Source organism: Podarcis filfolensis (assembly GCF_964270895.1).
Source record: "Podarcis filfolensis genome assembly, chromosome: 7".
NCBI classification, from domain to species: Eukaryota; Metazoa; Chordata; class Lepidosauria; order Squamata; family Lacertidae; genus Podarcis; species Podarcis filfolensis.
The window spans coordinates 28,978,950-29,051,038 of NC_139603.1; the positions used below are offsets into that span (position 1 = coordinate 28,978,950).

The window sequence follows — 72,089 nt, forward strand, 5'->3', positions numbered from 1 at the left end:
ACTGTAACAACTCATGAGATTATAAACCAATGTCAGGACTGCCTATATTTTTCAGTTGCAACCCAAGGAAGTGAAAACCGGGATTATGTGCAGCATTCAGCACCCTGACAATTTGTTTAAAAGAAACTTCTAGCTCCTAAGTCTATATATAGGCTTAAATGTGTTAAGAAGTTAAAAGGGAAAGCTAAGTAGCAGGTAAAAGTTTGGCACGAACATTCTACATAACTGTAGTTCCCCATGATTTGCAGAAGCAAAAGGAAGAATGTAAAACAAGCAAATACACACATGTGCAGAATTTATTCACGTTGCGGAATTCAGCTTTTCATGGCACAGAATTTGTTAAAGTGCACAGTATAGAAAGCGCTCCACTGAACGAGCCCATTTCTAAGCTAATTACAATATGCAATAATCAAAGTAATCCCTCCTCCACTCTTTTAGCTACTTTCCTAGGTCCCACTCATTTCATTACAATATGGAGAGGTAGCAAGGAAATGAGTTGTCCGGTACATTAAGACCTTCTTGATACTTTAATGTGAAGTACCATTCCTTACGAATCAACGAGAGAGAGAAAATGCATAGACAGGAGGCTGGTTCCTTTAAACGTGTCTCAAAGCCACCCACTTGAAGAGAATTTCATTTTGCTTTTTCCTTCAGAAGAAAACCTTCAAAAAACAATGGGAATAGAAGCTTTAAGACTTTTTTTTTTAAAAAATCAAAAATAAAAAAAGTTATGGCATAATAATTAAAACCTCGCTGGCTTAACCTTTCAGTTTAGTCAATCAGGTTCTGATTAGTTTCTATCTTGTTTCAAAACAGCGTTACATTTAAATAAACTGATCCCAACAATAAAACACAAAAGACCCACTTGATTTCAAGAGCAGCAGCAATTAAAATGCCCAAATTAATCACACACCCCCTCTCCTATGTGCCCTATTTGGAGTGAAGATTTCAACAGCTCACACGAGAACCACTGTCCCTTAAAGCCCATCGTCAAATGCCATTATCCAGACCGGGCCCCCACACAGGATGAGACCTGGGAGCTTCCAAGAGAGGGTTTTCACAGAGACGCTGATGTCCGCCATCTGCAAGTCGACGAAATGCCATTGACTCCTTTGGTTTTAGTGTCATTCCCTTTGGAAAACGAGTCAGCTGGAGACTATTGCAATGAAGTAACAGAAACAAACAGTCCAGCGCAACACATGGCGCAAGCCACTGTCTACACCGTTTGGGACAACGTCCTTGTCTGTTTTTCTTCGGTACATTTATTCCAGAGACTGCGCACTGAAGGGAGTCTGAGTTTATCCATGTTCTTGCTGTAAACATTGAGGAATATACCAAGGACAACCAGCAAGCCTGACCACACGTACCTAAAATGGAGAAAGAGGGGTGGAACAACACATTAGCAACTGTATGGATGTATGGCAAGGGTCTTGTAGGAAGCAAAGCGGTAGTCCCAGAATTTAAAATTGAATTTGTAAAGGGGTGGAGGAATATGGTAGACCGAAAAAATTAGCTTCCATAAGTATTCATCTGCCTCGGTACAGCTGAGACTCTTAATGTCAGGGCTGTGGGTCAAGCCACATGTTGGGCAAAAGATTCCTGCATTGCAGGGGGCTGGACCAGATGGCCCTCGCAGTCCCTTCCAACTCTATGATTCTAAGATTTATAATGCATCTTCTAATTTCCATATAGCAAGACGGGTTTGTATTGTCTCCGAAACCAAGGTTTCCATTTATTTCACAAGTCAGTTCACTGCTATTACAAAATGTGCGTTTTCCAAATTTCGTGAGTGCTAGGACATGTTTTTGCTCTAAAAATTGGGTGAACACTTTGCTGTTATACCTATAAAGGTTTATTCTTAGTGACAATAAGCACTGCCTGCCTTCTGAGCATCCCAACTTCTGTGTATGGGTCCTGGAAGGAAGGATGCCACACACACAAAAAGAGGCAGCTCCCTATGGGGGGCGGCCTCTTCAGCTACATCTCTGTATGGAGAGCGATTGAGCGCCCTCCCCCCCAATCATACCTGGTGGAGAGGTGGGACAATATTATCAACCCTGGTGAAGACTGATTAGGAGATAAGAAGAAGAAGATACCCTGCCTTTCACTCTCCTTAAGGAGTCTCAAAGCGGCTAACAAACTCCTTTCCCTTCCTCCCCCACAACAAACACTCTGTGAGGTGAGTGGGGCTGAGAGACTTCAGAGAAGTGTGACTAGCCCAAGGTCACCCAGCAGCTGCATGTGGAGGAGCGGAGATGTGAACCCAGTTCACCAGATTACTAGTCCACCGCTCTTAACCACTACACCATGCTGGCTCGCGAACACATAACAAAGCACACATCTTCTTTGGGTGGGGCCTTAATTCATTTTAAAAGTCTGTTTACGTTTGTGATGTCATATAATTTTGGGGTTTCGGGCAAACAATGTAACAACCTCCCACTTGTAGCCATGTATCAAATTAATTTATCCAAGTGCCCCTTAGTTCTGTTCTTGCTTCTGTTCTTCATGTCTTAAGCTCATGCACCCCACGCAAGTCAAGGACGGAACAAAAACAGAAATCCCACTGTGGGTGTAGCAAAGCATAGGCTTGCTTATGGGGTGTACTGGTTAGAATGCAGGATTAGGCCTTGGGAGACCAGAGTTCAAATCCCCACTTGACCAGAAAGTTCAGTGACCTCGGGCCAGTCACTAACCCTCAACATCGTTGTGAGGACAATATGGAGAATGGGAGAGCCATCTATGCTGCCTTGGGCTCCATGGAGGAAAGGTGGGATACAAGTGGCAAATAATTAATAAATAAAAAATCCCTGCAGGTGGGCCATAAATTATCAAAAAAAATTATAGGATGCGTTCAGTGATTACGTTTAAATCACAACATTATATACATTAGGTGTATTAATTATAGTCAATACATGTAGATGGATACTTACTGGAATGTAAATGGCTTTGCAAAAAACAGAAAAGAAAGTACAATTGTCATGGCTTTTCTTCCTGTTGTGACTGAAGGAAAACAAGTCCGTTAAAACATTAGTTCCATCCCAACTAAAATACAGTTTCAATGCACCAGAACAGAAGCATCATGCAAAGGATGGCAAACGCGGTAATCACAACCTCACGCCTTACTGCAGCTTGCATTTACTTGCAATAAACTGACATCATGGCCCCCAATACAGAGAAAGTTAGCTGCACTTCAGCTCCATCAAAATGAATGGCATTTAAGTTAGGTATCACCAACTTATTCTACTGTTTTCACATCTGGTTTATTACTAATCTTCTCTGGATTTAGAGGGGTGGTGGCCACATGGGTGCTGCTTTACATCTGCCACAGTGTGCGGTCTATGTAACGGCAAAGCATCAATGTAAAGTTATTCCAATAATAACTTTATCAACATTCACCAGGCTACAGACACAGGCTCTTTTTAAAAAAGAGACACACAAAAAATCTGCTTGATCTAGAGCTCTGATCCAATGCTGGAAGAAAGCTCTCATGGCTGGCTCTCTCAGCTGGCATGATGATGTGCAATGCTTGAAGGTGCTTCTAAAGGGGTCCCAAATTTTTTGGATACATGGTCGCCCAGAGGTGGTGAAGAAAAGGAACCAGAGAGACCAAAATCATTGCATGAGATCTTTTGTGTCTAACTACATAATATGGGCTTTAAATTTGTGGATCAGTCAGCAAAAGGTTTTGTTGCTTAATCAACGGAGAACCAATTGTAATTGAGAAGAGTACACTGTCATCGGCGAGGTTTCCAGTTATGCTTTACGCTTGTTTTGGTCATGATTCATTACTGCTATAGATTTTTTTTAATGCATTAAAGGTAGTTTGCCTAACTGTGAGTGGTAAGGTTTGGTTCTATAATACAGTGGTACCTTGGGTTACATATGCTTAAGGTTACAGACTCTGTTAACCCAGAAATAGTGCTTCAGGTTAAGAACTTTGCTTCAGGATGAGAACAGAAATCGTGCTCTGGCAGCGCGGCGGCAGCAGGAGGCCCCATTACCTAAAGTGCTGCTTCAGGTTAAGAACAGTTTCAGGTTAAGTACAGACCTCTGGAACCAATTAAGTACTTAACCCGAGGTACCACTGTAAACTGCAAGTCTCTTCCTTCCTTCGGTATCTCAAAATGGCACCTACTGTCTAACCGATTCAACTGATTAACTGGGAAAAAGGCAGATGATCAATCTATCAACTGGATCGGTTGCTCTAATAAATCTTGCAGCATTGCTGGCTGGTTATTGCAGCTCCAGCCCATGGCAAGCTCCTCATCCCCAGCACCTTTAGGCATCTATACACCCAAGCAGACTTCACAGGGTCTATGACTGTGCATGCTGGAATTCCCCTGCAGGCACAACAAGGTCAGCAAATTATGTTGCTCAGGCTGCCTGTCAGTCTTCGGCTTGAGCAGAAGATTTTGTAGTTATGAAGCCTTTTTTATAGGGCGTCTTATCAGCCTTTCACCATACCGTATATCTGTCTCATTCTGCCACAATCCCCTGCAATGAAATAATACGCAGCAGTAACACAGAACTTTCCCCCCCCTTCTTCTTCAATGGATAGCCAAAGCACTTCTTTATGGATGTGTTAAATATTTTATTCCCATTTTATAAAAAATGAAAAATGGAGGCACGAGAAGGTGAAGTGATTTGTCCAAGGTTATTCGGGTGTTTGTTGCTAGAATGAAAAGGGGAGCCTGACTTTAATTGGGGAGGAGGAGACTGTTCCTCCTATTTATGCAATTTTTAAAAATAAAAAAGCATCGTTTTTCCAGGTCGCTTAACTGCATTTACCTAATGGCAGGGCTCAATGAAGGCCGACAATTGAGCAGCCTAAGCTCACACTTTAGCTGCTGTGGTATAAAAGTGGAGACTTGTATAGCTGCCAAAACTGCATCCTCTGCTGGACAAATGGAGCAGTAATATGCAGCACTGGCCTGTGTGCCATTTAAACAACTATACTGCAGCATGCTTGGCTCTGGCACCAGTCAAAGTGACCGCAACAGCTTTCAGAAACCACCAGGCAGATGGCAACCCTTTCTATCCTTGCTGACACACTCCTCTCTAAATGGGTTTGCGTATACAGCTGCTTCCAGGGAAGGCTTAGGACCAAGACCCTAGTGCAGAAATTAGAGATCCTGTGGCTCTTCTAGATGTGTCTGGACCTCACCTCCCATGAGCCCTGACCACTGGCCATGACAGCAGGGGCTGATGGGGGCTTGGAGCCCAACCTCTTGGAGGTGGGGGGTAAATGATCCTTTTCACCTTCTCTGTCCTAGTGCAGACACAGACTCCTTGCCTGTTGGACCTAAAGATGCCTGGAAATGTTTCCAGGGGAGTGGAAACATGCCCCCCCTGCTGGACTATAGGGCACAAGGCCGAACGACCCATCTCCTCATCAGTGCATCAGTAGGCTATCTGTCCAATGTGGGTCATTTGATCATTCTCCCCAAGTCTACTATGCTGTCAGGGAAAATTCTTGGATGTGGATTTAAAGTAAGGCAACATATGCTTCTAATATACAAAGACTAGCCCCAGAAGTCAGTTTGATGTATTTTTCTAAAATAAATTTTATTAAGGTTTATGGAGAAAAAGATAAAGCTTAATATCTTATCCCCCCTCTTTTTTTTAACCAAACCAAGACTTTTATCTGCTTGATAGATGGGTCTAGGATCCTTCTAGAGCTTCTCACCCCACCCCCTTTCTAAGGTTAATATTTGGTCCCACCCACCACCAAATTATTTCCAGTATTGATTCTGAGAACATATTTGTCATGCCTGTATAACTGAGCAGTGAATGTAATGCTTTAATGCTACTGAATTGACAGAATTCTTATTCGTATATAATTGGAATCCTGTTGAAGTAAGGAAAAATGAAAGACACTCCCCCCCTCCCCAATTTACAGTCAAGGAGCTTAGAGATGTTATAATTTAATCATTTCTTTTTCTCTACCTCATTTGCTTTTATACACATTTCTTTTCCATTTAATACATATCTGCCGTGCATTTTTGAATTGCAAATGTGTGGAAGGTGACATTTACCTCTGATGCAATGATCTATGTATTTGCGCAAGCAGTCTGGTAGGTGGAAGCACTGGATCAAAACAAAAAAAGCGGTACGTACCTAAGACACGCTACCCCTCACCACATGAACCCATTAAACCATTCACAGAACAAAAGAACAGGAGACGGAGCAGAAATAATGTACAAGCTTTATCCCAAATCAGGATTTTTTATTCAATTCTTCTGTTAAAAAATGAACTAAAAAAATGAACTGTACCTGTCACAGCTAAAAGAGCTCCAAAGATTTTAATCAGGGCTAGGACAAAAGAGATTCCAAAATAGCCAGTCAAGGAGAACAAGAATGCGTAGCCGTATGTTTGAACTGGGTGCTGCAGGAACAAGACAAAATATTAAACGGAGGAAGATGCAAAACAAACCCCGAGGTACTGCAAAATGAAATAAATGCCTTTAATCAACTGCCCGAACCAAAATAACAAAATCTTAAATCATTCACAATTTTATTTATTCTTATTGGAAAATTGAGGAAAGTCATAATGAAATGATAAAAAAATTACTCCTGGACTTTTTGAAGAATAAAAGTAATTTCTGATGAGGCTGGGTACATATACCCAAGTCAATGGATCAAAGAATCAACTTTAATGCACATTTGTTTGTTTGTTTATTTATTGCAGTATTTATAAACCACCAACTCATAAGAAAAGTATCAAGTGCAGTGAAAATCATCAAAGCATCATAAAAAAAATGTTCAAGCAGGAATGCAAAGCCTAGTAATGTGATTTGGCCAAAAATAATCTAACTGCACATGAATGGGGGGCGATCACACTTTTTTAAATGGAAAAAAAATATTTACCTTTGAGCAAAATGTTACTGCAGGGGTTAAGCCACTAGTGCATGTCAGTCCCAATAAAATATACAGGAAACCTATTGAATAGGAATACAAAACCTGGAATAGTTACAAAAACAAATTATTTTAATCTTGTGGTATTTTTAAAACGCCATATATAGTGTGTGCTCTATTAGCACATCTCTTTGCTGGAAGAATGTAATCTCTTTTGAAAGTTACGTTTTTCAAGTATAATACAGGCAATAACCTCAGATATTAGCTTCTGAGTGACTTGCTTGATAAACACGCCTCAAATGGCAATTGATATAATATACACTTACAAGGTGATTCTCTGGTTAACAGATCTGCTGTTTTATACAGCCTTGTTCTGAATGATAGTTACAGTTATCATGAATTAAATGGCAATTGCGTGCATTGGCCTTACCGAATTTACACAGCAGTAGTTGCTGGCTGTGAAGACAAATCTTTTAATTTTTAATAAAACTCTGTCTGAAGTTACGCTCTTATTTTTAAATTCACAATTTCTCTTGCCATTAACTTAGGCCAGAGCAATAAATGTTTACTATTGGCAACAACCAGACAGGACTATTCCTGTACAGGCAACCCTCCATTTACGTGGGGGTTATGTTCCGAGGTACCGTACGCTAAAGTGAAATCGCGTATATTTGAAACACCATTGACAAAGCCTAAAAACACTCTGTTCTGCCCCTGCCCCACCCCATTCCTCAACGTTTCTGTGATGTTTTCAAGTCACTTCTGGGTTCAGTGCAATGCACATTTTTTAATCATGGCTGACCGACATAAAACAGTAGACAGAAATAGAACAGAACTCTGCCCCACAGCTCCCATAACTGAATAAAATTATAGAAGGGGAACATTTACCATTTCAGAGTTGGAGCCATTGTGCAACTTCATAGCCTTTTCCTGCACGTTTCCTATAACGGCGTCTGCACAGAGGGCAAGGGATATAAGGACCACACCTTTAAGGAATCAGAAAAGGACATAACATAAAATAAAGCAATAGGCACATACTCTAACATTATGGATAGAATTCAGTGTTGCACTAAGGCAATTGTTCTGTCAGTGCAAGCGTTTTTGCTTGCCAGATCAAACTCTCTCTCCTCCTCACCAAAACTGGAGTTGTCTCATTTGTGCAAGTGGGATGCCACAAATAAATATTGCCCATGGTTCTTCTGATGTAGACCTGTTGGAATCATAGGTGCTAACTTCCTGGGGTCCTGGGTGTCTGAGTGCCCACAAAGTTCCCCATGAAGGGGCCGAGCACCCACAAAATTCTGTGCCAGGGCCATGGGGCCAATTTGGCACTCCTGATTGGAGTTTAGAAAACAAGGGTTATACATTCTCTTATTCTCTGCACTATTAAAATCTGGGTAAGACCTGCTTTTTACGTATGATGCAAAGAACAACACAAAAGCAACCATATTCTCCATTTTGAGGGGGGAAAAGCAGAAGGGAAGACAAACATTTGGAGGGATACACTTTGCAATATATATTCTTTCCAGATAGCAAAGAAAGCAACAACTGCTTGACGTGCAACAACATTTAAACATTTTAAATCAATCAAATCAATCAATTAATAAAATTAACAGAATCTGTATTGCTGCATATTTAGGCTTATTGTATTTCCCCATTTTTACACAACATCGCTTACCATGTTCTTCAATACTATTAAAAGAGCCTTAAATCTAATTTTCCAGTCTTTGATGGACACAATATGGGTGATACTGTTCTCACAGCCGATACTTTAAATTCACTCAGTTTTTATGTTTCTAACATTTGTATCAGCAAAAATTACAAGTTCCGTTTAACCTCAAAGCTCAGTTTTGTCTCCTTGGGCAAAAGCTGTCACATGTAAATAGATTTGCCCTTGACAATGTGAATGTTTAAAGAATTTTGATTAAATTATGCAACTCAAAAAATGCTTCAGCTAAGAATAATACAAGCTTGAGTGTAAATGCTTCCACAACAATTTGATTATAAACTAGTGAAAGGAAATCTAATATTATTTAGTGACCAGGAATAGGGCTGCATGCACTGCAAGGCAAGTTAAGAACTTGACATTGTGACTGACTTATGAAAACTTTATTTCAGTACAATGACAGCAAAACATTTTGCTCGAGACACATAATTTTTTAGCAGGACCCAAGGCAAATTTGAACACAACGGCCGTACTGGGATGTCAACAAAACCATAGCTTAGTGATGAGATCAAGCTGCCTTCTGTGCTCCTTGCTCACACAATTACAAAGAAGAGTTTTGAAGTGTTTGCTTAGGTTTGATGTTGACTTGTGACGTTAACATTAGCCACCGTTGACAATGCCATAAGCCACAGTTAAGCAGAAACAAAATTGAACAGTTCTGAATTCCTTGTGGAGGAGGGACAAAGGGCAGAGTTTAGCCTTAAGGCTTGTTTTGATTTGTTCATATCATGCTAAACTATAAGTCGGTGCAAGGGTGGATAACCTTTAGGTTCTTCATATTCCCCCACTTTTGACAAGTGGGCATCTCCACCCATCATAATGACATCAGGTGAGTTATCCCACACACCTGTTAAAGGTGGTCCACAGGGTTGCGGGAAAATAGTGACTTCACGGCACTACAGAAGGTTTGCACAGTGTTTCAAAGTGCTGCCGACCAGCAGGCTTAAACTCCATCGCCCATCAGCTGAGAGGGAGGGAATTCAAGGCTGCTTTCTGTGGGGATAAGTTGCATGCACAGGTTCCCAGTGGATAACTTCTGCAGCCAAACCAAGCAGGCTTGAACTCGCCACCTATCAGCCGAGGAACTTGGTCAAGTAGCTGAATCCAGCTGCCACTCTACCTGCCCCACATATGACCTCGGGGGGCAGGTAGGTGCCATTTAGGGGGAATGATCTGGTGGGTCGTATTTGGCCCACAGACTGGTGGTTGCCCAACCCTGGCTTTACTGTGACATCTGAACTGGCAGACTGAATTTCCTGCTGTAGTGTAAACGTTATTTGTTCTACACCAGGGGTCAGCAAACTTTCTCAGCAGGAGGCCGGACCATTGTCCCCCAGACCTTGTGGGGGGCCGGACTATATTTTGGAAAAAAATGAATGAATTCCTATGCCCCACAAATAACCCAGAGATGCATTTTAAATAAAAGCACACATTCTACTCATGTAAAAACACCAGGCAGGCCCCACAAATAACCCGGAGATGCATTTTAAATAAAAGGGCACATTCTACTCATGTACTAACACACTGATTCCCAGACCACCCACGGGCCAGATTTAGACTGCGATTGGGCCAGATCTGGCCCCCGGGCCTTAGGTTGCCTACCCATGTTCTACATCCTACCATCCATGTACACAATACTTTAAAGCACAAGCGAAGAAAGAAAACCAACTCCCTATCTCAAGGGAATTTAAATTTGGACAGTGGCAAAACAGATGAAGGGGGAAGCCAAGGTCAACATAAGAAATATGAGCAAATGCAGTTGGGCATGAAGAGTGGGGGTTAAAGCAAAAACTTCAGAAAAAAGGAAGGAAACCTGGCACCATCCCTACAGGTTCAGGCTACTTTATTGTACGGATCTATGGATTATATGTTCTTCCTTCCATCTCCTAATGGATTGACAATTCATTTCTCTTTAAAAAATAATAATAATACTGATAAAAGTAGAAATATACAAGCCTGTGGCATTACATGCCCAAATTCTGGCAGTAAAGTAAAACCCTGGTTATAATTACTCAGAGTCCTAAACAACATCTCTTTTTTTGTACAGCAAATACACACATGTAGAAACCAGCGATAATATTAAGCACTGAAGGAAAGCGATGGCTTTACATAGATTTTTTTTTTTTGAAACAGACATATGGGATCAGCTTTGCCCTCAAAGTGCATAGTCTCCTGCTTCATTAAGTATGCATCTTGTAAAGGTCGTGGAGTTCGACTGCTATTCAGCAAAGGGTTCTGCTTTGCAGAACTCATTTTCCTGTCTTTTTAGTTTTTATTTTCCACATTGAAAATTGCATGCGAAAGTATATTCCCAGGCTGACTGCAAGTGAAGTATTGAATAATCAGGAAAAGTCTAATTTAAAATTGAAATTTTAATTAAAAAATAAAGCTAGGATGCAATATGGAAAAGTACAGCATTCTGTTATATTGCGAGCAGAATGCAAAGGGGTATATGGCTGGCTGGCATTCCTTCAGGGGAATGGGTTCCAAACCTGACCTCTTCAACCATTGTGAAAACAGCTTTTTCTTTTTCTTTGGTAAAACCAACAAGGAGGTTCTCCTTCACAATAATAAATAATAATCATAATTTATTATATATAACCCGCCCATCTGGCTGGGCTTCCCCAGCCACTCTGGGTGGCTTCCAACCAAATATTAAAACACAGTAATGCCTCAACCATTAAAAGCTTCCCTAAACAGCGCTGCCTTCAGATGTTGTCTAAAAGTCTGGTAGTTGTTGTTCTCTTTGATATCTGGTGGGAGGGCGTTCCACAGGGAGGGCGCCATCACCGAGAAGGCCCTCTGCCTGGTTCCCTGTAACTAGGCTTCTCGCAGCGAGGGAACCGCCAGAAGGCCCTCAGCGCTGGACCTCAGTGTCTGGGTAGAACGATGGGGGTGGAGACACTCCTTCAGATATACTGGACCGAGAAGCTCTACAGAAATTTTCTCGGTGGCTCTTAGGGCACAGTCCTAATCCTAGATCCATAATCCTAGATCCACTGGGATGAGAGAGTTAGGACATGGCAGATCTCCAGCTCAGCCAAGCAGGTTCCCAGCTCAGCTATGTCACTGTATGTCCCCCAGCCTGGCTCCGCTGGAGATACGCCAGTTTTCTTCTCCAAAAACACATCAATTCCTATTAGAGTACAAATTTCCATTAAATATTTTACCTGTTAAGTCAAAATTCGGTGCAATGGTGCTGTCAGCTAGAGTAAACCATATTAAGCCCAAGCTCATGCACACTGCAGCAGAAACGTCCGCAATATTGTAACGTTTTCCTGTGCAGGAAAAAAGGGAGAATTTGACACCATGCAATGATGGAAGATTTAATTCTTTGGTTCATTTGGTACTGAGTACACAGCAAGTAAACAAATATTCAATTCACCGCCTAACTCAAGCTCTTGGGGCCAAATCCTAAATCTCATTATCAACCTTGTTGCTGCTTGAGCGTGGTCTTTTTCCACACTGGTGCAGTAAGATATATAATAAAAAGAACCAATGGAAAGCATGGATGGAGTTACACTCTGGCGTTTGGGAGCCCAGAGTACAGTCACACCTTGGATCCTGAATGCTCTGGAACACAGACGTTTTGGCTCCCAAACGCCGCAGACCTGGAAGTGATTGTTCTGGTTTTCGAACCTTCTTTTGGAATCTGAACGTCCAAAGCCGCGCTTTGGTTTCCAAATGTTTTGGAAGTTGAACGGGCTTCCGGAACAGATTTCACTCGACTTCCAAGGTACAACTGTACTGGCATGAGAAGCATCCTTTGTCTCCATGGTTACGTACATTTGCTGGACTGTTGTGTGACGTAGCAATGCAGAGGCAGCAACCATGCCACTGGAGGAACATATGAACCAGCCCTCAGTGGCAATATCCTGACACCTAGTATCAAAATAGGTGGCCTACAGATACATTTTCTGCTAGTTGAAACTTTTTAACATATAGTTTTGTAACAACGTCTAAAATCTTGGGGCATGTGGATACTGAAATTTTGCAGGTGGTATGTTTCACCTCCCATTCTAGATGCTTCAAAGGTATTAAGAAGTGTTGAACCTAGACTGTTCAGTTTAAAGAACAGCCTTTAAAGAGGATTTCAAGTCTGAAATCAATCTCTGAAATCTAACTTCATTATCATTAAGAAAACCAACAATTATTACTACTGTTCTCAGCTGTTTCACTTCATAACCAAATTCAAAAAAACTAGCCAGCTGCACTCACTAAAAGCAACAAGAATGCCAATTCAAAGGGCGGTTTTCCTAGGTTTCCCATAGAGTAAAAATAACCCATATAAGTGAGCCTCTCTCCATCAAATGAAAGCAGTAGCACCTTGGGGATTTCATGAACGGAGTTAGTAGATAAATTATTCTAGGCTCAGGCAAGAAATGTCAAACTTTTTCAAAGTGAAGCCACCACCACGAGCCTCCACAAAAGCATTAACAAGACTCAACCCTGCAGTGTTAACTTTTATTCAGTGGCTGAGGTGTAGCATGATCAGCACAAAAAATGAAGGCTCTGTTCATATCCTTAAAGAAACACAAAGACTGACTTACTTGCCTCTCCTCCCCAAAAATAATTCAACACAATAGAATTACACCCACTTTCACCAAACTGGGTGTGTGTGTGTGTGTGTGAGAGAGAGAGAGAGTGTAATGGAGGTCTCAAGAGACACTCAATGCAAGTTCAGATAATAATTCTGCCTCAATTACCAGCTATTTACATTTTGGACAGTCTAAATCAGGAATGCATAAAAAATACTTTCCCAATCACATTCTAAGATTCTCCATCCTACAAGCTGCTTCTAGGCCTCCTTTGCAGTTTTGTTTTGATTCATTTTGGTTATTGACTCAAATTCAAAATCAATCCAGGATTTCAAAGTAACTTAAGACCTCTATAGGGAGGCAATGGATAGAGAGGGTTTAGGGAATAAACCACTGCTGGGTCTTTACAAGTTTATTTTCTGAAATGAATAGCATTCAATAGCAAGAATAAGGCATACCTTGTATAAAGACTCCTCCTATCATAACTGGGATCAGTTTACAGCACTTGAAGATTACTTGTGTAGGATAATTCAGATATCCCAAGGAGGTATTTGATAAACCCATTGTACCCACTGTTAGAAAAGCTATTATCATGTAGGTTTTGCCTGGGATCCTGGAAAATATAAATGAAGCTCTGTATTGGGGAGCAAATGTCAACACTAAAAGAGAGGCTTTAATATTGTGGCAAGTAAAGATTAATAAGCAAACTGGTGACTTTTCATGGAATTTAAATTAGTGCTGAAATCTGAATTTATTTTTTATTTAATTAGATATAATAAACCAGAAAACTTAACTATTGTATTATCATTTACTGCCAGTATGTTGGCGATTTATTCTGTTTTACAACGGAAGATATAAAAGCATGATATTTCATGCCTTTCATTCATTGCCCTACACAGACATGCAGAATACAACATATTCTGTACCAATCAGTGGGATTAATCCAAAATAACTGTCCTGAGAATATTGACTTCCTGTAGGTTCAGATAATATAAAACCTCAAACCCCTGAACTCTGTATATTATACAGCCCTAGAAAAAAAAAATTAATGCCCAAAGAAGAGTTGGGATATGAACAGCCCACATTCTTTTATGAGCGGCCTTTGGACTGGACTGGAAGGCTCCTCTTTCAGGTCTTCCAGATTTCAGGAGTAACTTCTTAGGAGTTACTGGATGGGAGATCTGTGATCAGTAAGGTCTGCTTCATGCATGGAAGCTCCCCATACAGTCCGTTGGATCCTAGCCTTTTTGCAGGAGTTTCCATTGTAACACGACTCAAATATTTCAGAAACTCGGGAATCAGCTGGCGTCTAGCATGTGATGTGAACAGATTATAAAAGCCACAAAGAAAAATGATTCTCTTTTTCAGTATAAAATAAACGAGAAATGTATGCATCTGTTGCTATGTTTTTATTAATTTTAAAATTTGTGCCAATTAAGTGATCTTAAAGTACCTCCCCACATTAAGAGGGGAGGGAGAGAAATTCAATGCTCATTTTTCATTGGGCTGACAGCTCCACAAGTCAACACCATGGGCATTGTCATGGAATCTCACTAAATCAGACAAAATGTTTAGAAATAATATTTGACTGATTCCTGCCCCAATTCAACTTCACAAATTTCTGGTTAAATAGTTAATCAAATTTAACCCACATAATAATCTGAAAAAGTAAGACTATATAGATAATATCATACCGTCTCCTTTTGTCCTGAATAAGCTGTAGTTCTATGAGTCCAAAAATGGAATAAAACCCAAATTGCACTAATGTAAGATACCACCCAAAGGGTTTAAAACCTTCCACTGAAAATATCAGTTCCTAGAAGAGGGAAAACAGAGAAACATATTTAAAACATTGCCTATGTGACCATGTTGTATATTTTTACTTTTAAAATTAGACTTACTCAGAAATTTGCTTTAACGTTTTTTTGCCTCCCAGCTTAAAAATATTGAACAGAATTATCATTAGCTTAATGAATCTGGCTAACCATCCTGTCAAGTTAAGACTTGGTATTAATTTGAATACTCTTTCTGACTTGTTTTTAATTCATGTAATTTGTTTTTGAACATCAGTGTGAAAAACAAGCACCAGCATTAGATATCCTATTTTGTTGGCACATTGGGTGGGCTTTAAAGTCAGAGAAACGTCCCCTTCATCTACTCACCTCTTGTGCAAGACTCCAGCATCACATAAGTACATAAGGAAAACCCTACTTGATGAGTCCATCTAGGCCTGCCTTCCATTTCTAAGACTGGTGAGACAAATAAGGCCCACTCTCAACACTTTGCTCCTCAGCATCTAGATTCAGACTGCTTCCTAACATGGAGCTTCCATTTGGCTATCATGTAGCCATTTATGTCTCTGGACTTCTAAGTTATTGGCCATTGCTATCATTGCTGTAGAGAATTCCCTGTATGATTTATGCATTGTGTTCTTCGTTTAGTCCATCCTGACTCTTATCAACCTGTTTCCTTGGGTGATCCCAATTTCTAGTGTTATAAGAGAATTTTCTTTGTCCTTCCTCTACACCATTCATAACATTATAAACTCCTATCATGCCCTCCATCCCCTAGTCATATTTCCCCCCTCAACTACAAAGCATTAAATCATTTTAAACTTTACTAAGATGGTAAGGCCATCTGAGGGCCTTCTTAGTTGTGGTGCCCGCCCTGTGGAATGCTCTCCCATCAGATATCAAAAACCAATTATATGACCTTTGAAGGCAGGAAGCTTTTAATGTCTTAGGTATCGTGTGTTCTTTTATATTCTGTTGGAAGCTGCCCAGAGTGGCAGGGGCAACCCAGTTAAATGGGTGGGGTAAAAGTAATAAATTATTATTATTATTATTATATTATTATTATTATTTATTTTCATTACCCTTTGCTGCACCTTTTTCCAGCCGATGGCATATTTTTTAGAGATGTGGCAACCAGAACCGTACACATTATTCAGTGTGTTATTCATATCAATCTGTTATGGGCACATTTTACTGGTGTTTTCTTTTAAATCTCTTTCCCTAATAATCTCAGACATGGCTCTGGGAGATTTTACTGAAGCTGCACACCCATTTGATGTTTCCATTCCATACACCAAGATTCCCAAATCTAATTCTTGTTATTCACGGCTGGTTCAGACCCCATCACTGTGTATGTGAAGACAGGACAACAGGTCCCAAGTTGTGTCTTGCCAGCTGAAGCTAAGATCTGGGTCCGGCGAGATGGAAGACATCTCGTGGTTCTACTGCCCTCAAGACATTCAGGATGATGGTAGTCTGGGAGAGGACATTCTCACTAACAGCGCTTAAATTGTGAAAGTGCCTCCCCGAAGAGGTGTTGTGTGTGGCATCTCCACTATATTGTTTATATGCTTTCTGTTGTATGACGAAGACACACCTTTTTACCCTGGACTTTGACAACTGACACTTTGACATTTTTAGGACCCACCCTATTCTTGTGGCTGTAATTTGTTTTAAGCTTTTTTTCGATAATTGCATTTTCAGACTGCTGTGGCCTATCATGAAACCTTTGGGTGACGGACAGGTAATAAATTAAGTAACAGTAGAAAATAAGCCCTCATATCTGCATCAAGCCACTACAGATTACAATAGAATTTTATTGAGTAATACGTTATTCTGAAGAAGAAAACACAAACATTACCATAAGCAGTGAATTACAACACTTACCTGCAGATATCCATAAATAAGATAAAACAGAAAGACTCCAGAAACGCAAATGAAAAACTGGGTAGCCTTGTTAAATTTGCTGAGATTAATGCCAAGGACAACTACATCATCTACTGATTTGATGTGTGGCGACATAGCTTGGGACTTTGAAGGTACGCTGATAGAAACATACTTCCGAGAGGAATTGAATTTCAGATCCATGATTCCTAGCTTGCTGCATTCGGTGGCGATGAAATCTTTGATGTTTGTTTGAAAGCTGGAAGAAACAAGTTTAGACTGAATCAAGACAGCATTCAAATGAAAACCACGACAGTCCCATATTCCAAGCACAATTTTAATTTTAATTGAATCAATCTTCTTGATATCCTTGTAGAAGGATTTTTAAAATTCCATTATTATGGAAACCACCATGCAAACCAAGTAGACAAGCATGCACCATACTTTCTATATGACTAAAATCTCTGATCCTGATTCTACAGAGGCAGCAGAATTAACATAAGACTGACTATAGATAAGAAATTTGACAATTCCCAATTTTGTTGGCTAAACTCGACACAGCTGCTTAAAAATCAAGCTTCAACAAATGTGAAACCAGCACACTTCCCTCTTCTTGAAATTGAAGCACACCCACCTTGGATTCACTAAAAAGGTGGGGGTAGATTTAAGATCAGTTATAATTTTTGCTGCATCAGCCATCTTTCTGTTAAATATACTTGCAGCAGGGGCATCCCATGTGCCTCCATAGATGCTGGATAGAGACAGTTCCCTGCTCTGCTACTATAAAATGGCAATCTTAATTTGTGAAACTAAAACGATGTGCATATTCCCATATGTGAATTACAGGATAAACAATGAGAATTTAAACATTGTTGTATGCTACCTTTCTTGCAAGGTGTTTTGAGTAAAAGAAACAGGTTAGAAAGTAAGGAACTATATATGCAATAAAAATGTATTTATTAAACAGAATGCCTAGCTGGATTTGTCAGTCATACACTGCTTCAAAACACTTAATACAGTAATTGCTAACTGTGTTACACGACAAGTTTTTTTTTTCTGTTTTGCACCTTCAGGCTAAACATACTGTTCAGTCAATGCTCTCTAAAAGTTCCTATCAGCAGCTTAGCTAGGAGTAATTAATTTTCATTTGCCTGGATATACTAGTAAAATGCAACTTTATGCATTTGGAGATTATCTATGGAAGTATCCCCTTTATAGTTCTTTACTTTGTGGTAAGTGTTTCTCCACCTGAGAGAGCCTTCCCCCAATAAAATGGATCCAAGTGGAGATTGCTCCTGCACAAAGCTTGTGTGAGTCTTCAGCGTGTGTTGACATCACAATGCTTACAAACTGAATGCGTTACCGCTCTACTTATTCCTCCCCATGCTTTCTTCCTTTCTTTTTTCCAGAGTTAAGATCACAAGTTGCCAAACAAATCCTCAGCTGTTCTTTCAAAAACAAGGAACATCGACCTTTTCATTTGCGGATGTGTTAAACTGACAGCTGCCATTGATGATTAAATAATGGATCTCTTGAAATGAGCACACATCTTAATAGAACATGTATCAACACATTTAATCTTCCCCCAAAATCTTTTTTCACTTGTCTCCTTTGTCCTTGTCACAAGCGTGCTTACTGAAGTCTGGCTAGCAGCTCTTCAAAAACAGATAAATTCTCTGTATGTGCCAAACTGGGCATAGCTTCAGATTGAAAAAATCAGAATACCTGTCATCTTGGATGGAGGGTTAAAAATCTTCCAAGTCTGATCACATTTTTTTTTATAAAAAGTAGAGAATACATGTTTGAAGATGTGTGTGATAGGAACATAGGAAGCTGCCTTACACCAAGTCAGACCGTTGGTACATCTAGCTTGGCAATGTCTACACTGGCAACGGGTTTTCAGGGTTTCAGAAAGGGTTCTCTTCCAGTTCTGTCGAGAAATGTAATCTGGGCCCTTTTGCAAGCAAAGCAGGTGCTCTACCACTGACCAATGACCCTGTTGGGATACTGCCAGGGAGACAAAGGCCATCACTGCCTCCACGTCGTCTCCGGACGTCCATCGATCTCCCGTAGACACGCAGTATCAGCAATTAGCGACACGAGCTCCAGAAACAGATTGCCACATTCCTGAGCCCATGCACACTCTATCAGCAGATAATGCACACAGCGAAAGATGCACAGCAGGAGAGCATATTTACAAGTTTAATTCAGCGTTGATCAGAACAAAAAAACATGACTGCCTGCTTCAGTGTCTTCGACACCAAGAGAGAAAACGAAAGCAAGAGAAAACATAAACATCCTGTGAACAGGAAACGCGCAGGCTGTGACACAAACATCCTGCTCCCTTTTAAGGTGGAACGGAAATATCCTAACAGACCCTTGCCCGAGAAGGGTCAACTAATTTATTATGGAAAAGGTGTCTGGCATAGGAATGAACACTTTTCCCTGTGAGAGTTGACCACAAATCACTTCTGTGGCAGGGACTCTGTACAAACTCTGCACCACCTGTTGACAACACGTCTTGGTCACCCTCCTTGGTCACACACATTCCAACTTGTCAACATCCTTCTTAAAATTGTGGTGTCCTGAATTGGACACAGTCTTCCAGGTGTGGTCTGGCCATGGCAGAATAGAGTGGCGCTATTGCTTCCCTTTATCTGGACGCTATAGTTCTGTTGATGCAGCCTAGAATAGCATTAGCTATTTTTTGCTGCTGCATCAAATATCTAAAGGGCCGTCATGGAAGATGGATCAAACTTGTTTTCTCTTGCTCCAGAGGGTAGGACCCAAACCAATGGATTCAAGTTACAAAAAAAGGAGATTCTGACTAAACACCAAGATCGTTCTGATAGTAAGAGCTGTTTGACAGTGGAATGGACTTCCTCAGCAGGTGGTGTACTCTCTTTTGCTAGAGATTTTTAAGCAGAGGTTGGATGGCTATATGTCATGGATGCTTTAACTGAGATCCCTGCATTGAAGGGGATCCCTTCCAACTTTACAAGATTCTATGAAGAGGATGCTAGCTCTTTGTATACTCTGTGTTCTGTCTCTCAACAACAGGTGAAACATGTTTAAACAGAGATACAATTTTAACAGGTTTTTTTTTGTAATATTGTTTCTTTTTGTCTTTTGTCGTTAGCTGTTTTGGATGGGTATTTGCCCAGAAAAGTGGCAAGAAAATGTTTTGATTAAAAAAAAAAAACATTCTAAAGAAAACAGAGAGGCATGCAGCTCAGTGGCAACATAAAACTTATTGTCCCAATGTTTTCCCATATACATGTAACAGTCGTTGGTAAGAATGTAAATGTAAGTACAAATGGGTAGTGTAAAGTGCACAAGGGCGAAGAAATCAATACTGGGCTACAATTCTTACTTATCTGAAAGTAATTCTCATAGAACTCAATCTCGCAGGTCATTTCTTAGTGTCTAGGATTGGGCTGCAAGCAAATCTTGAATATGCATTTTCCATTAAAGGTAATTTGGAACGAATGTTTTCACCAAAATATCCTCCACCATCACATTAAGAGTTTTATACACACATAGTTCTTATTGTCCTTCCATTGTTACAGGAACGTCTCAATCTGGTGTGGCTATACTGTGGCGAGGCAGAAATGACTCTAGGATTGCCAAACACATCAACCACGACACAATTCCTTGCTTTAACAGCCGAAAAGAATGAGCCTTTTCACAACAATAATATGTAGCAGTGGGCATATTTCATTCTGTTACAGTGTTGTTAAAAGGCACAATGGGCTGGTTCACAGGTCAAGCAATGCTAAACCATGACTTCATGTGAGTGTGTGTGTGTGTGTGTGTGTGTGTCTCAGGGATATCAGAGGCATTTCATTTCTCCAATACTAATGGATCCTGGTGGGTCACACACACTTTGCAAAGGAGCAAACTGTTTTCCTCTTATCTCCGCATCCCCCCTCCTTTTTTTTTTTTTTTTTTGCTCCAATCTTGCTTTGGCACTGTGATTTCAGGTGGAAATTTCAGGGCAAACGCATAGGTGGAAGGATGCAAGAAAATGCGGTAACTGGAAGGAAACAGGTTGTTTTCCTCCCCACTTCTTCAACCCGCAAAATGTGTGTGGCCCACTCAGAATCAGCTGGCGGTGGTGCAAACCCAGTAACGCAACAACAGCGACTTGTAAGCGTATCTGCCGCTGCTTTGCATCCCATCTTTTCAAAGAAAGAGAAGCTTATTGGTGCTACCTGCTGCTCTCCCGCCCACCGCACCACCCCAATCCACTCTGACTAGCCCACTTCTCCTTTGACATCTGGCCTTGCCTCCTGCAGCTGCCATACAGCGAGGGTGAGGGAATGAAAGTCCCATTCTCCCCCAACCCATTCAGAAAGAAATAAGGCACACCTGAATGGGTGGCTGAAGGATGGAGCCCAGGAACCCACTCCATTTTTGCAGAGAGGACATTGCTGCCATGTGGCAGACAGGTGGAGGATAGAGCCGCCCAACGGTCTCTCCACCCCTCACAAAATTTTAAAAAAACTAGTTGGTTTGCCTTGCCGCTGCCATGCAGACAGGCAAGGGGTGGTGCTCTTGGTCTTCTCAATCCACAGGAAAAAAGCACCATCTTTTATGCGCTTTGCAGTTTCCTCTCCTTGCACCAGCTTTGGGAAGGGAATGAAATTTATGTCATGAAATTATGAAACAGGAAATGCTAAGTGTTGCATAGAAGGCAATATGCACCCTGGTTTCAGAAGTGGCTGCAGAGCTGGCCCAAGACATTTTGCTGCCTGAGGCAAAGCGGCAAATGGTGTCTCCGCGGCCAACCTTGCACAGCCAGGCAAGTTATTTTGATGCCTAGGCAATAATAATAATAATGACAATCACTTTCCCACTCAGACAGTAAGAACACAACAACAAATCACAAACCAATTTGCTACCTTTTCATTAGGGCAACCGAAAGTCGCTTCCTCAACTCTTCCCAATAGAAGGGGCAGCCCAGAGCCATTTGGCGCAAGTTCCTCTGAGCATAAGCTACTTATGGGTCAGTACACCTAGCTATTTGCCAGGTTGATGGCTTGAGCGCACCTGGGAGTTGGACTAGATGACCCTAAGGATCCCTTCCAACTCAACAATTCTATGATTCTACTTTCCTAACCCCAACACTAAATCTGATCAGCCAACCTTCCTTTAAGCCCGAAAGGGAAGGTCCACAGAGGTAGCAGCTGGAGAAACCATCTCCAGAATGAAGCAACCCCTCCTGCCTTTCTCCCCCTTTCCAAATCTCTCCATGGGAAACCGGACTGCAGGGAGGGAGAGGAGCCACACGGGAGCAAGACCCGTTTTGTTTCCGTTTCCTTCGGAGCATAAGCCTGAAAATGCAATGCTAAATCCTTTTACACCTTCAAGCAAACAAAATAAACGTGATTCACACTTTGTAAATAAAGAAATCGCTTCTCTTTCAGAGCTGAAGCCTAAAAATGCAATGTTTTCAAATGGTTCAAAACAAATGCTGTTTGCAAATAAAAGGTGTGGAAAGGGAGGAAAGCCTCTGGCTGTTAAAGTAGAAGGTTGGTGGTTCGAGGCCACCAAGGGTCGGCGGTGGGAAGGATCGCAGGGGGGTTGGACTAGATGACCCTTGGGGGTCCCGTCTGTGATTCTAGGGCAGCCGCGGGAGGAGGAAGCCGCAAGAAGAAACAGCCACGGACCACCCGCCCCCCCCCCGGCCAGGCGTGGCTCAGCCTCTCCCTTCCCCGCCCAACTTCGGGAGATGCCCTCCCGGAAGCGGCCCTCCCTCCCACCGCGCCGTCGCCGCCTCCTCCCCCCCCCCCGCGCCCATGCCAGTACCTGAACCCGCAGAGGCGGGCTGGATGGGGCCGCGGCGGGGAAGAGGAGTGCAGGCAGCCGGACACCGTCGCTCCGGCCCCCGCCGCCGCTCCCCCTCCAGCGGCCAAAATGGCGGGGAGCGCCGAGCTATCGAGCCGCCACCGCCGCGCGTCGGGTTAGTTGCTCGGCGCTCTTGTGGCTCCGCCTGGCGCCGCTCGCCGCGGCTTGGAAGCGGCCTTTCAAAGCGGGAGCTGGCGGCGCTGGCGCTGCCTCTGCCTTGCGCGGGCGGGCGCGAGCCACGTCGGCGCTGCTGCGCGCACCGAGCTAGAGACCTTTCGAGGGATCCAGGCGCTGCTTTGGGCATGCTTCCCTCATCTTTCTCCACCACCTTGTTGTCTAGACTTCTTCTTCTTCATTTTTTTAATGCCTTATGTTTTACTACACACACACACATGCATAAAAATAATTGTTATTAAATTTTCTGTTTTACAATTTAAAATGCTCATTTTAACATCCTTAAAATATCAGTGATTTCCCTTCTTTTTGCATATCATAAATCCCTGCATAATTTACAAAAACCAAACCGTTCAATATTCCATTACTGCATCCATCAAAACTAATTTACACCGTTGGATTTAGCTTAATGCTGCCAACGTTTTCAGGTGTACGCAGTTATTTCTTCTCTGAACGTATGTTCTTATTCTCTTATTCTATATAGGCTTAAGTTGCATTTTCTGTCAGCTTAAGTTGCCGTTCTTTGGTTGGGACTTACTTGTTTTCTATTTTTGGGCTAACAAAAAAAAAAAAGTTTTTACGATTTTTTATGTGCTGTAAACTGCCCAGAGTGGCTAGGGAAACCCAGCCAGATGGACAGGGTATATATATCAACAACAACAACAACAACAATTCAGCCTAGCTCAGTTGGTAGAGTATGAGACTCATAATTTAAGCCCCAAGTTGGGCAAAAGTTTCCTGCATTGCAGAGGGTTGGACTAGATGGTCCTTATGGTCTCTTCCAACTCTAGGATTCTATTATTATTATTATTCATGTCCCTGGGGCTAAACGGTTTGTGTTGATTGCTCCTGGGACTGAAATGCGTTGCACGTCACAGAAGAAACTTTTCAGAATAGCTTTCCACCTATGCAAGTTGCCCAACCCTGGCTCCTGTGCCTCCTGACCTGGGAGTAAGTCTTGTTGAACCCAGGCTCATTTCTTTCTCCTGGGATGCCTTTCAGGTCACTTGCCATTCTGGATAAAGTGAGGGGCAGTCGGTGGTTTTATATCATTCGTACTTTTGAACTTTTCATCCAAGGTCACTTGTCATTCTGGACAAATCATTGTTTATTATTATTAGTTTTATTTATTAAATTTGCAGGCCGCCCTTCATTGGTGGATCTCAGGGCAGTTCGCAGCATAGAATTACACCGTAAAAAGCACAAAATACATAATAAAAACAAAGCCAAACCTATAGTCCCCTCCCTCCCACAGCATATTTAAAAGGGCAACAGATGTCAATTGGCCAAAGGCCTGGTTGAAGGTCACCTGGGACCTAAAGGTGTATAATGATGGCGCCAGGCAAACCTCTCTGTGGAGAGCATTCCACAAACGGAGCCAAATAAGTGAATTTATATGATTGTTCAATCACTGTGCAACCCTAATTAACAACTGGAGAAACCATTGCACTGAATTTGAAGCGCCATCTTACAGGGCAAGTGTATGCATTAAGAAATAAGTCCCGTTGTACAATTATTCCATGCAGCCTTCGCCAACATGCTGTCCCCTGCATCCCACAGCTCTGGGGTGCAGTACGGTTTCAATTTGGACAGGGGACCGCATGTTGAGATTCCTGCATTGCAGAGGGATGGACTAGATGACTCTCAGATGACCCTCAGGGTCCCTTCCAACTCTACAATTCTGTAATTCTGTGATTCTATGCTGCTTTGCTAGATAGCAGCAAAACGGCGAATTCAAAGTTATGTGCAGCTTGAAAATGGCATAGCATTGAATGGGCTGGGAGTTAATGGAATTGATGGCATACTTGCAAGGGAAAGAAGAAATAACTTTCTCTGGATTCAGACTCCACATTTGCCACATTACCCTTCCTTCAGCGAGCTTCAAGATGTATAGTTGAGATTCCTAGCATGTCGCCCATTTGTGTACGGTCGTATTCCATGTTGGAAATGGAACTAAACTAAGCATTCAGTCCATTCTCTGGCTCTTCAGTAGAAGAACTAGATAAAGCTATTAGCAGTCGAGTCTTCGCTTTCTTGGGTGTCTATGTCTGCAGCCTCCAGGCAGAGTCTTGTTTGTTTTCAAACAATGAAGAATGGGATTCTTTGAACGTAAGCCAAAGTTTGCAATATGAGGTGTAACTGAAACCCTGCAAAAGTCTAATGTTTCTGGATCTAGATATTTTGCAGAGACTGAAAAGGAAGTAAACATTTATAGGCCAGAAAACAAATATACGATGGGATTATGAGGGACTCTCTTGTCCTTGGATGCTCCAGAACAGGTGGGAAGTAGATAGTATAAAAAAGATGTTATGTGACAATATGAAAGTCAAAGTCTGGTTTGGTGGGTGATAAACATATCTGAAAGTGAATAAAGAACTTGGGAATGATGGTACTATATTGGTTCTGATTTGAGAGAACAGCTAATAATATTCATAATCGCCTTTGAAGAAATCATTATGTGCCATAGGCTCTTTTGCCCCACCATCGACCAAGTCTCTTACCCCCATAATTCCAAAAGCAATCTATCAGGAAGAGAAGCAACTCCTCAGGTTTTCACCTCTCAAGAGTTATTCCATCAGCTATGGGAGGTGTCATACTGTGTCATACATATGTAGGAGGTGACCCAGTCAAATTCCTATTTCCCGCATGCCAGCCTACCCCACCTTTCTGGAACTTCTGGCATAAAATAAATAGCTTTGAACATGCTTTTGTTTCGGTTCACCTTTCACCTGATGTTGGTTTCAGAAATATATCCCAAGTTCCACATTTGTCAGTGGGGGCTCTGCTATGTAAATTTATTGAGTAGCTAGGATCATCTGTTGACTATGGTCACCAAACCATCATACGGACCTTAGGAAAATCACTCATTTATTTTCTTTAACCGCTCTCACTTTACTCCTTACTCTTGAACGGCTGGCATCCATCTGTCTTGGGAGACAGTGGCGAAGTGTACCTTTGGAGGTGAAGTCAAACTGTTGGAAGGTTACAGCGCCTGCTGTGGCTGTAGAGACTGATAAAGGAGAGACATATTTTGTTGCAGCAGGGGCAGATGAAGGTATCTGCTTGTGCTGTTGCAGGTGTACCATGGCCTTTCTTTTCTCTTCACTCCTCCCAGCGGTCATTTCTCCTCTGGTCACTGCACATTTGAACCACATTTTTTCTCTGAAAGTATTCTGGACGCTAGTTTACCCCTTGCAGAGTTATAATTCTCAGCAATGCCTAACTACCATGCCCAGAATTCTTTGAGGTGCAAAATGTGCTTTAAAGGTATCTCTGTGTACAGCCTGACTCATTTGTCCAACCAGCTGGGGTCCATGCTATAAATGTGAAAGGCAGCGTGCTTGGGAATAATGGTTAAGTCCAGCTGGCAGTAACCAGCCATTTTGGGTGTTATGATCTTGCACAATTTTGCACCAAGATTTGGCCTCCCCCAAAAGCACATTTTTTTTCGGGGCAGCGATCTCGCATGGTGCCCCAAAATGTACGGCCCTGGAAAAGTGTATCTTTTGGGGTACATGATTTCACGTGGGTCACGTGACCTCCACAGCAGCACAGCCGGGAATACTCGTGCCCTGGTTTGGGGACTCAACATGTTAGAGTTGTACACAGGAGAGGGCCTCTTGCTGATACCATCTGATGAGAAGGACCATTCCATACGATGCAGGAATAAGACTGCCAGTTAGATACCAAGCTAAGTTCAAGGTTCTGTCACCAGTGTACAAAGCCCTATACAGCTTGGGCACACCTAAAAGTTTCTTTACCTAAAATATTGTATCATCCTTTAGATATCCAACTGATCAGTGTGCTCTGCAGAATAGGGCCTCCTGCAGATAGCATGTTATTGGGAGGTCTGTTCCATATTGTTATGTTGTGGGTGAACATATCAGACGACACAGCGATTCTTCAAACAGCTCTTGTTTATTCAGAGGCCAGAACAGAACTGAACTGAAGGGCTCAGTCAGCCTGCTTATATAGAGCTCCAGTACCACGTTACTGTATCAACTTTCTAAAACTATCCAATCACTGAACGTCACTTTCGATCCTTCATTTGCATAACTATCTACAGTATCCCCCTGCTGGCCCAGGGTGAGAACTTCAGTACATAACACATATGGCATATGAATCGGGCCTTTTGCGTGTTGGTACCTCCCCTTTGGGGATTCCCTCTCATTAGACAAGTGCTGCCTCTGTTGCTTTTTGGCAACTCAAGACCTTCCTTTTCCAACAAAGCTTTTAAGTGGAGATTTTTATCCCAGCCTGCATCTGTATTGGACCTGTTTTAACTGTTTTTACATATGCAATTGATTTGAATTGTTTTATACATGGAACTGATTTCTTTATTGCTTTTACCTTGTTTTATGGTCGGAATTATATTCTAGTTGTGCATGTCATGGTTGTAACCTGCCTTGGGACATTACGGTAAAGGATGATTAAGAAATTTCATACATAAATAAGTATTAATGAGCTGACATCTGAATGCATCTCCTTATTTGTTTATCAAGTGTGGCTTCATCCTACTTGTTTTGCAGAAGCGCCAAAACTGATTCCGTGTCACAGGGTTGAGTTGTGAACGTTGTTCCTCCTGATACAGCTCTCAAATAAAGATTTATCAAATAAATCACAGTAATGGCCCTTTAGGATTTATTGCCAGGAGAGGTGGACATGGAGAGCAATGTTGCCTACAAACCTGGATTAAATCCTCTGGTATGATAGGCTAATGAATTCACATTTTTATTCTGTACATAATTCTTTCATTCATCATGGAGTATTAATTGTCCCCCATAGAATGCCTACTGCGGTCTTTTCAAGGTTTTTTCTTCTTCTTCTAAAAAAAGATAAACTGTTTGTTGAAATTAATGTGTTACGGGTGTACAACAGCAGGACCCCTTAAGAACTTAAAAAGCATGAATAAATGGATTCCAATTACCACCTAATGTAGGTAATAGGTTTATGGTACTTAGAGGATTGGATCTGTTCTCCGAGAGCCTGCAGACATTAGGAGCCCCTGATGGCCAGCTTGCAATGTCGACATTATGGAGTGATTTTTACTTTACTGCCTTTTCCATCAGATCATCCCCTTTCCTTCCACACACAAGGTTAATTCACTTCTTGATCACATTATTTCCTCGCTGCTCTTTGACAATATAAAAATTCTGAGTGGACAGCTCAATCCCTCTTCCATCTCAGATTTGATTGTTATGGTATTGCCTGGCATCCCTCTGAGGCCTCTAGCAGCCCTCGCTGCACTTTATGACACTTAAATGGCTGGGCTACAATTTCTCCATCTATTCACAAAATGCTGTTAATAACTCATTTCCAAAGAGGCCCTTCTTTATGTCGTGGCATTAAAGGATTTTTTATTAGGTGCCAGGATAGGTGACACACAGCCCCAGTAACCAAAGAGTTAATTAATCTGTTGAAATTTATAGCCTTTTATACTGCACTCAGTGTGACAGTCCCTAAGAGAAACAGATACTATATTTACAACCCAGCTGAAATATTCAGTAATATAGTCTGCATACTGACCCACTCCATCAGTGTATGCCTGTTGCTGGAGCAGCCATTAATCAACTGAGATGGATTTGTGTAATCTGTCTTCTTTCTTATTCTGGGATTCCAATAAATATTGAAATAATAATTTATTGATTACCCTGCAATATAAATGTGTAGTAAAGGGACCCAAGATATTTGCATGGTAATGCATTTTGAAAGCTCTTGGCATTCTGTAGGTATGAGAAAAGGAGAGCCGTAACACAAAGCAAGGGAATGTTTCTTCACAGGACACCAAATTTAATGTCAGTCAGCCACGGAGGCCTTTCCCCCCCACAGAATCGTAGAACTGGAAGGGAGGACCTCTTGGATACGGCAAAGCATAAAGTCTTAACAGCGGCACTGTTACCCTCAGCTAAAGCAGAATGTCAGCAATAAAGCAGAACTGTCCAATAATTTGTCTACTGTACAAATATAGAAGAGTTTGAATCACTCTCCACCCCTCCCGTAGTTCTCTGTGGGGGCATTTTAGTACTTCGCTGCTCGTATCAACAAATGGCAAAGACTTAACTGAGTGCTCAGTGACTCTGCTGCTCTGAAATCCTTCCCTTCATAACTCCACCTTCCTGTACTGTGCCCACCTTCCTCCTTCTCTCTCACACACAGCCTAGTGGTCAGATAAATGTCCGTAAAAATTCAGCACGCCTTCAGGGAAGGGAAACGAATGCATCTTTTTACCATATCATTGCTTCACCAGATTCCGAGACTTGCCTCGCTTGCGGCAAAAGCTAGAGTTGTCCTTAGGGCTTGAACACATTTCTTTAAGCAATGATGACAGATATTCATTGCACCTCCCAAGCACAGTAGCCCTTTGTTATTTGGCCAGCAGTGGCTCCTCATTTGGATTTTGCATTGCGCCAATATTCAATATCTTTTGACAAAGGGGAACGAGGAAAAAGCCTGTTATGTACTGAGTTGAATAGGATCCAAACTGCAGCAGTCTGATTGGTCCTAGAACAATAGGATCCAAAAGGCAGCAGTCTGATTGGTCCTAGAACAATAGGATTCAGAATGCAGCAGTCTGATTGGTCCTAGAACAATGCAGCAGTATGATTGGTTGGCAGGAACCACCCAATCATGCTCCAGATAGAAGTGAATCCACAACCTGATTGGCTTACAGTAGAATTCCGGAATTAGTCAATCATGTGCAGCCCATTGTGTAAATAATGTATATAAAGCAGATACTTTGAGGGGACATTCATTCATTCCTCCTCACCACTATGAGCTGAATAAAGAGCATGAAATCACTTTGCGACTCTGAGTATATTTCAAAGCCCTTGCCAAAAATAGCGTGCTCTTAAAAACAACGTGTGCGCACACAACTACCGCACAAAAGGTGGCACAGTGAAGCTCTACTCTGAGACAGTGTTGGTCCAAAAAAAAGAGGCATCACAGGATTTGCCCCTGCTGGTGCCCATAGGAAAGTGATTAAGAGGTGCCTAGACTGAAAAATGTAGAGAAGGGGCAATGTTGGAGGTGGGCTAGCTAGCAAGGACTGGGGCAGCTTGAATACACACATCACGGGTTTAGGGCTAATCTGAAGTGCATTCAACACACATTTAAAGCCTATGATTTACCCCCAAAGAATCCTGGGAATTGTAGTTCCCTTCCCCACAGACCTACAGTTCATAATACCCTTCACTAACTGCAGTTCCCAGGGTTCTTTGGGAGAGAGTCCTGTGCTTCAAATGTGTGTTGGATGTGCTTTAAATGCTGGGATGTGTTGCCAGTGTACCTTAGGACAGAGCTAATTGAGCGGGCAGGCTGGGCAGTTTTGGAGCTCCTCACTTTTTAAATATATATATTTTTATTTATTAAATTTCTATACTATACATCGTCCGAATATCTCAGTTCAAAAGAAAAAAAAAAAACCACAGGATAAAAGCACAAATAAATAGTTAGAACAAAACAAAGCAAAACAAAAAAATAACACACACACACCCAACACATTTAAAAGGTTTGTAGAATACCAATCAGCCAAAGGTCCGGTTGAAGAGGAACATTTTTGCCTGGTGCCTAAAGATGTTTAATGAAGGTGTCAGGCAAACCTCCCTGGGGAGAGGATTCCACAAATGGGGAGCTGCTGCAGAAAAGGCCTGTTCTCATGTTGCCACTCTCCAAAACCTCTGGTGGAGGAGGCACATGAAGAAGGGCCTCTGATGATGATCGCAGAGTTTGGGTTGATTTATATGGGGAGAAGCGGTCCTTGAGGGATTGTGGTCATGAGCCGGTTAACTGGAACAGTTCCATGTTCCACTTGGCTCCCAGTACTACTTGGACTATTGCAATGCACTCTATGCGGGGCTACCTTTGAAGGTGACTCGGAAATTACAACTAATACAGAATTGGCAGGTAGAGTGGTGAACGGGAGCAGCCATCAAGACCATATAACACCGGTCCTGAAATACAGTGGTACCTCAGGTTACAGATGCTTCAGTTTACAGACTCCGCTAACCCAGAAATAGTACCTCGGGTTAAGAACTTTGCTTCAGGATGAGAACAGAAATTGTGTGGCGGTGGTATGGCAGCAGTGGGAGGCCCCATTAGCTAAAGTGGTACCTCAGGTTAAGAACAGTTTCAAGTTAAGAACGGACCTCCAGAACGAATTAAGTTCTTAACCTGAGGTACCACTGTACCTATGTTGACTCCCAGTATTTCCCCGAGGACAATTCAAAGTGTTGGTGCTGACCTTCAAAGCCCTAAAAGGCCTCTGCCTAGTATACCTGAAGGAGTGTCTCCACCCCACATCGTTCAGCCAGGACACTGAGATCCAGTACTGAGGGCCTTCTGATGGTTTCCACATTGCAAGAAGGGAAGCTACAGGGAGCCAGGCAGAGGGCCTTCTCGGTAGTGGCGCCCTCCCATCAGATGAGATGAGTAATTATATAACGTTTAGGAAGGCAGCCCTGTATAGGGGAGCTCTTTAAGGTTTAATGTTTTATTATGTTTTTATATATGCTGGAAGCCGCTCAGAGTGGCTGGGGCAACTCAGTCAGATGGATGGGGTACAAATTTATTATTATTATTATTATTATTATTATTATTATTATTATTATTACTACTACTACTAGTACTACTACTACTACTACTACTACTGTTAGGGCTGAAAGCGTGTATTCAGAGAATGCTTCTGACCACCAGATTGGCAGTTGCAGCAACCTTCTTCCAAAAACTTACGGTGAAATATCCCTACAAGAAAACTCATAGTGCAGGACAACTCTCAGCCAGAAACATATGCAAGGGACTACAGAAAACTCCCCATTTCCCTGGGGGTTGCGTTCTGAGTCAAGGTGTGCATCGGTGGGGCCTTCATAAGCCAACCCCCATCCTGCCCCCATTCCTCCCTCTTCCGGGTCAAAAAGGACCTGCACGTTGGCACTCATGCGTCAATCAGACACATTTAAAATGGTTGCCACCAGTACGCGTTACTAGTACGAACTTGATGAAACTCAGAAAGTCTAATAAAACGGTAATGTTTTGTTTGTTTGTTTGGGATAATAACCTTACAGCTCCACCAGCCTTACAGCTCCTTTAAGATCTGTTATCTTAAAACATGCACACAGGAGTTCTGTCAACTACTATCTGTGTCTCTTGCATCACCACCAGTCCTACAAAAATGCACTTTGTTGCAAAGTGCAGCTACCACTGTTCTATCCAATCACAAATCATTGATGCAGTGTATTTTGAAGTTCCATAACAAGACATCATAGTTTTCAGTAAATGCCTCTGATCTGGATAACTCTGAGGTATAGATATGGTGTACCGAGAAAATTGCCCTGCGCACATCTTTTTTTCTAGTGTCTTGCTGATAAGGTTAAAAAGATGGTGAAATGAAATCTCCTAAGGAACACAATAGATCATTTTAATATGACTTTGGAGGAGAGAGAGGATGCTGGTGTTTCCTGCCCCATCCACAAACGGAAAAGTCAAAACAGTCCATTTCCTTTAGGATGTGTACCTCCAAGTCTCCCACAGAAATGGTTATGAAAGGAAGCTGAGTGACTGCTTTAACATGCCTTAGAAATACACATATGGGGTATGTATCTTATGTTAATTCAATCCACGTTTTAAATCGTTTTGTACAAGGGAGACCTGCGGCATGCTTCTGTTTCTATAATTCTTCATTTCGCTTTCTCCCCACCCTTAAACTCCAAATACCCAGCATTTAGTATAAATGTAAACTACTTTGAGGATGTGTTGTTGTTTTTTAAATCAACCAAGTGACATATAGATTTTATGAAATAATAATAACAGTAATACAGTGGTACCTCGGGTTACAGACGCTTCAGTTTACAGACGCTTCAGGTTACAGACTCCGCTAACCCAGAAATAGTACCTCGGGTTAAGAACTTTGCTTCAGGTTGAGAACAGAAATGGCACAGCTGCGGCGCAGCGGCAGCAGGAGGCCCCATTAGCTGAAGTGGTGCTTCAGGTTAAGAGCAGTTTCAGGTTAAGAATGGACCTCCAGAACGAATTAAGTTCTTAACCCGAGGTACTACTGTAAAGACAGTTTTCATGGTATCTTAATTTTTTATTCAGGTACCCAAACTGAATGATGATTTCTGTGAGATAATTAATACTAATTAATATGAAAACCTAATCAGATCTAGGCCTTATTTTGGTCCAGTTTCCAATGTCAGCATATACATCGCATACATCCTTTCTGTGCGGTGTTGCTGATCTCCCTCTGTCCAATCTGGAATATAGTTTACCAGAAATGGGTGACTCTTCGCATGAGTTGTCCATAGCTATCCATGCTCACTCATATTGAGATGTTCTTTACACTTCTCACTTTGGAAAGGAAGAGAGTAGGTGTCCAACTCTGGCATCCAGTGAAATTTGGATATGTTTAAGGGTTGTATGTGTGTTCAGTGTAGGAGAGGATGATCCCCGTACAAACAGGAAATGAGAAGGCGCAGCAAAAAAAAACTCCCATGCATTGGAATTTTTGAGGGATTGTTTACTATGATGTTTTGCGGATGCCATTTGAGGTACTGGTGCACAGAGGTGCCGTACTGGCAAGCCCTGCTGGACCCAGGGTGCATAGATTACACACTTCTTGAACATTACTAGTAATTATCATTGTAATCGTTACAACTGCTCAGCTGTTTGTGTACAGATGCACAGACTGTACACACGTCAAATGAAACATGTGATGGACATACTTTGAAGTCTCACGGATGTATAGCTGTGTTTCTGGCTTGTAGGCTAGGGTTGTTGGTTCGAGGTGAGTAACACTATTGCTTTAGCATCTCTGGCCCAGCTGTGCACTATTTATCTGCTTGCTTCCTATGTTTTTATCCTGCTTTTCAGACTATTATCGTCTCCCAATAGTGGCTCACATGCATAATAAAAAGAGAGCATGAATGAGAGAGAGAGAGAGAGAGAATGGTTCTGCCATTAAGCTTACAAATTAAAAAGTCAAGACACAGAAAGGAAAGGGAGGGGATACAGAGGAGAAAGAGCAGTTGTTCAAGGGCAGTATGAAGTAGTAAGTCATGAGCAGGAGTTATTGTTTGACTAGCAGCTGGTGGCTATTGTTCTCTTGGCCAGTGGATAGAGCTGGAATGTGCTTTCCCCTTGCTTCTGCAGTCCCAGAGCAACTAGAAGTTCAGGCAGGGAGAAAGGGTAGGAAGCAAACTCCCTGCAGCTGCTCCTTCTTTGGCTGATGGCTGGAGCCAGGTTGATCTGTCCTTTGCTATCATGGGTGCCAACTACCTGCCTGAGCATCCACAAAATTCCCCACGAAGGGGCTGGGCACACACAAATTTCAGTGCCTGGGCCATGCATGCTGCATGGCATGCACGGCGCCAGGCACCCATGGCCACAGGGCCAAGCTTTCACTCCTGTTTGCCATGCTGTTCTTTCTGGGAAATGTTAAACTTCCAGTGGTTCTTGGTCCTCTGTTCTTGTGCTAGAATGCTTCAGTCTCCTATCTTCTTTCCCCAGGCTTGTTTCAAGTAGAGCTGAAGAGCCAGTGTGGTGTAGCGGTTAAGAGCGGTAGTCTCGTAATCTGGGGAACCGGGTTCGATTCTCCGCTCCCCCACATGCAGCTGCTGGGTGACCTTGGGCCAGTCACACTTCTCTGAAGTCTCTCAGCCCCACTCACCTCACAGAGTGTTTGTTGTCGGGGAGGAAGGAAAAAGGAGAATATTAGCTGCTTTGAGACTCCTTAAAGGGAGTGAAAGGCGGGGTATCAAATCCAAACTCTTCTTCTTCTGGTTAATACTGTGAATAGTGGTAGGGGCATAGGTGAATAGGCTGCTGCAGAAGTTGGGTGATGTTTCCCTAAAAAAAAAAAAATCCCGTCACAATGGGAAAATTTATTGGATTTGTGTTTATTCAGTTGACTTTATACAAACTAAGGCTGTGTCCTATAGCTTTAAATTCATTCGAAGCACACACCTTCCGTTAAAAAATTCTGGACACCATAGTTTACCCCTCACAGAGTTACAATTCCAAACAACCTTTAACAAACTACAATGCCAACTACAAACTACAATATCTGACCTTTGTTATAAAGCACTAATTACTTTTCTTTTAGTAGCGACACACCTACGGGTGGCATAGAATTAGAAAATATTGGAACGTCTGCATATCTCTCATTGGAAACAGAATGTATGGTCTATTGCTATATAAGAAAAAATTAACTAGGAGATTACATGCATTTAAAAATACAAATGATGTAGACGATTTTGTTGAAATATGGCATCCTCTTATAAAACACTTTACTGATAACCCTGAAGAATTGGCAACTACTGAAATCACAGATTGGACTTGGGCAAACTTAACTAGATAGATCCATTGTGGAGTGGAGAGCAGGGGAGTTGGGATTTTGATTTTGCATCTTTTCCTCTCTTTTTTGTAATTGTTATATATTGGAAATCAATAAAACTTTATTTGTAAGCAAGCAAGCAAGCCAACTACAATGCCCAGGATTCCTTGAGGAAAATTATGTTATTTGAAAGTGCTTTCAGATTTCCTCAGCCGTAGAGAAGATGGCAGCCTTTTCCACCTTCGACCAGAAGAGGGAGGCACCTCCACTACATCGACATCTACAGGTTTTTGCAACTTGCACAGGTCTTTCAATTCCAGCTCAACTTTACAAACTCTTAGCTGGACATACGACAAAGCAAAGAAATATAAGGCTTAAAAGATGGGCTGCTCTAATATGTGATGTTTAAAAAGTGTGTAAAACTTCGTATTAGCAAAGGACGCATCTACAATGACAACAATTATAATGAATTAAAGGTTGTGTACACATCACCGTTTGCTATGGCTCCAGTGCTTGCATTTGAAGCCTAGTACACATGACATTAGCCGTAATCCAGTTTCCGGTGATTGCAGGCGCAGGAAAACAATCAGGCAATGTGCATCAAGCAAAGACTCTCTCTGGTGTGTGCAGCAGCGTAATTATGCGACCTGAAATGCGGGGGTGGGATGGGATGAGCTTGCTGCATTTTAAGCCACTAATATGTACTTACCTCCAAAATGTACGGTACATGCACCACAGCAAAGTGTGAGCAATGCCAGCCAAAGGCATTTTGCTTTTGCAAGGGATGTGCCCAGAGCTCTTCCCCCACCCTAAAAAAATGTTTAGGGGGTACTCTCATTTTCCTACTCATATTGAAATACTGCCCCTCAATGAGGCCAAACTTAGTTTCACAAAATGTTTAGGGGTATGTGTCCCCCCAGAAAAAAAGCACTGGATGCGCCAATGCCAGCTTTCAAAAAAGGATGCTCACACGTGATAGCCAACGGCTGTATGATTTGTGTGCTTAGACAGCTGAGCTGTACTGTGATACAGCTACACATGCAACGTTCAACAACTGTGTGGTCTATGTACCTGTGCACACCCCAGCTGAGCCGTCCCAGTTATACTAAGAATGAAGTACTTCATTTTCTCACCACTTGATTGCAGGCTGCTTTTGCATAACAGTCCCAAGCAAAACAATATGGCGTGCAGCTTTGGCCCTGGGGTGTAGAAAATAGTATCTCGCTGAAGACCATATCAAAAGTTTGCATCTGAGGGACAGAGAGGAGGAGGAGGAGGGTCTGGAGATAGACACAATGGAGAAAGGATTATTGGTTTGCTTGCCCCACTTATTCCAGGTCAAAAGTGCCTAAGGACTGGATCCCCCAAATTACCACAATCATCATGTATTTATTTTTACAGGGATTTTTATCCTGCACTTCAAATGAGTTCCTGAGGCAGCTTACAAAAGTGGTATAAAATATAGTAAAACTCACATGATAAAAGAAGAATGAAAACCTTCAGCAGACAACTTTAATTGAAAGCCTGAGGTGCAGGGGGGAGGGGAGTTTTCACTTGGCACCAATATGACAGCAAAGTTGGTGCCAGGTGAGTTTCCCTGAGGGGAAGATCTCATAATCACCACACAAACGTCTTGGAGATGACACCAGGCAGGCAGAGAGATGTAAATAAAAGGGCCCCCAACAAGTACTGTGATTTCTTCTATTTTATCTCACTCAATCTAGGAAGGGAACCAACAGTTAAATGTGGTGTGCAGAGGATACAAATATTTTTTCAAGACAATGAGCTGAGATAAACAGCTGTGCAATACAAGTTAAGCATCTCTCAAAGTGAGGAAAATGAACAGTAAGATGCCTGGTAAAACCCAATTATTATAGGTAACAAAAAAATTCATTCCAAAAATCCTCATCCAAATTCTGTTTTAGGCTGCAATTCTATGGGAGTAAGTTTTGCTGAATTTAATGGGAGTTAATTCTGAGTAGGAATGCATAAGGAAATTAGGGTTGCCATATTTTGAAGAGCAAAAAAGAGGACACATTTGCCGACTTCTACTTTTAGCTATGGATTGCTTATCACGACTCTCATTTTACATACCCATGAAGAAAATGATGTGTCCTGGAAAAAGAGGACATATGGCAACCCATATTTGAACTGTTGGTATGGAAATTAAAAGTTTACACAATCAAAGTGCGATGAATTTCCTCTATTTAAAACAATTGCATTTAAACTAGATATGGATTATGTGCACATTATTGGCCTAAAATGCAGTTAGGTCATTCTTTTTCATAATTTGGATATCTATCAATCATCTATCTATCTGATGTGTTTTATATACTCTGTGATTTTGTGAATGCTTGTTTAGTAAGCTGCTTTAAATTTATAAAGAAAAGTGGGACATACATTTCTAATTTAGTAATAGAATAATAACCCTCTCTTTTGTATGCCTTTCCCAAAGAATAACTGCTTTTGCATTTCTAGCATTCTTCCAAAACTATGAATTCTCCCTTGAGGACCAAAGGGCATTTATGATGGCATCCGTCTCTGTCATGAGGCAATGAAGTGTGCCTCTGGGGGTAAAGTCAAACCACTGGAGAATCAAAGCGCCTGCTGTGGCTACAGAGACTGGAAACTCATAACTGCTACCTCCTCCGTTGTTTTTGCTGCGTTAGCAGCCCCAAAGTGACCTCCCTGGGGTACAAGCTTGGGCAGTGTCTATGGAGTTCCTGCTCTGCCCAGACGACAAGACCCCTTTCTTGGCCTCACTGATGTGGTCCAAAAGAAAGCACCAGCTTGGCTGCAGGAGTTGCCAGAAGGAGGCGTACAAGACACCATCCAACTGTCTTAAGGACTCCACTCCAGATCTGTGTCATGCTTACTCCTTAGCCTTTTCTTCCACCAAAGATGGCCCACAAGCCTTTTCCTTGGGGTTTACTCCTGAACGAAGCCTTTCTTACAAATGAGTATGGCTGCAAAGCAGCAGAGGCTTAGGACCAGAGTTTTCCTACTAGATGGGCTCCCTTCCCAGGTTGACAAGCCCAATCTGCCCCACTCTTCCCTCTACAGTACGTGTAGAAACCATCTTCTTGCTGTTGGACACACTGTTGGTCTCATCCGCTCAATCTGCTGGAGCCTGTTTTCACGTTCGGGGGAAGTCCCTAACTTGATGGGAAGACCCATTGGCTACCCTCACCTGGTTTAGCTGGCCAGTCGAAGCCGTTTCCTGGGGTGTGCTGACAGCTTCTAGGAACCACAGGTGAGAGCTTCCTGTTCATTCTCACTTTTCCATACTCTTCCCTTTACTGGATTTTTTCTAAAAATTGAGGAGTGAGCGAGGCCACATTCACTGCCTGTCACAATACTAGGAGTGTGGAAAGAATAGTTAGTTCTCCTATTCCTCCTTATCTCTTACAGTGTGGTGCCTGAACACCCCCTAGTAAGGAAAACAAGACACCAAGGATCAGATTGAAATAACAACAAGCATTTAAACAACACATTTCAAGTGTTGCAAGTGTGGTTTTTTACACCTTCTCTGGTTGCAAGCCTTATAACAGCCCTGCAAGGTAAATCAGCGTTCTTTTTTGCACGCTGTGAAGGAGGAAGTGAGTGAGGCAGAGAGAAAATGGCTTGCTTAAGGCCAGCTGTTGGGTTAATGGCAAGGGCAACATTCAAACCAAGCCTGATCACCACACAGTATCCTTGAGCAACCATGGAGGCTCAACTCCGGGCCCTCATATAAACAAGTAGTTTCCTGGAGTTCCAATGCTTTGATGAACACCAGGCCCCAGTTGCGTTTTGATTTCCCTCAATGCCCCAGAGCAGTGCTATGGGTAATTTGAAAGGTGACCCACTATCCAGTGTTGTTCAGGGCTCCCACTGTCACAAAAAAAGTCTAGCTTATGAGGCAGCCCACCAGATGGAAGTTGGTTGATGGTCTCTAAAAGTTGGATCACCCTTGTTTTAAACAAGAGACTTCCAGATACATGGCTTAATTCCTTAGCAAGTATAAATTACTACTAGGCATTCTTGAACACGGAGATTTTGGAACGTATTGTGCAAATACGGGTTGTAATATTCCAACATATAATACCTTAAGAGGAACAGCCAAGAATATACTCTTCATCCTGTTCAGTGAAGATGTTCAGCAGATAGCAACTCTGGTCTTTTATTCTCAGGTCTTTTATTCTGTCATGTCCATAGGAGGCGAAATGCTTGTTCTGATTTTGGTGGTATCTCAAAGTAACGTCAGAATATTTTTCTCTCTTTTTGGGGTTCTAGTCCAGGGTTTCCCAAACTTGGGTCTGTCTTCAGCTGTTTTTCGACAACAGTTATCATCCCTGCTAGCTGGGGACGATGGGTGTTGTAGTCCAAAAACAACTGGAGACCCAAGCTTGGGAAACCCTGTTGTAGTCCATGGGCACTGTACAATTCATTCTTCCCAAGATGCATAACTAACCTGTGAAATACACTACCACAGGATGTTGTGATGACGACCAGCATTTAAACAGTATTGTAGATAATAGTTTTATTAATGGTGACTGGCTGTGAAATGTCAAAACAGAACCCCTCTGTTCAGAAACGGAATACTTCTGTTTACCAGATGCTTCTGACAAACAATGCAGAATGGCCATTGACATCTTGCTCTACTTATGGCTTTCCTCAGGGTATCCAGCCAGCTGCCATCAGAGGCTGGGTGCTGGGCTGGATGAATTATTTATCGGTCTGATCCAGCTCGGCAGGTCCCAGATTCTTAAAAATCACAGTATGTGCAGCTTTCACTTTGATTTTGAACCGAATCAGGCAATGCTCTAAATTGGAGATGGGCAGACTTCCTCTTTGTTTTCATTTTACTACAGCCCTATGATCTATCAACCAGAGCCAGGTGAACTGAAATTAGCTTTCACACAAAAGTCCAATCCCAGTTAGCTTTCTTCATTTCACGTGGGGAAAATAATTCTGATGCTATTGTTAAACCATTGCAGAAACCTTTGCCAATTGACTGTACATCACCCATAGATCTATTAGTTGATCCCAATCTAACTTCTGCCCATTTGCGCTCTAAATACCTTCTTTAAATAATGTGTTTGATACCATGGCAGCCACACCTTGCCCCTGTGCCTGAGGGGGCCTGGGGCCGCGCGACGTCAGCTTGCCCCACAAAAAATGGTAGAATGTAATCTTTAAAAGGGAGAAATAAAATACTGGGATGGGGGCTGGGGAAACAAGAGTTGCACTCAATATTATGATAATTTTAAAATGTTGTACTGAGTGTGTTTAATTATCTGCATGTTTTTCAGGCGGACAATTAATTGCAGTGGAAATGTTTAAATGCTCAGTTGCTCGTAACTTTGCAAAATTCCCTTTGAGCTTCTGAAACTATACATTCTTAGTCACACCCTAACGGAACATTTTCTCGGAAAGTTCAGCAGTTTTTTTTATTTATGTAAGAGGGAATAAAATCACTTTTTGGAAGGGTTAAGTAAACAACAACAGCACACCACTTCTTTCTCTGATCACTGTTAAAATCGTGCAAAATTCCTTGCTCCAGGTAAGTGAGACCAGGATTCTTTCTTTGGCCAAATCCAGTGATTTGAGCACCCAGGCTGGATCCTGTTGTACTCAACCGGGGGGAAAGGGATCACAATCTGAATACAGCTCGTTTATTTCATTTCATTTATTATTCTTTTCCTAGAAAACATTGACAGTAAAAATGCCTGTGTAACTATCTCATTCAGTGGTACCTTGGTTCTCAATAGCCTTGGTACTCAGACGCCTTTGTTCCCAAACACCAAAAACCCGGAAGTATGTGTTCCAGTTTTTGAATGTTTTTCAGAAGCCGAACGTCCAATGCAGCTGTCAGCTATTGTTTCTGGGGCACCTGCACCAATCAGAAGCTGTGCCTTGGTTTTCAAAGATTTCGGAAGTCAAACGGACTTCGGGAGCAGATTAAGTTTGGCGCTTTTGTTCTTGCTATTTATTTTGCGTTGTTGTGTTTTTTTTTGAGGCTTTCTCAGTTAATTTGTTTTTGTGACTGTGTGGAACCAGTTCAGCTACTGACTGATTTATTGTGTGACTGCGGAAATGGATAAAAGCCCCCCCATCCAAACAATGACCATCATCAGTGCAGGTAAGAAATTTTTTTATCTCCTACAGTATATGGGGGCGTCTTATAGATGGAAAAGTATGGTATTTAATTTTGCCACAGTGGACAGTGAGATGAGTAATGCCTTTTTTTGGCAGAAGACGTGCTGCAGCGGAACTGGAACAATGTTGCATGTCAGCAGAATCACAGAATTGTAGAATTAGAAGGGACCATGAGTCAAACATCAGACAGAGTGGAAAAATGATGCCTTCTTCCATTCCTTACCTGGTAGTGAAGGCAGCTCCATTCTACCCAGAAGCCCGCCAGCTGCATGGATTTCACCAGCATGTGAACTGCATTAGCCTGCCAACAATTCATTCTGACTTTTGACACTCACCCTGCTGCTCAGCATAAAAGTCAGATTCTGATAGCTTTGCTTCTCTTGAGAACCATCAACTCCCAGATGTAGTCCCATTCATTTCAAGAAGAAACCTGAGGGGTACTGGCGGAAAGAAGATAGAATTTGACCCTGCAAGGAACAAGGCAGAAACAAAATTTGTTAAATTCAATCATAGCTTATGACAAAGAGCCTTTACACGATCATATGGACAGCTATTAAGATGTTAGACAGGAGCAAGCAAAAAGTTTGCAATCATAAAACAACTTTTTCCGGGTCTTCCCCCCCACCCCGTTTTTGTTTTGTTTTTACTCCTCAGACGCCATTATGTTGGATAGCCAGCTCATTTTATTATTGCAAATGCCGTGGCAGTAATCTTTTACTGCTTCCAGTATAGGCCTACAGCATTAAGTTAGTATAAAATTACATATAGTTTAATATATCTGTACAACACCTTTAAACAAGCTTCTCTAGGCAGGAAGGTTATCCGTCTTATAAATCTATTATTCCATTGTACATCTTGATAGCCTAGCATTGCTCCTAGCCATGTTTAAGCATTAAATAGTGCATTATTATTTCACATAAATCAACCAGAGATGTGTGAATTCATAAATTTTGCATTTGCACAGACAGTATTTTAAACGTTTTACAGCTTCGTGGGAACTTGGAGTGGGAGCTCATACACAAATCAGAGCCGGGGAAATTTCAATAAAATTTAATATCACGATTACTTCTTGCCAAAGTCATTGCTTGCACAGTTTAGAAGTGTTATAACAGGGTCTAAAAATAAAAACAAAAATTTGCAGCAAGGGCTGTACATTGGCAGAAGTTGGATACATACATGTGGAGAGTTCCAAGACCTTTATTTTCCTTTTTTAAGGTGATGGGTACAGTTGGTACCTGATAGCCTGGCCATTAAAAACGCCAGACCATAGCTGTCAACTCCCCCCTTTTTAAAAGGGAAATTCCCTTATTCTGAATAGGATTCCTCGCAAGAAAAGGGAAAAGTTGACAGCTATGCACCAGACTGGCATGGTTTTACCTTGTAATAGACATTTTCTTATAATATACACAAGCAGTAGTGATTCATTGGGAAGAAAGATGGCAGATAACCACATTCAAATGGTTATCAGCCAACTTTCTGAGGCAGGGAAATGTGCTCTTTATATGCTCAGAGAACCTCCTCTAGGCTTTACTCTAACCCCATTAAACCACAGTTAACTTCTGAGTAGACGTGATTTTAGGATTCCACTGTTTCTTCGTATTACTTTCTGAGTTCCTGGTCTAGATTCCAAAGCTGAGTTCCTAGGTTTTGGAACTGAGTGCTTGCTCAGATTAAACCCTCCAGACGTGAGCATCTGATTATTACAGAGGCTCCTTACAGAGCTGTGCCCTCATAAAAGCGCTGGGCTTACGGACTTCGCTCATTTTATATTAGCTTGAATTAGGTTGTTAAAACAATTAGACCACTGACATCTCTTTAATATAGATTTGCTACTTTACGGAGTAAAATGAAGAGTAATTGCTGCACTTCTCCATATTCTTTAAGCCACATGTGATGAAGCACACACTGATATTTGCCCGTATGAGTCAAAGAGGCACAAAACCTGAGGCACAAGTAGCCTGCAGATGCAGGACAATACTAGACCATTCCATGTCATTATCAGTGATGTGCATGGACTTCCAGTTCTAGGTAAGGACTGGAATGGTGCAGCACCTGTAGAAGCGGCAAATGGCTGTTGGGGAACGGAGAATTCAGGTGAATAGGTGTTCTGAAATGTGTTCATTAGCGCAACTTGGAGTTTTGAACAATTTTTTTAAAAAATTGGTTGGGATGCAAAACAAAGGAAAAGCAAAGAAACAACGAATGCTGTCTTAAAGTAGGCCTGATGGCAATTCTCATTCAAGAGCCTGTGCAGGTTTTAACTGTAAGATGCAAGCATCCTTGAGTATCTCCAGGAAATGGAACAGAGCAATAAACACTTCTACCGTTTAATCAGATACAGCTCACTGCAGTCAAGGAGGTTTACAGTGGTACCTCAGGTTAAGTATTTAATTCGTTCCAGAGGTCCGTACTTAAGCTGAAACTGTTCTTAACCTGAAGCACCACTTTAGCTAATGGGGCCTCCTGCAGCATTTGCATTCTGTCTTCCAGCTACGTTTTTCTATCTAGCCATACAGTTACATTTCTAACAAATTTTTAAGGACACATCTTTTATGGTCGAGGTCCCAATCTAGTTACCTCCTAATGCTTGTTAGCATCGTATGGAAATTGCACTGGAGAGTGGGGATGGGGGATAAATTGGGTTCAGTTAGCATTTGAAGTCAAATTCTTCAAAACGATACAAGATCTGAAACACCGTCATCCTTTGCAATGCAGACTTATCTTAATTTTGTGTTGCAGTTCTCCAACCAACCAATCCAATGATATAAAGATATATTACGTAACCAACAACAACAAAAAAGATATATTATGCAAAAGTGTGCATAAAAATTAATATCTTAGTAAAAATAATCTTAAAGCATTATATTAGGAGAAATGTATTTATTAGGAGAAATTTGCACTAAAATGCAGAAGAGTTTTCATGTGAATTTTTTTTTTTAATGAAATTCTCAACTTGCTGCAGAAATGAGAAGTGAATTTAAGGCTGGAAAAACGAGAACTTGAGAAAATTGAAATGGACAGATCATTTCATGACTACTGGAGAGCTCATTCACTCTCATTTGAAGAAAAAGAAGTTCTGTGAAACTTAAAATATTGCTGTGTTGTTTCCATCTCAGCATGTTTAAAATTGTGACCATGGATTTATCCCATAAAGGAAATCCTTCAACAGTCCAATTCTGTTCATATCTACTCAGATTCAAGTCCCATTACTCACAGGTAAATGTGCATAGGATTGCAGCCTAATCAGATTAAATTAGACAGTATGATAAGCAAAGGACAGCAATCCACTCAGATTGGAGCATTCATAGTTTTCATATTTGAGATTTTAAAAAATAAATAAATCCAAATGAAGGCCTTTTAAGCCCCACCCATGCCTTCTTCGATTCATTATGAAAATAAAGCCCTAGGCTGTACATATTTAATATACTTTATCTGTTTTTAATTATGGGATGTTTGCAATTGGTTTTTATTGTAGTTAGTTGTTTGTTTGTTTGTTTTAAACGAATCTCGTCCTGTGTGCGCGTCATTGTGTGCTTCTTGTAGAGGCAGGAAGTCTAAATAAATATATAAATAAAAAAACAGTAAGCGGCATGGGGGCTGGAGGGGAGGGAGCTGAGGGGGCGCTAATGGAGAGGGAGTTGCTTCAATGGGGTACTTTGTGTGTGTGTATCACTGAAAAAATAAACCAGTCCACTGTCCAGCAGAGGCTGCTTACACTCTATACCTTCTGCCCTGGATGCCTCAGGATTCCCACTTCACCTTTAAGAGTCAGAGCAATGAAGCCTCTTGTCATGCAGCCACCATGGAAACACGTGACATTCCAGTAGGCAAGACGCAGTGGGTTTTGCTTGGTTTTTACGAACTTGAAATGAGATGCAGAATGTCCAGAGCCCATCCCAAGGTGCAGTGTGTTTTCTTGGTCTTGAACGACGAAACTCTGTAGCAGGGCTGAAGTCCACAAGAAGTATCCCGCGGGGGCATCTCTCTGTCCTAGGCCCTTTCCGCTAGCACCAGAAGAAAGGAATTGGATCAAACCACCTTGGAACTGAAGTTTTTGTCCAACAGCATTCCATCTTTAAAATGATAAGAGAAATATTTTACAGGGCACAAAGCACTTCTCAAAGACAGCTTGTCATTTTGTTCTTTGGATTTCCCAACTTTGTCTGGGGTTGTTACAATAAGAATAGCTTGTCTCTCTTGGTTTTGATTATTTCCATGATTTGGTAATTCTTATTTTAGGGGCATTGCTCCTGACTGTGTTAAATATAAATAATTGTTTTTGTTTTTTTAAAATCACAGCAGCATCTAGGAACTCTTGTGTGCGAAGGCATGAGGAAGTACCTCCCCCCCTCACTCAGCAGGATTATAAAAGGAAGAACATGGCTAAGGACCCTTACTTCAAAACATCATATGAACAGGGAACTCATGCCCAAATGTGTAACACTGCATCTATAACATGGTGAGCAAATTGCCAGTTATGACAGGGTTAGTTCGTCTGCCACTAGTTGTAAAGGAAAGAACTGCTCCGAAAGGCTAGGAAGTGTGGCTCCTTTCATCACAGGGTTGGAAAATGTCCCTGGAAATGGGTATGAGAAACAAGAGGATTCCCCCCTAAACACATCTTCACATGGGGGTAGCCTTCTTCTCCCCTCCCACAATCAGCTCTGGAAATAGTTCACTAAATGAACCCCCTTTCCATCTTCCGTCTCCGTTTTGAAGCATGTGACAGGAGCTGCTCATTTGAGCCTTTCAGAGAGGCCTTAACCGTTTTAAAGAAGTCAAGAGAAAGAAGGAAATGGTATCGAAAAGCCCCAGACTCCCTCATAACACTATGCTTGCAAGCATCTTCCCCCTTCACCCACACAAGCTGCACATACAGGTGCAGAAAACACAGACGATCTCTTAGACTTAGTCAACCTCGGCTTGAATTATGGAAAAATTGAAGTTTCTTGGATCAAAGCCATTAGAGAATTACAAACATACTAGATTCGACTCACAAACTTATTGTACTTCCATTGAGAACCTATCAAGATCACCAGATCGTGTCTTTAATAGCTGGCAGGGCAGAGCAGGGTTTTGCTGTTTGCCTGGCATCCCAGTTGTGGAGGTTGCTGCTGGTAATGGAGGGGGAAGGCGGAAGCAGTGCGGAGGCTGGTTCAGGCATCCCAGCAGGAACGTCTGATTGGTTCTGCTGCTGCTGCTGTGTCTGTACTGCACAGATCTCCCCACTGCTTTATCCTCCTTCATCTGGAATACGGCAGCAACCTTTGTGCTGGGGAGTCAGGTGTGCAATGACATCACCCTGCACCCTGCCGACGGTTACTCGAGTGCTTAAAGCAATGAGGCAGGCATATTTAATGTACATGCACTGTAAAACACTGGTATACAGTGGTACCTCTGGTTGTGAATGGGATCCGTTCTGGAGGCCCGTCCGCAACATGAAAAGAGCGCAACCTGCAGCAACAAGTTAATTTTATTAGAAAGTGGATATTGGAAAATTGCTAAAATGAGATTTAATGAAAATCAGTTCGGAAGGACCTGAGGAAGTCACCCAATAATGGAACGCAATTTGGATTTTTAACTGTAAGGAGTTTTGAATATATGTTTGTTTTTATTTTTTATATGTTTGTTTGTTATTCTGTGTTGTGTTAAATTTGAAAAATTAATTTTGAAAATTGAGGGGGGAAAAGAGCGCAACCTGCAGCGGCGTGTCTGCGCACGCATGGGTTGTGATTTGGCGCTTCTGCGCATGTGCGTGACATCATTTTGTGCTTCTGCACATGCATGAGTGGCGAAACCCGGAAGTAACCCTTTCTGGTACTTCCGGGTCGCCGCAGGACGTAACCTGAAAGAACGTAGCATGAAGCAAACGTAACATGAGGTATTACTGTACATCCAGCTCAGGACTGCAGTACTTCAAGGACCACCTCTTTCCATAGGAACCTACCTAGACCCTGAGGTCACCTTTTGACGCCCTTCTTGCTGTGCCTCCTCCAGGAGAGGTCCAGAGGATGGCAACATGAGAACGAGCCTTTTCTGCAGGAACCCCTCATTTGTGGAAAGCTCTCCTGAGGGAGGTTCGGCGGGTGCCTTCATCATACACTTTTAGGTGCCAGGTAAAAATGTTCCTCTTCAATCAGGCCTTTGGCTGATTGACATCCGATGCCCTTTTGAAATGTGTGGGGGAGGGGGTTTATTGGGTTGTTTTTGTTTTCATTTTTTGTGTTTTTATATTGTGGTTTTATGTTGAAACCGTCCTGAGGCCTGAGGGTATAGGGCGGTATACAAATTGAATAAATAATAAGATTAACACCCATGTGCCACAATCGGGTCTGCTTCACGATGTGGAACCAGCTTCTGCATAGCAGAGAGTTCACATTTCAAGCTGCCTCTAGAGATAACTTTCCAACCCATTGAGTGGGTGCCATGATCCTTGATTTCCACAACCTCCAACATTTCTCCAGTGAAAATAGGGACATCCTATTCCATACCCTCCAACATTACTCCAATGAAAACAGAGACATCCTACTGAATATTTATCGGATGAAAATAGGGGTGTCCTAAGGAAAAGCCGGACATTCTGGGATCAAATCAGAAACCGGGATGGCTTCTGTAAATCTGGGACTGTAGTTCGAAAATAGGGACACTTGGAGACATGATTTTCTACCCACTTTGCCTCGGTCTCCCAGATACCAAGTTTGAAGTCAGTCAGCACTGAAAGTGGCCCTTTGTCTCCATCTCCTGTGGGGCAGCCTCCCCCCACCCCAAACACTCTTGTGATTACTGTGCAAGAACAACAAACAAGTCCGAGACCAAGATTAATGGTATTTGGAGATCATTGTCTAAAGATTAATCTTTTTAAAATGATGATATAAGGGCTAAGACATACGAGGCTTTCAGCAGCCTAAAGCTACAAAGTGTAATAATAAACATTAGCATTGCAGGGCAAGCTTAGGATTACTAACGGAAGCATATCTCGTTATCATCAATAAAAACTAATGGCTGTTTTGTTGTGGTTCTTTTCTTCTTCTTTTTTTGGGCTACTGATGAGCATTGAAAATGGTGTGGTGCGTTGTTGTTTTTTAAAGCAACAATTGTGTGCCTTCATTGTATGCTGGACTATATAACACTCATTTGTTTGGGGGGCCGCATTCCCTTGCTAATGATATGACCACTGTCCCAGTTTCTTTTACAAAACTTCTGCATAACTGCTTTGGTCTAAGGTATTAAGGATACAAACCATTCATTATAGAAATTACTTTTTCCCAGTTAAGCCAGAAGGCACTGTCTTCCCCTTAGTTCTCATATAACTAAGACTTACTGCATATATATATATATATATATATATATATATATATATATATATTTGTGCATGTGTGCTGCTGTATATTTAACAGTATGTATATTTATACCACACAAGTGGCCCAGGCTGCCATGACAATAAATCCATTTCTTTTTCAAAGGCTGTATATCACTCACTGATGGCGCACAAATGGTATGCATAAACAATGGGACATAAATAGTCTTTCTTTCTAGTTAGCTCTATTTATACATCTCCTTTCTGTGCAGGAAACAATGTTATTTGAAAGGTAAACAGGTGCTCACACAGAGAGGCAGGTTCTAGTATAAAACCTGAGGGGGTTGGTTGGCATGTGGGATGATTAGCCCAATGCGAATAAGCTGTCCCCTCCTCTTCAGAATTTAATATTTCCAGAAAGGTTTAAATCAGAATCCTAGAAGCATCGGGTTGGTCATTCTGTTGAAATTAGATGCTGGACTATTGGCCTAAACTGGCAGGATTCATCTTGTGTTCCTAAGAGACTGGGGAATCAAAATGACCCTGACATAATGCAGACACCCATTTCACAACGCAGTAGCGATTTTTGAAGCAGGAATGGGAGACTTGTGGGCTCAACTTAATTTCAGGATTCCTCAGCAAGCAATCAGCTCAAACCATTGGCAAGAGTGTTCTGTCTCCCAGCCACCACAGTTCCCTTGTCTTGTCAGGTGATCATTGGGCATATGTGCAAAGGTTTAGCCATCCTAGATCTTCTTGTGGATCCACAGGTTAATTAAAAGGGCTACTTCCACTTATGTGATCAACTCTGGACTTTTGATGAAGCAGAATTATTTCACGCTTTGCAAAAACTCAGTGGAATAGAAGTGAACATTCGTGCTGAACCCTAACCGATATGGAGTTCTTCATTTTTAAAGCAGACAATTTATAAGCTACAAATTAATTGGTGTCTACTTGACCCCCAGCAAAATGTTTACGCAAGTGTTGGAAGGTTAAAGCTAGGAAACAACAATGTTTTGAAACCATCCATCACTGGTAACGTGGATATTTTCGCAGATCGTGCCTTCCTCTTTCTTTAAAATACCAACTGAAACAACTGAGAGGCATGCTTGTCAAAAGAAAGTCTTAAGCACTTATTTAAGAAAGTGCTGTTAAATAATTGAAACGACTGTGATAAAGTTGTCTTAGTTTAAACAGACCAGTTTTATCAGACTGCTTAATGAATTGTGCTTTTATAGGATGAGATAAATCTAATGTGAATTCAAGTGGTTGCACCAGAAATACAGCTCTTTGTGGGATCGCTTTATGGGACATGGCAGTAAAAGCTAGGAGGCAGAAATCGGGAGTGCTGGCATATTTCATTCTGATATAATTAACCCAGAAATCATTGGGTTGCTCTAAATAGAGACATTTCAAATGATAATTGACCCCAGCGTATACATTTTTGTGCACATTACTTGTTCCGAGAACTACATTGCAAAATTCAGGGAAGTGCAAATTTCAAAGGATGGCTGTGTCTGGGTTTGCATATTGCTTCTCTGTCTGTGAACACACGAAGTGGCTTAAAAGGTTAAAAGCAATTAGGCTAGAAAGAAGCAAAGAGAACAGGGTCACCGTGCTCCAGAGAGTTGTGCAAAAGAGCAAGCTGTACCACTGAAGTTCTCTTTTCTACACATCTATTTAAGGTGCAGAAACTTCATTCTTTGCAATAACTTCAATAAAACAACAGATGAGATTTGCAATTGTCTGCAGCTCCCATCATCCCTGACCATACTGGCTGGGGCACGGAGTCCCTCTCTCTCCTCTAACTGTGCTTATTTATTGCTACCTGACCTGGTTAGACCAAATTTTCTTCTTCTTTTTGGAGAGATCATGAAGGCGACTTTCAAAAAAAAAATGTCTTATTGCATACACATGTGGCACAGATTAAAAAAGACATTGCTGCCAAAGTAGCTACGACTCCCAAAGCATTTTATAGAAACTCTTTAGCAAATTTTTAATCTGTTCGGGACAAGTTTTCTGCTGCAACAAACCGGTAGTTGTAATCAATCCTGTGTGTGTATTCATATACATACGTACGCACAAAATTCCCCATTCATCATTGCCCTCCACAGTTTCTATGACTGCCAGTCTGTAAATGCAAATGTCCCAGTAAAAATTCCTGTATGTGCTTGAGTTTCAGGTATTCATAACATAGATGAGTGGAAGGTAGATGGGAACCTATAGATTTGCTCAGTGATTTGCAGTATATTGGCAGGGGTTTCTGCCTCCCAGTTTTAATAATAGCAACAACAAAAACCCCTCACTTTCGCTTAAATTAGGCTTTTCAAATTCCTGATTTCTAGTAAGACAGAGATGTAGATTTGTCTTTGCATGGGAAGCTCATCACACTATTTAAATAATGGAGAACATTAGGCAATTGCTTGGGCTGCCTAAGGACCCTACGTTAATAATAATAATAATAATAATAATAATAATAATAATAATAATAATTTATTATTTAGATCCCGCCCATCTGGCTGGGTTTCCCCAGCCACTCTGGGCAGCTTCCAACAAAATATTAAAATACAATAATCTGTTAAACATTAAAAGCTTCCCTAAACAGGGCTGCCTTCAGACATCTTCTAAAAGTCTGGTAGTTGTTTTTCTCTTTGACATCTGGTGGGAAGACGTTCCACAGGGTGGGTGCCACTACTGAGAAGGCCTTCTGCTTGGAACCTGGCTCTGGTGGGCGGTCCTTGGTGTTCTAGTGAAAAACAAACAGACCCTGCAAACCTGAAGCCTTCTCATTCCTGTTCCACAATCCTGTAGGAAACCCCCTTATGCTTCCTACCTGAATCATGCCAACATAATTCAGTGTTGCCAGCAGCTCACCTGGGTTTAGCAGAGGTCTTCCTATCACGTGTAGTACGTGGCAATTGGTAGAAGTGGGCGCACAGCAGGAGACAAAATGGGCTGTGCTCAGGTGAGGAGCAGATGGAAAAAGGCTCACAGCGGTATAGGTCACTCACCGAAATATCACCCTACATGTGTTAAATGGCTCTCACACAAAAAGGTGCTGGTGATCTTCCACACCATTGCTGACCAGGTCATTCTTGCTTAACAGCTTTTCCATGGAAAGAGGAAATCCAACTTGAATGTTTAAAAAACACATGCTGGCATCTTCATTAGGGCTGCCATATATCTGGAATTGGGGGCGCGGGTGGCGCTGTGGGTTAAACCACAGAGCCTAGGACTTGCCGATCAGAAGGTCAGCGGTTCGAATCCCCACAACGGGGTGAGGTCCTGTTGTTCGGTCCCTGCTCCTGCCAACCTAGCAGTTCGAAAGCACATCAAAGTGCAAGTAGATAAATGGTACCGCTCTGGCGGGAAGGTAAACGGCATTTCCGTGTGCTTCTCTGGTTCGCCAGAAGTGGCTTAGTCATGCTGGCCACATGACCCGGAAGCTGTACGCCGGCTCCCTCGGCCAATAAAGCGAGATGAGCACCACAACCCCAGAGTCGTCCGCGACTGGACCTAATGGCCAGGGGTCCCTTTTGTTGTTGTTTAGTCGTTTAGTCGTGTCCGACTCTTCATGACCCCATGGACCAGAGCACGCCAGGCACTCCTGTCTTCCACTGCCTCCCACAGTTTGGTCAAACTCATGCTAGTAGCTTCGAGAACACTGTCCAAGTATCTCATCCTCTGTCGTCCCCTTCTCCTTGTGCCCTCTATCTTTCCCAACATCAGGGTCTTTTCCAGGGAGTCTTCTCTTCTCATGAGGTGGCCAAAGTATTGGAGTCTCAGCTTCCGAATCTGTCCTTACCTTTATATCTGGAATTTCCTGGACATAGCCGGGATTCAGGGCTGGGGGAGGAATTTCTCTTTTTTTTACCCTCCCCCCTCAGAAAAGAGAAGCTCAACAGCTTTGCCCAAAAAAGCTCTTCAACCTTTTTGTCCGAATTTTCACCTTTGTGCATGACCAGCAATGATTCCACCATAAGCCCCTGTCTGAAAGTCTCTTGAATGAGGAGGAGGAGACTGGATTTTACTGAAATATACTCTAAAAAGACACAAGTGATTCTACTATTTCCCCCCTTAGTTCTTTTCATTTTTCTGTTCAGGATCTTCAGTAGCAGAGAGATATTAAATATGATGGGAAATTGTTTTTAAAAGCTATTTTAAAAAATTAATTTAAACTTACATAGCCATAGCATTTTAGCACTAAGGTGCCCCGGGGTTTTTTTATTGCTCCATTAATACTCACCTCGAGTAGCTGAACACACCTGAGGCAAGGTTTAATGAAGCAATGTAAAATATGCCTCTTATTGTTATACAGCTAACCATTTCTATTACACAAATGTTCCCTTTGCCTATTGCATTCATACATTTGAGAAAATCTTCAATTATTTAAATCATAATATTGATTTTTATTGAGATTTTTTTGTGTGTGTGAGGGAGAAAACTAGTGAAACTATGAAAATTACTTAATTGTTATCATTTTTTGAATGTTCTTGTGCTTGGGACTGTTTCAAAAGAAAAGAGGGGGAGGGCACAAAAAACATAATAACCAAGAGGGATCTCCCAAAGGTTTAGAGAGAAGTCTATATCCTAACAAGCTAACTCATTTTCTAAGCAGTTTCACACCACTTTAAATAGTCACGCGTGGCTTCCATCAGATAATCCTAGGAACTGTAGTTTGCAAAGGGTGCTGAGATTTGTTAGGAGACCTCTATTCCCAGAGTTGCGCTGCAATTCCCAGAGTTACCTGGAAAGAGAGATTGACTGCTAAACTGCTCTGGAAATTGTAATAGCCTTTGAAAGCCATTTCCCAACATGGAACATAATAATAATAATAATAATAATAATAATAATAATAATAATAATAAAAATAAAATTTATTTATATCCCGCCCTCCCCAGCCAAAGCCGGGCTCAGGGCGGCTAACAACAATAAAGCAGTACAACACAACACAACACTCTAAAATCATTCATTATAAAACTGATTCAACTCAAACCAGTGGCAACCATTGGGCCAGAGCTCCGCGAAGATTGCCGAAGGAGGGAGTCAGGCTGTGCCCTGGCCAGAGGCCTGGTGGAACAGCTCTGTCTTGCAGACCCTGCAGAAAGATGTCAAGTCCCGCAGGGCCCTAGTTTCTTGTGACAGAGCGTTCCACCAGATCGGAGCCACAGCCGAAAAAGCCCTGGCTCTGGTTGAGGCCAGCCTAACCTCTCTGTGGCCTGGGACCTTCAAGATGTTTTTATTTGAAGACCGTAAGTTTCTCTGTGGGACATACCAGGAGAGGCGGTCCCGTAGGTACGAGGGTCCTAGGCTGTATAGGGCTTTAAAGGTTAAAACCAGCACCTTAAACCTGATCCTGTACTCCACCGGGAGCCAGTGCAGCTGGTATAGCACCGGGTGAATGTGATCTCGCAGCGAGGACCCCGTAAGGAGTCTCGCCGCGGCATTCTGCACCCGCTGGAGTTTCTGAGTCAGTCTCAAGGTAGACTGAGTTTCTGAGTCAGTCCCCACGTAGAGCGAGTTACAATAATCCAGTCTGGAGGTGACCGTCACATGGATCACAGTGGCTAGGTCAGGGCGAGAGAGGTAAGGAGCCAACTGCTTAGCTTGGTGGAGATGAAAAAATGCCGCCTTTGTTATAGCTGCAATTTGTGCCTCCATGGAAAGGGAGGTGTCAAAGATTACACCCAAACTCTTAACGGACGGTGCTGGCACTAATTGCGCCCCCGCAAGAGATGGCAGTTGCCCCCCCAATCCCATATCGTCCCAGCCAAAGGATCTCTGTCTTCGAAGGATTTAGCTTCAACCGGCTCCCACGTAACCATCCAGCCACAGCTTCCAAACATCTGGTCAGTGTGTCTGGGGCAGAGTCAGGATGGCCATCCTTCAACAGATAGAGTTGGGTGTCATCAGCATACTGATGGCAACCCAGCCCAAAACTCCGGACAAGCTGGGCGAGGGGGCGCATAAAGATGTTGAAAAGCATTGGGGAGAGTATCTCACCCTGAGGCACTCCACACACCAAGGAGTGGCGCGATGATAATTCCCCCCCAAGCTCCACCCTCTGTCCCCGACCAGGGTACAGAGAATTCATCCTGGATCCAATCATTATTGAGCTTAAAAGGTTGCTGATTTTTCAGTGGCAGTGGGCTTTTGACAAGGTAGCCATCTTCTCTGGTGCCCCAGCATTTAAACAATAACACCAATGGTTTCAAAGATGGAGTGTATCAAAAACATGTCTAGAGTGGTCATCAACTGGAGGAGCATCCGTGGTGGCAGAAACCATAATTACATCCACAGTAAATGACAGTATCTTACCAAGTTCCCTATTTTCTGACAATTATGTACAAGGGATCACACTGACTGACTTCTTGACTCTACTTTGATCCCAGCAACTTAATTAACTGTAGCATTGTTGCTTAACCAAGCTGTAGATTTGTCCTCCATTTTCTTCTATCTCTTTTTTTGTACATTCGTTTCCATATTTGGAGCATAGATTTCGGACAGGATCAGATGCTTGTTTCATTTTTTCATAGAGCAGTAAACACTTAAAAAACCCCCATCCTCTCATCCTCCTGCTCGTCATCATCATTTTGCATCCTTAGAGCTTAATTCAAAAACTTGTTAAGCTACAATAGCATGATTTAAACCAGTTGAGGACCCTCGAAGTCTGTTGTAACAATCAATCCAAGTTATCAATTTTTAGCAAATTATGGACTGGACTGGACTGTTAACAATTTATCCACAGCTATCTCTAATTCTTTTTCAGCTGTATTTTTCAAATAACCTCCTTGGTTTATATAGGTGACTTGCCCCTTCTGGGGTTATTTAGGAGCAGCCATACAAAAATGGCAATGGATCACAAATGCTAGGGCTCAGTAGGTTGTGTGTTGTGTGTATTGAGCAGCCTGACCTATTATAAGAGGAGATGGAATTCACTGAAGGCAAATGCACCATACAGTCTTTTAAGTGGAGTTCAGCTGTAATTCCTGTGACTTTCGTGCGGTATTTCGGAAACATGAGTAACCCAAACACTGAAATGCAAACCAGAATCACCCCATTTCCCCTGTAATGCTTCTCCTTAAACTTGGCCAAGAAGGAGATCACCACAAACCATTTGCAGTTGTTCGTGATCTAACATTGCTTAAGGACATTGTGCACCTGGCAGCAAGCAGTGCAGTCCCTCTAAATATGTTTGGGGAGGAGAGAGACCACTGCGAAAATGCAGACCAGGGAACGGCAGAGTAACCCTTTCGGTGCTTTAGGCTGAACGAGAGAAGATTGGCAAGATGCACAAGAGGCCATGGATAATCTGGTACATTGTTCCTGGTTGTACACTGCTTTAGCAATAATTTTGGGGGGATGGGAGCTTCAGTCACTTTTTTCTAGGTTTAAAACGGGGGTGGGGAATCTTTCGTAGGCTTTCTTCATAGGCAACCTTCCAGGGGCTGCATTCCAGGGGTGGAAGTGGCCAGAGGCAAAAATAGTAGAACAATTAATGTGACTTTTACCATTCCACAGCAGGCCACACAGCGATACCTGAGGTTCCCTACCCTTGGGTTTAGAAGCTGCTAAGACCTGTGTGAGCAGACCAAGTGAATATTCTTTGTTTACCTGAACAGAAATAGGGAAGGAGCAGTAGCGTGTGGTCAGTGGACTAGGGCCCCCCTAAACGTTCACTGTAAATTAGAGTATTAAGGTATTTAAGTGTAGCACCTTCCTTCCTAAGACCAAGGATGCTTCTGCCCAGCTTAGGGAGGGAGGTGGGATGCTCACACACGTGACGTCAGGATGTCCCACACATGATGTCGCCCCCCCATTGCCCTTACAAGCTGGCGCCTCTGCCCCTAAGAAGAGTAGAAGAGTTTGGATTTGATATCCCGCTTTATCACTACGCGAAGGAGTCTCAAAGCGGCTAACATTCTCCTTTCCCTTCCTCCCCCACAACAAACACTCTGTGAGGTGAGTGGGGCTGAGAGACTTCAGAGAATGCTGTGCATTACATCATTCTGTTTTACCCTCACAGTAACTCTACGGAGTCTGGTTAGGTCAACCGAGAGTGACTTTCCCAAGGCCACCCAGGGAACTTGACAACTAAATGAAGATTTGAACTTGGGTCTTCCCTAGTGTTGTCTAATTCTCTGCCCACTATCCACCCAGCATCAGTCAGGACCCACAACAGGGTAACAGCCTGACCTAAGGTGGGTTTCTACAGCAGCTCTACCAACACACAAATATACCTTGTCTAAAAATGTTGATCCCCAAAAGCATGTTTGGGCTAAAGAAGCACGTTTGCACTTCTTGAGAATGGGAACTTTTTATTAGAAGAAAAGCTTATAGTGGCTTCACCTTGCACCTATATTTAGCCCACATCAGTCCATCATGTGCCATTCTGTGCTTTCTTCCACTTCTGCAGATACCAAAATAGGAACCTTGAAAAACAGAGCAGCCATCTTTAACAGCGACTCTGTATTAGGAAGATACAGTGGGACCTTGGTTTTTGAACGCCTCCGTTGATGAGTGTTTCGGAACTCAGACGCCGCAAACCCTGAAGTAAATGCTCCCATTTTCGATGTGCCTCGGAAATTGAATGGCTTCCGCTGAAGTACCACTGTATTTTTCCCCTGTAAATTTGCAGACTGCCCTTTGTGCCTCGGTTTTCAAACGTTTCGGAAGTCGAACAGTCTTCCAGAACGGATTACATTTGAAAACTAAGGTTCCACTGTACTGCAATCAGGATTTTTTCCTTTCCTTGTTCCTTTTTTGTACCAGCTCAGTATACATCAGCAGGACTTAAACCTGTTTTAAATCACAGCCTGGCTTTTCTGGCTCATGGATTTGACTGATTAGCCTTTTCTAATAACTATGGCCAACATTTGTATTCTCCCCTCTATATTTAAAATGAAGCCCAAACCCTGTCTAATATCTTGTAGGGTTCCCTCCCTGCTCCATCCAGCTCTTTTGCCTGTGATGTTAGAAATGTTTTGCATGTTTGAGTCTTTTGTTTTCTCAGGACTTAAATTTTTAACAAGGAATTGCTCTCAGCATGTTTTTGACACTTTAGAGATGGCCTTAAAATGGGCTTTCCCTTGTCTGATTTCCTGGGATACAAATAATATTTCATTTGTGTGTGTGTGTGTGTGTGTGTGTGTGTGTGTGAAAGTGAGAAAAACCCATTAACTCTTAAAATGATGTGTACATTTGCAGGAGCCCTAGGAATCAGACACTCATTCCTTTTCTTCTATTTTAAAAGGAAACCATTCAGCTTTTTCAATTCAAAGAAATGGAGAACTTGGAGGGATATTAACAGCATGAATTTAATCTCTTTTGGCGGGCAATGTGGTCAAGAGTTTAGTGGTTGGTCAACTGCAGGCATTCCTGGATAAAGCAGATTATCTAGACCCATTTCAGTCTGAACTGATATGTTGGTTATTTTTTGGTTTAGCTGAGGAGTCCATTGAGCTTGGCAGTAGTTTCTTCCAGCTGGCATTGTAATCTGACATGCCACCTGGGGACAGCACTGGAACAGCTTGGGTTGCCCTTGTTGATGACCTTCATGAGGATAGGCATTGGGAATGCTATCCTGTTGATTCTGCTCAACCTCCTGACATCATTGGATACTACTGATCATGGTGTCCTCCTGGAGTTGGGTTGGAAGCACTGTGTATCAGTGTTTCCATTCTTGCCTACAGAACCACTACAAGAGAGCATCATTGGGGCCTTCTGTCTGACCTCATGGCATTTAGGTTGCACATTTTAACAGTTTATTCTTCACTGTATTATTTTTTTTTGAAGAGTGCTATTCATCTGTTGAGAATTTTAATTACTGATTTAGGATACATGTATAGTGTTTTAATATTGTATAACTGCCCTGGCAGGAGCAAGAGCAGGGTATATGAACAATTAATAATTATGGGGGGTTTTTTCTTTCCAAAACTGACTAATAATAATAATAATAATAATAATAATAATAATAATTTATTGTTATTATTTATACCCCACCCATCTGGCTAGGTTTCCCCAGCCATTCTGGGTGGCTCCAAACAGAATATTAAAAACACATCAAACATTAAAAACTTCCCTAAACAGGGCTGCCTTCAGATGTCTTCTAAAAGTCAGATAGTTGTTTATTTCCCTGACATCTGATGGGAGAGCGTTCCACAGGGCGGGCGCCACTACCAAGAAGGCCCTCTGCCTGGTTCCCTGTAACCTCACTTCTTGCAGGGAGGGAACTGCCAGAAGGCCCTTGGATCTGGACCTCAGTGTCTGGGCTGAACGATGGGGGTGGAAACGCTCCTTCAGGTATTACTTCCCTCCTCTTTCTGTATAGTTTCAGAACAACTGAAAGGTGGAAGTTTTTATTTTATAAAAAATAAATTGATGTTGTTTTCTACTCTTTCCTGGTAGGATTTGGTGGGATGGGGCTGGACTCCCCACCCTACTGTTTGAGAACAGATTGGTTGGCTTATTCCTTGTGTTTTACAACCTATTTACATCTTTCCAAATCCATAACAGTTCTTTCAGGAAGGGTCTGGCAGATTTGCAGACTTGCTAATTTAACAGTTTGCTAATAACTGCTTGACCCAATGAAAGGAATCGGCAACAGTGTCTAAACTAGCTCATCACATTTCACAGACAGATAGATGTCTGTGTCAGAGCCAGTTACAAATCATCTGATGGTCTTGACAATAGGTTAGGGATAGCTTCTATCACATTAGTTTGTTTCTATGGCAATGCTATGGCAATAATAAAGGTATTTGTTGGTACTTGAATAGATTGCCAGAATCAATCCACTTCTTAGAGGTGTCACCTCCTCCACTGTAATGTGAATACTCAAATCCTTCCGTATAAGAAACTCATATATTTGAGCCCATCACACCCCTTCCTAATAAGGTTGTATAGGCCTTATTGACAGTCTCATTTATCATTAAGGCATTGAAAAAGGAGCATTTCTGTCCCAAACCACCTCTCAAAGCATCTACGATGAAGTGATTTTATGGCATTACTTTTCCCAGGATACAGCTTGTATCACCTGAGCCCATCAATTTTTTAATAAATAAATAAATAAATGATTGTCCAGGTAGTCTTGAGAGAGCGTTCTTGTTCTTGAAGTTTTCTGTGATAAAAATTAAAAAAATTTCATTCAGGAGGTGATGGAACAAGATTAGTTATGGGATACATAGTATTCCTGCAAAAAATCTCTCTCTCTCTCTCTCTCTCTCTCTCTCTCTCTCTCTCTCACACACACACACACACACACATTTAAAAGTTTAATCTCATAAGTAATCTTGTAACTGAAATTTCCAAATGTGATCATTTTGCAAGCATGTCAAACCTTCAAGCTTTCTGGCATTTCTTTCTCACTCTCTCCATGTTGTGTTGATGTCTGCAGCAGCCCCAGATTTTCCAAAATACAAATTTAGTCAAAACAATGGTTGTTCTAACCACCCTTTTGTGCACCAATTATATTCTTTAGTTTTCCAGGAGGAGTGGCAAGCGGGATATAGATCCCTGCATGTTAGGGAGTGGGGGAGAAATTCTACTAAGTTCACGTTCAAAGGTGAACCTGCCAAAACTTGTGCTTTCTGAAGCAATAAGTGAACTGAAACATAAGCATTTCAAATTTGCATTTCTCTGAATTTTGCAATGCAGCTCTTCAGCCAAGTAAAGCGTGCAAAAGTTCACATAGTAGTGCGAAATGTGCATGTACTAGTGAAGAAAGCATGTGAAAATGTGCTATATTGAGACTAACTGCTTTGCAAAAATGTGTGTATTAGGTAAAATTAAATACAAAATTTGTTTGTTAAGAGAAATTTGCACTAAATGCTCACAAGGATTTTTTAAAAAAATTGCAATTTGCTGAAGAAATGTGGATAACCGAAGTTAAGAAAATGGAGAATCAGAGAACTGAAACTGGAAGAGCCACCCAGCCTTACTGCCTGGATCTGCATGGCTTTGTGCACCTTCAAACTTCTTACATTGGGAAGCTGGACTTCATTATGACACTATCCCCTTCTTAAGAAAGCCTTCTCTGGTATGTTGTAAAAGTTGCTTGTGTCCCTATGCACTTTGGGATCTTGGAGAGAGAGAGAGGGACCCTAGGGACCAATTCACACCCATTACACAACAACAAAGTTGGGCTTGCTACTGTGCAGATCAAGTGTGCAGATCTTTAAAGTGTGTGCAGATCCTTACAAGTTACCCTGCATGATGAATTCCCCCTCCCCTAGTTCTGTCTATCACATTCACATTTTTACTTCTCAGTGTTTGTTTAAAAATCTTAGGCACAGTCAATATAGCATTAGACTGGCCAGGGCGGTCATCCTCTTATATACCTGCTGACCCTCACCTGAATCTCATAACTCTCCTGACAGGTGATTTGGTCTGAAGCCACAGTGTGGAAATAAAGGATGAGATTGCCCACCAGATACCAGACACTCTACTATTCAAATTAGGCCCCAGTGTTTTTCTTACAATCCCCTTCTCAATGAAGAAATCAATTTTAATCTAGCATGTAGATTCTCAAAACTTTCTTATTTGTTCATTCGAGCAAGTAAACTACTGCTCTCACTTCATTACAAACAGTAAAATTACCTGCAACGCACTTCAGCAAACCTGCTCCTCTTCCTTTCACAGATATTTTGTTGCCATTTGCAACTGTAAAAAGGTAAAGGTTAAAAGACCTCTGGCAGTTAAGTCCAGTCGTGAACGACTCTGGAGTTGCAGCGCTCATCTCGCTTTACTGGCCGAGGGAGTCAACGTTTGTCCGCAGACAGTTTTTCCAGGTCATGTGGCCGGCATGATTAAACTGCTTCTGGCGAAACCAGAGCAGCGCACAGAAACGCTGTTTACCTTCCTGCCAGAGTGGTACCTATTTATCTACTTGCACTTTGATGTGCTTTCAAACTGCTAGGTTGGCAGGAGCTGGGACCGAGCAACAGGAGCTCACCCCATTGTGGGGATTCGAACCGCTGACCTTCCAATTGGTAAGCCCTAAGCATCACACATTATGTGCATGGAAGTTGCCGAACCATAGATAGATAGATAATTTATTATGGTCAAAGACCAGCTCACATAACATAACACAATAAAAACAGCATTCATAAAGATAAAATATACAATCGGAGCAGATTGCAGCAATAGCTCATGAATTAAAATTGAGATATATACATACACCCATATAACTTAGATTTGGGCTACCATAAAAAATTGACCCTGAGGCGACTCAGCATTTCCCTAGTAAGCTATTTTATTCTAGAGGATGATCTGTGCCTACAAATCTGGGCGCAGAATCTGGCTACCAGCCAGGTTGTCTTGTGATCTTTGCCTAAGAGGAGAGAATTAAGTTTAGGCTTGTCTGAAAGATTGGCGAGCCTCTTTAGCAAAGGATCAATGGTGTCTCTACGAGTCTCAACTTAAAAAGGACATCTAAAAATATATGTTCGGGGCTTCCTATTTCCCTTAATGGGCAGGCGCAAAGTCTCTGTGCGTACGGGACTCTGCCATAGGAGCCTTTCAGAACCGGTGAGGGCAAGGCCGAGCTTCTAGCAAGAGTGAAAGCCCTTCATGCGTTTCTGGATGTGAGGAAATAGAGATATGTTGCTGGAGCGGCTACGTATCTCCCGTTTTCTATTATTTTATAATCGGGGACCCTTGTACAGTCCTGTTGTCTCTCTATGTCCATGATTCTTTGCCTAACCACGGATCTAGCTTGGCCCAGGCCCATAGTTATGAGGGTTTGGGGAGCAAGGCCCAGTTTCTGAAGAGTGTTTAAGACTGCTGTCTGCCAGCCAGACTGAAACTGGTCGCTCTGAATCAATGGGGCTATTCCTCAGGGAATCAGTTTCAGAGTTAGCCACTTATATATTGAAGTTACCAAACCAATTAAACAACTAGAAGGATTAGTGTTAATGGCACCATTTTCCCTATAACTTGATCTTGCTGGATAGTTTTGATGAACTGCAAAAGCACTTTTAGTTTGCTTTCTGTTGCCACCTGTCATAGACGTTCCCTCACTGACAAGGGTAGATTAAGCAGGCAGAAAGGCAGTCATAGAGAAGGGAGCAGCGAGCAGTAGCAGAAATGTGACCTTTGTGCCAACAGAGTCCCACTGGGTAGCCCTGAGTCTCATAGTTGCTGGGCCTGAGTTGCCCTGCCCTTGCATGAAGTCTTGGGTTTGCAATTTTGGGAGAGGGGAGACTGCAGCACTGGGGAGCGGGCAGGCTGGTGAGGCCCCCTAGATTTAGAGGCCCTAGGCTTCAGCCTACTTAGCCTATACATAAATCTGGCACTGAGCCCAACTCATCTCTACCTCCTCTCTGGCCTTCGCTTCTGCCTCTGATTCTGAACTGCTCTCTGCCACAGCTTCCTTCCTGCTCATTAAACCCTGTTACCTCTTCAGCTTCCGACATCTCCTCCTCCCAGTCTTCTCCCTCTGACCACTCATGGTTGTCCCAGCACCAGTCCCCAGGCTCTGAACCTTCACCAAGGGAAGAAGGATGCCAATTTGTAATTCTAACTCCTACACATCACTTTCTCCACCTGCTTTCTTCCAGTATTTTTTCTCCTATGCACTGGGAGAGGGGGCAGCTGAAGGCAGCAATTCTGCATGGGAAAATGGCCAGATTGGGGAGTGTTAAGCAACCTCCTCTGCCTAAGAGCACAGTTTCCCAAGGCTGCTTTCAATGGGAGCTTTACATGTCTTCTTCACTCTCTTCCATTGAAATAAGCAGGAATTAGAAGTGTTTAACTTCATCTGAATCTTGATAAGGCTTACCTCTACACCCAGGGATCCCCTAGTTTTATGGAACTTACTTCAACAGGGATCTCAAGCTAGGATTTCCCTTCCTGGTTTGCTCTGCAAATTGCCCATTTACAATGGCATGAAAGAACAAAAACCCTCAGGTAGGATGGGGGTGGGGTTTTCTGAACATTTCCCATGGAAATCGACTTTCCACGCCATTGTTTGGACATATTTTTTAAAAAGTCAAATCTCCCAAACCAAGAGGGGGAACACACACACACACCAGTGGGAATGGCTTCAAAATGTAATTAATTTCTTGGGACTAGGGGGAAAATGCATAATGTGTAGCAGACTTCTTCCTATTTGGATAGCGTGACCGTAGCCAATTAAAAAGGAACCCTTTGCAGAAGTTTCACATCCTGCTTTGGAGTGGGGGCTCCGAGTTGTATTTCCACCCCCTCTTTGTGTCTGAGAACCAGGGAAACATGGCAATAATGCTAGATACACACATATCAGTCTGCAACGATGACAAGGGAAGCAAAGTTGTTTCCAAAGGGTCAGATGCAAACAGAGCTTAACTAGCTGGCTCAAGTAAAACTTATTTTTTTCAAACTACTGGTCAAAATTACCTCAGTATTTCTTTGAAGAAGAACTTAATACAGTGGTACCTCGGGTTGCAGACGCTTCAGGTTACAGATGCTTCAGGTTACAGACTCTGCTAACTCAGAAATAGTACCTTGGGTTAAGAACTTTGCTTCAGGATGAGAATAGAAATTGCATGATGGCGGCACGGCGGCAGCAGCGGGAGGCCCCATTAGCTAAAGTGGTGCTTCAGGTTAAGAACAAATTCAGGTTAAGAGCAGACCTCCAGAACGAATTAAGTTCTTAACCCGAGGTACCACTGTACTGAGTAATAATCAAAGTATACAGGTCCCAACTGTTGTTCAAGAGGAAGGCTTTTTGGGGTAAGGTGGGGAGCAGAAACAATACAGATTACCTCTATATTCTAGAAAGGTGTTAAGGACCTATGGGTGAAGCTGCCATTAGGTTACAATGCAGGGATGCTTTTGAATATAGCAGCACCAAGCATACCCTCCAACATTTCTCTGATGAAAATAAAGATGTCCTATTCAACAACAACAACAACAAATTTTATTTATTTATACCCCACCCATCTGACTGGGTTGCCTCAGCCACTCTAGGCAGCTTCCAACACATATAAAAACATAATAAAACATTAAACATTTAAAAGCCTTCTGTAAACGGGGCACCTTCAGGTGTCTTCTAAAGGTTGTATAGTTATTTATCTCCTTGGCTCGGGGGTCACATAACTCTGTACCCTCCAACATTTTTTTGATAAAAATAGGGACATCCTAAGGGAAAGCGGGACATTCTGGGATCAAATCAGAAATTGGGACTGCTTCTGTAAATCCAGGACTGTCCCTGGAAAATAGGGACAGTTGGAGGGGCTGACCATGTCAAGTTCCTCTCCCCCTCCCCTGCCTTCTTGTGCAACACAACTTTCCTCTTTGTTCTGTTGTCATCACAATGCCTCATGTTTCCCTGCCCTTCCTGCACATCACTGGTGGGAGCAGAGAAACATTCAGTGCCATGACTTCAAGACATTGTATTATCTAATATGACGGGGACGGAATTGATACAGGGCTGCCATTTTCAGCGCCAACTATTGGCTTTTCACGACTCGGAATTCCACCTTGAGGAGGGTCTATTATAGCAGAAGTGAGGGGAAGACCACTCTGGCCTCTGTCACTGACCAGAGGACTAAGAACCACTAGCATGCAGGTCACGCTTTCTCACTCCTAGCAAGAATATTGCTGCAAGGGAAAAAGTCAGCCTGGCATTACCGTTGTCCAGAGATCCGGTAGCTACAGGTGGATTATTTTCCCTCTTTCCTTGCCGGAAAGAGCTCTAACCCCAGTTATCTGTGTAAGCACAAGCAAGGGGGAGACCCGTGAACTGAGCTGCTTTGGGGTGTAACTCTTGTCTTAAAATGTGGATAAACATATAATAAATAATCTTGTCTCTGAATTATCCTCGTTACATTTATCTTGACAGAGGGATGTGCTGGAAAGTTATCATGTGCCAGTGGGGGGGAGCCAGTGTGGTGTAGTGGTTAAGAGCAGTGGACTCGTAATCTGGTGAACGGGGTTTGATTCCCCGCTCCTCCACATGCAGCTGCTGGGTGACCTTGGGCTAGTCACACTTCTTTGAAGTCTCTCAGCCCCACTCACCTCACAGAGTATTTGTTGTGGGGGAGGAAGGGAAAGGAGAATGTTAGCCGCTTTGAGACTCCTTCGGGTAGTGATAAAGTGGGATATCAAATCCAAACTCTTCTTCTTCTACTGTGGATAGTTATCAGGACCACAGCTCCCATTCTGTTCTAGACACCCCCATCATCTCACCCTGCTCCTTTCCTGAAGTACTGTCAGGGACTGGACAGAGGAGAAATGGTGGAGACCGCCTCCCCAGCCTGAATCTTCGAGAGAAGTGGAAGACAGTATAGATTTACAACAGTGGTTTGCGGGAAATCACAGTTCAGAGGTTGATGAGGGGCAAAGTTGATGAATAATGGGGGGGGGGGAGGAGTAGCTGGCTGACATGTCACCACTAGAAAGCATCCCAGACCCCCGTTCTCCCAGAACATGGCAAGCATTGAAAGCAGGAGAGCAAAGGGCTCTGAGACAAATGGCCCTAAGTGGCCATCGTAAGCTGATGACTGAGGTTGGGGTGGAGATTACTCGGAGCAATGCCATTACTCTAAGCCTCTCTCTGTGAATATTGAATAAAAGACATTGGTAAGAACCTTCCTTGGCTATCTATTCCTGGCAGCCTACCCGGGGGGGGGGGGTCTGATTCCCTGACAAGTACTCTGTTCTTCATGGTCATTGAAAGGTGCATAGACCATAAGGAGTGGAGGTGGAAGGCAAGTAAAGAATGGAGACTGGTGGAAACGGAATGCATGAGCTTGTTTAGAGAGGCCAGTTGATCTTTCTTAACAGTTCATTTATTCTAGAACCCCCTCCACCCCCCAATGGCAGATTTTTGGCTCCTCCCCCAGTTATTTTTCACCTTTTGTCTAAGCAAGACTTGCACAACTTGGGATTGACCAAGCCAGATCTGTGTGCTGGAGTAGGCATAATAGCAGCTGCTGCAAGGCCAGCCAACCAATTTTGTGACTCAATAAGTATTTGAACCCACATCCCAGTACAAGAATCCACAATGCACCATGCAAAGCACAAAGAATTCTATATTACTGGGCAGCTTCCGGGCCATCTGAATGCCTTTACTATAAGATTCTCCTTCTAACAAGATTTTAAAAATCCCAAAATCAACTTCATATTGCTATGTATTGCTCCTGTTCCCCCCCACCCCCGCTCTTTTAAATAAATGGTGCTTTGGAAACAATTGATTTTTCTGAATAGTGCATTGATCATACACCTAGCCTGGGGAGAGAGTATAGCTTCAAAAACAATAATAACTAAGGCAAATCATCTAATTTTAGTGAAATAAAAACTGAAAATGTACATCCACTAGAATAATCTGTAATACGACTTTTGATGCCTTGCGCTTGTACTTTATCCTCACTGACACAGTAATCTACTAAAGTTCCTCTCACAATTTTTCTCTTTGCAATCTGGAAAGAACAGATTCACCAGTGATTGTGCTCATTTATAAAAGCATCCAAAACAAAATTGAACCCCAAGGCTGATAAACTATAAAGATGCTGATCAGATCTCAGCAGCAGCAGAATGGACGATGCTTTGGGGCTCGCTCAGCTAAAAGACGGTGCTAGAAGACGAATGGCTTTATATACCCAATTACAAACACCACAGCTTTGTCGAATGAATGCGGAAATCATAAAATATGTTGCGTGCCCTTTATTAAGTAAAGAGTGGTATTTTGTAAAATACTTGTGAAGATTTACTAACTTTTCCGTAATTTAATTCCCCGTCACTGTATTTCCTTTCTGTTGCAGAAAACTTAATCAAACAATCATTTGGAAAAGAACAATCCAATAGAGCAAACTTTCCAGTCCCGAAGAAAAAAAATCGCTAATTGATTGTGTTTATCAGTAAAGATCAACTTGTCTGCTTTCACATACAGTTCATACATTTGCAGAAGCTATATAATAATACAATATCTATTTCTATTTCTGTCTAACTATCTATCATCTATCTACATTCTTTACAAATGAAAGAATTAATTTAAAAGTTTGTCTGGGTGCTCTCTACTTTGGCAATTAGCTTGGAGTTGGATATAAGACTCAGAAAATATTTTTTTGGGGAAATATCCATGAGAAAAGTCACATAATATATATATGGAGAAAGTCGAAGATAGGTCTACTCCCTCAGGAAAATCTCTTCAGTTCCATCCTGCTCCACCTTAGGCTACTTGAGTTCCAGCTCAAGTTAGGCGGCTTGATTTTCCTGGTTCCACCTTCCCAGAAGCCCATTAGAAAGAGAGGAGGAAGGGAATGAAGTAATCTGTCACGTGGTCCTGCTTAAAACTCCTTGGTTGTGCCTGGGGCATGGCTGAATCTTTGCTTCTCCTTAAAGCCTCTCCAGTCTGCCTCCCAGTTCCATGCCTTTTAAGCCCTATGGCTGCATTCACACAACATTTTTACTTGTTTTTGCCCCCTGTGTAGTCAACACAACGGGACGTGGGTGGCGCTGTAGGTTAAACCACTGAGCCTTGGGCTTGCTGATCAGAAGGTCGGCGGTTTGAATCGCCGTGATGGGGTGAGCTCCTGTTTCTCGGTCCCTGCTCCTGCCAACCTAGCAGTTCGAAAGCACGTCAAAGTGCAAGTAGATAAATAGGTACCGCTCCAGCGGGAAGGTAAACAGCGTTTCCATGCACTGCTCTGGTTTCACCAGAAGTGGCTTAGTCATGCTGGCCACATGACCCGGAAAAACTGCCTGCGGACAAACGTCGGCTCCCTCGGCCAGCGAGATGAGCGCCACAACCCCAGAGTCATTCGCAACTGGACTTAACTGTCAGGGGTCCTTTACCTTTTTTAGTTAACACAACAGTTGATCTATTGCCCGTGAAAAGTGCTACTTGGGGAACTGGTTTCATTCTGAAAATAAAAGTTCTTTGCACATTGAGTCTGCATTACTTTGCCATGTGTCTGTTTGTAAACAGATGTCAATGGTCCTGGCAATGGCGGTGTGTGTGTGTGTGTGTGTGTGTGTGTGTGTGTGTGTGTCTGCACCTGCGCAATGACATTGTAGGCAGGTGTATCACCACTTCCTTCTTCATTCCCCTGGGGTGTGTGTGCAGGGATGGAAGCCTAACCCAACCAAGGGGAGGGTTTTCAGACCCATATCAAAGAACCACACCTACTTTTGTGGGATGTAGGATGTAGAATCAATCTAGCTTAAAAAACAGTATGTTGAGGATGAGTGGGAATATTTTGGATGGAGAAACGGAATGGGGCACAATGGAGCAGAACAGGGCAGGGAAAGCTTAAGCATGCGCTGGGCATGCTCTGTACCTTGGAATGCAACCCCTGCATAAATGGAGAGTTGCCTGCATCCTATTGTTTTCTACATCCCCTAGAGGAAATTTTACTCTTTTTTATTGAATTTATATACCGCCCTATACCCAGAGGTCTCACCAGCCTCCACCAATCCAGCTTATTGGTTCTATGTTCTTGCGAATTGTGCAAAGACAGCAAAATAGGTTGTGTGACACTGCTTCCTCCTCCACTGTACAAACCTCAGTGTAATCTGACAATCTATGACATACCCTCCAGCATTTCTTCAATGAAAATGGAGAATAATAATAATATTTTTATTATTTATACCACACTCATCTGACTGGGTTGCCCCAGCCACTCTGGGCAGCTTCCAACATAATAGAACATTAAGCATTAAAAAACTTCTCTATACAGGCCTGCCTTCAGATATTTTCTAAAGGTTGTATAATTACTTACCTCCTTGACTAGGGGTCACATAACTCCGGACTCAGCTATGCAGCTGCAAATATAACGTTTTAAGTGTGTTTTAAGTGCCTTATACAAATGAGACACTAGACGGCGATGGTGAGCTTAATGGCAAATTCAATATATATTTTTAAATGTTTTTTAAAAAGCATTTTCACATATTTTTTAAAAAAATATGTGTCTAGATTCCACCTCCATATCCTCCATACACCCCCAATAGGAGAAAACAGGAATGTCCTAAGGAAAAGTGGGACATTCCAGGATCAAATCAGAAACCAGGCTGATTTCTATAAATCCGGGCCTGTCCCTGGAAAAATAGGGACACTTGGAGGGTCTGCTATGAGCTAAAGAAAATGTAAGTCCTGGGCTGGTGGTGTAGCCTTTTACGTTTCTGCTCTTGACTGTTGTAGTCCTAAGCACACATACCAGAGAGCAAGGGCCCTCCTAGCTCCTGATTAGAAGAAGCAGGTCTGAACAGAGGAGCGGAGCTACTGCCACCAGCCAAGACCTTGACCAGGGTGGAAGGGAGGCAGCTGGTGCGGCAGAGAAGCCTGAACCAGGTCCAGCTCTGGCTGCTAGACCATCTTAGGCTATAGCAGATTCTTGCCTATTGCCACCTCTCCTGATTTGAGGGCCTGTTGTGGTGGATACAGGGCCAGCTGTAGCCTGTCAACAGACTGTGCTGCCCACAAGCACAGCAGGACCTTTGCGGTGGTGAAGCCCTCTCTCCTCAGCAGAGCTGGACGGAAGGAAACCTCTGGAGCACCCAAACCCCTCCACTTGCACAGATTGTTCCATAAGTTTCATTAACCTCTGTAGGACTCCTCAGAACATGTCCTTAATAGTCCAATATAAAAGTTGAGCCTAAGGATGCCTGTTGCTGCTATATATTCATTTGAGTTGATGGCAGCGGCATTCCAGCAGCAACAAACTTGTTCCAAATGCAATGGATTTGAACTAGCGCTCTTCCTATCTTCGTATTTTTCTTCCTTCCTTTCTTTTTTCCCCAGAACTGATCTAACTTTAATTCATAATTACAAGCTTATTCCAATCTCTGCATAATGAAACCACATTTTAGACCAACAGCTGTTATCTAGTTTCATTGACAGCCTCAGGGCATGCATATTTTAATATTCATTTACTATGTGCCGATAAACTAAATACTTCCTACTGGAAGTCTATCAAATTAATCACAATATCTTACTTGCAGTTCTGTCTTCCGTGTAGCATTCCCTTCTCTCCCCCCGCCCTCCGCCCCACAGCCTCCAAAGTTGCTGTGCTATATGGACTTCCATTATAAAATAAGACACTGAGAGAATATTTTGCCTGCAAAATGTTTTTTTAAAAAACAACAAGCAAACGAAGAACGTGTGATCCCACATGCGATAAAAGGAATGAAATGCATTCATTTTGATGACCCAACTTTGCTTGTCCCTTACACGATCATGCAAAAAAAAAGCTAGTCTAAACCTCACGACATTGCCTGGGGCAATGTTTTTAATAGATGGCTTTGCTGTTTGAAAGGCTGTGATTTTAACTGTGGTTTAAATAGCATTAGGTTCTCATATGCATATAATGTGGCTTAAAGGCTGATGGCTTTCCGGCTTTCCACAATCGTGTTTTCAAAACACCTTGGTGTTAGACCATAAAACAAGCAGAGAAAGTTTTGTCCAGAAATGCATAGAATGAGCAAGAGATAAAAAGTCCTGCAGCCTATTAAAGTTTCAGGCTGTTTACTGTGGATAAAGGATGGGCGAAAGACTCTAGAAGGGCATGGAAACAGATTACCTCACAGATGAGTTTGATGAGGGAAGGCAATAATGTCAAGGCTGGGGATGGCGAGATGGATTTCAAAGGCATTTATTTTTTCTGGAGCAATGCCCTCCTTTCTCCAAATGGCTGCAGAAGGGCAGTCCTTATAAGCAACAACACAGAAGAGCTGGCTTGTCTGCCTCCTGATATAATCAGTGGATGTTCCGCCATCAACTTAATTGGAACTGGCTTCTGTGCAATGAGTTTGTATTAGGCCTGTCGCCAAATTTCACCTAAAGTGATTCCCCCAGCCGCACCCGCAAATTTGAGCGTTCCAGACTGAGAGAAACATCTGAGGAATTTTGAAAGAGCAAATGATTTTTGTTAAGCCTAGTGACATTTCCTATGGGAGGCTGGGCACATCTCTCACATCTGGAAAGAACTCCAGTGAGTTGTTCGCCAAAGTGAATCATAAAATCACAGAGTCGTAGAGTTGGAAGGGACCATGAGGGACATCTAGTCCAACCCCCTGCAAGGCGGGAATCTTTTGCCCAACTTGGGTCTTGAACCCACAACCCTGAGATTAAGAGCTATCCACAGTGGTGGTGGTTGTCTTGTTGGGTATCTTGGCTTTGTGACAAAACTCCCCATGCAGTGTCCTTGTAAGAGGAAAGAGGACGTAGCTCATTGAGAGGGTCCATGTTTTGCATGCCAAGGGCACTAGCTTCAGTCCTCAGCATCTATAACGTCATGATTAAAAACATCATCACCAACAACAAAAGCAGGTAACAATCCAGACCTCTCTAGCTGGAAGAACTACTGATAGCCAGAGCAAATAGTTTTGCTCTTTATGGGTGATGGTAAGGCTCAGGCTCCAGTTGCACTACCCATATTATTATTATTATTATTATTATTATTATTATTATTATTAGGCGGCTCCCAACAGAATATTAAAAACATGATAAAACATCAAACATTAAAAACAGTCTTCAGATGTCTTCTAAAAATCAGATAGTTGTTTATTTCCTTGACATCTGGCGGGAGGG

The 72,089-nt window shown here is 42.3% G+C and overlaps 1 protein-coding gene across 1 annotated transcript; it reads right to left on the bottom strand.

Moving 5' to 3' along the window:
* Positions 1-278: 278 nt before the first annotated feature.
* On the bottom strand, positions 279-22,793 carry SLC35B3 (solute carrier family 35 member B3). Its single transcript, XM_083624009.1, has 10 exons — positions 22,608-22,793; positions 16,800-17,055; positions 14,814-14,935; positions 13,578-13,732; positions 11,752-11,859; positions 7,744-7,841; positions 6,868-6,960; positions 6,274-6,385; positions 2,931-3,000; positions 279-1,367 (listed from the first exon to the last, which is right to left on the bottom strand). Exons 2-10 carry the CDS (start codon positions 16,998-17,000, stop codon positions 1,217-1,219), a joined length of 1,110 nt encoding a protein of 369 aa, XP_083480135.1. The 5' UTR covers positions 17,001-17,055; positions 22,608-22,793; the 3' UTR covers positions 279-1,216.
* Positions 22,794-72,089: the final 49,296 nt, after the last annotated feature.

Bases quoted from the DNA above. Each gene is read 5' to 3' on its own strand.
- SLC35B3 (XM_083624009.1), bottom strand. From the start codon at position 17,000: ATGGATCTGAAATTCAATTCCTCTCGGAAGTATGTTTCTATCAGCGTA. The intron at 3,001-6,273 runs GTACAGTTCATT...GTTTTCCTTCAG, and splicing joins AGCTCTTTTAGCTGTGACAG to TCACAACAGGAAGAAAAGCC. The intron at 1,368-2,930 runs GTAAGTATCCAT...TCTCCATTTTAG, and splicing joins GCAAAGCCATTTACATTCCA to GTACGTGTGGTCAGGCTTGC.